This window comes from Pinus tabuliformis, chromosome X (assembly GCF_031772625.1).
Source record: "Pinus tabuliformis cultivar Carrire ecotype Pingquan chromosome X, CPIR1, whole genome shotgun sequence".
NCBI lineage: Eukaryota > Viridiplantae > Streptophyta > Pinopsida > Pinales > Pinaceae > Pinus > Pinus tabuliformis.
Genome location: NC_142308.1, coordinates 831333136 through 831405224, shown reverse-complemented (window position 1 = coordinate 831405224; position 72089 = coordinate 831333136).

Here is a 72089-nt window from a genome sequence, read left to right as displayed (position 1 = left end):
AGGAAAGTTCTTGTACCTTTGATTCAAATGAAGAATTGGAGCATTGACAAAATAGGTTGCATGAAGTATCTACATTGCACTACAACATTATGACTAAATCGTTGTGTTGTGTGTCATTAGAGGTAAGAAATTTACCTTATTATGATGGTTTAGCTAATGTATATAAGTTCTTAGATGCCTTTGGAAAACAATTCCCTGAGGATCATCGCTTCCAAGCATCGATTTGGCATTGCGCGCTATGCCCACACAATGGTGGGGTATGCACAAGGATATATTTGATGAATGGCAAGATTACAAAAGGATGATGAGGTTGCGATTTGGTCGTCATAAAATTTGACTGATTGAAAAATATGATGGGAGAAATAATTCGTGCAATCATCTAATGAAGTGGACTAAAGCTTATGGAACGAAGCCACAACTAGAGTGGGTGCACTTATTCTATCATCATTTGGATACAATTCCTATGAATTGGTATTTGGAAATGGAGCTTTGCCATGACACCATAGAGTGGGATATACTAAGGGAATGATTCTTAATGACCTTCACTTTTGAAGATGGGTTCAAGAGCATTGATGAAGCTCTGTAGGAGGTTAAGGCAACGATCTTCAGAACCTCGCAAGAACCTTTGGAGTGGGTTCAACCAGATTGGAGCACCTAGCCATGCCATGCGCTGGAAAGTTATAATGTGACTACTGAGGGGGAGGATGAAGACCCAAGAAATATTAATATTCCATAGGTAGAAGGCCATCGCGAGGTCAAGGGTCCACAAATAGAAAACCTAGACATCACCGCGCCATTGAAAACCAAGCAAGTGAACATTGGTACTGAAGCAAAGCCAAAATTTGTGTATATTGGGGATTACTAGGATGATGCCATAGTGGATAAATTTGCTGAGTTACTCCACGATTAAAAGGATCTTTTTCCTACAAATTTTTTGGACCTGAAGGGCATCATAGGTGACTTTGGTGTGATGAAAATCACTTTGAAATAGGACGCAAAGCCTATTAAGTAGATGTCATATTGCCTCAATCTCAAATAGAAGGAAAAGGTTTGCTTGGAGTTGGATAAGATGCTAGAATCAGGCATCATCAAACCTATGGAAGAATTTGATTGTGTGAGCCCGATGGTGGTTTAGGAGAAGAAATAAGGATTTGCATATATCTGAGGAAGCTTAATGATTCCTACATCCATGACCCATTCCCAATGCCATTTAGAGATGAAGTATTGGACAACGTTGGAGGGAAGGAGGATTATTCATTTACTGAAGGTTTTTTGGGGTACCATGAGATCAAGATCGTGCCAGAGGAAAGGAGAAAAACAACCTTCACGACAAAATGGGGTTGCTTCTAGTATAATGTAATGTCGTTTGGACTCAAGAATGTGCCTGCGATATTCCCTTACGTAGTTATAGTAGCATTTAAGTAGTTCATTCATAAGTTCTTGGAGGTGTATTTTGATGACAGGATGATGTTTGGTTTAGTGAACCACCATGTAGCAAGTTTATGCCTGATGTTGGATATGTGCTGCAGATACTAGATTGTCATAAATCTAAAGAAGTGTTTATTCGGTGTCCCCTTTAGGATCTTGTTGGGTCATGTGGTGTGCAAGAAAGGGCTGACAAGGGACCCTGCCAAGATTGTGGTGATAGTGAATTTGGAGGCCCCAAGAAGTGTCAAGCAACTGCGCGCAACGCTTAGACATATAGGATATTATAGGAAGTTCATCAAGACTTATGCTCATATTACCATGCCCATCGAGAAACTATAGAAGAAGGACGATACATTCTATTGGGATGAAGAATGTTAGTGTAGTTTAGATGTTTTGAAGGAAAATATGGTCACCGCGCTGATCTTGGTCTTCCCCAATTTGAAGAAGGAATTCCATGTACATGTCGATGCCTCTTGCATTGTGTTGGGAGTAGTGCTAGCACATATGAGTGAAGGAGAGTTGGACCACCCTATATCCTTTGTGAGTAGGAAATTATCAATGGCCGAGAATAATAACTCAATGACAGAGTGTAAAACATTAGCTATGGTATACACGCTTCAAAATTTTAGGCGCTATTTGTTGGGCAAACATTTCAAAATGTACACAGATCATTATGCCTTGAAATACCTGGTCAGTAAGCTTGTGTTAGGGGGGAAGATATGCTGATGATTGCTGCTATTCCAAGACTATGACTTTGAGGTGATTGTGAAGTCAGGAAGGTTAAATGCAGGACCTGACCATCTGTCACAGATCGAGACATGAGAGGAGCCTACTAATTTGGAAGAAGGGTTGCCCGATGCACAGCTCTTCACAGTGTGCATAGAAGGTAACTACTTTGCAGATATTATTCACTTTTTTACTACAGGGATGACATTAGGGAGGTATAAAACTTAGCAAAACAAGGAACTAGTAGTGTGCACGACAGATTTATCAGTGATTGTAGGACATTTGTTTAAAATGGGTGTGGATGAGATATTGTGAAGATATGTGCCAAATTTTGAGTAGAATAACATCCTTGCTGAATCTGATGGAGGGGCTTCAGGAGGAAATTATGCACGAAAGGAGACAACAAAGAAGATTTTGCATGTAGGTTTATGGTGGCCTATGCTGCATAAAGATTCTAAAGTATATTGTAGGGAATGCAATGCATGTCAACGAACGTGCATACCATTGTAGAGGGATGAGTTACCACTAAATCCTCAAGTATCGTTGCAGCCATTTGAAAAATGGGCAATTTATTTCATTGGTCTATTTCAGCCCCCAGGGAATAAGATCGGTGTGCACTACATCATCACTGCAACAGAGTATCTCACTAGATGGGTAGAGGCACAGCCGGTGAAGCATTTTACAGGGGATACAACAACAAAGTTCTTCTTTGAGTATGTGTTAAATAGGTTTGGCTTCCTGACAGTGTTGATGAGTGATTGAGGTACACACTTCCTAAATGAGATAATCAATGCGTTGACTGAGGAGTTCCAGCTCTATCATCAGAAGAGAACCCTGTATCATCCTCATGCTAATGGAACAATTGAGATATTTAATAAGATTTTAGAGATCACACTGACGAATATTTGCAATGTGCAACAGAATGGTTGGGACCTACGCGTAGCTATAGTGCTATGGGCGTACAAGACTACTTGTAAAAATCTGATTGTTCAAACAAATTTTTTATTGGTCTATGATGTAGAAGTTGTGATCCCTATGCAATATATCATTACTAGTCTACGCATAACATCTTTCAAAGGTATGGAAGATCGTGAAGCCTTGGAAGAACGGCCTGTGCAACTGATGGAGCTTGAAGAGGATATTGGCTCAGTGGGGCATGACCCAGGTTCAAAAGTGATTTAGCCAAGAAATTCCCAGTACTACTGGCCCTTTCGGCAATAGTCCACGAAGTGCGGACAGAGGTCTCACCCGAAGTATTATGGGAGGGTGTTGGAACTAAGTTTCCACACCCTGGGGATGTATGATATGCGGTGATAGGGACACGATCCAACCTTAGCACTTACTGGGCTACATGCACCTATGGGCATATTACGTCCCATGTTACTGCCTTCGCACAGCTCTAACCACAACGTGACCCATGTTGCTCATCCAAGTATTCCTTAATTAGTTTTTGTTTTCTAATTACTTAGAATATTTTCATACATAAACATTCAGAAAAGTATTTATCAAGTGCGCACATATAAATAAACAGTTAACACCTAATGCATAATATCAAAAATATAGATCCATGACCAGATGCATGATATTCCGAATCCACTTATCTTTATTAATTATCTTTTCAAGTTTAGTTCAACTACAGACCCAACTCTACCCTGTGCACTCAGCTGCAGAGATCTGTGCACTTAGCTGTGGACTCTACTAGGCCTTTGTGCACTCAGCTGTAGAGCCTCTTCCTACTACTACAACCCAATACACTTCAGATCCACTTCTATTCTCTAACCATGGCTTCGCATCTATCTACTTACTTGTTCCCCCCGGCCTCCTTTACACTTAGAGCCTCACTCTATTTATACAATCCCATAGTCCGCGGACCATGGGTATGCTGACACAACTTTACATTATTTTACATTTCTTAGGGCAGACAACCTTATGACTCATCATAGACTTTTGTGCTCTGCGCCTGTACTTCATAGATTCTTTACATGACATTGACCAGAACTCAGGCGTTAAGTCCCAAAAACATATTGTGGGGGGATCTGCTACCCAACGGCCCCCCAACACAATCATCATGACTTGTCCCGAGTCACTGTCTGGCGATCCTGGCATGGAGCCCTTCCAACTGTGTCTGGGCTATGCGAAGGTCCATAGTGCACTGCTCTGCCATCTGCTAGATCTCCTCTACCTGCTCGGCTAAATACTCGTTGTCAAGTGAAAATCCATGTCTTAAAGCATGCATTACTTTCATCTGTGTGAGATTTCTTTCAATGTCGGTGGTGATGACAAAGGCCTCATCAATCCGAGGCTGGATGTGTACTTTAAGTACTACCTATTTTCGGTGCGCTACATCCACTTTCTCCTTCAATTCGTTCTCTTGTTGTCACTTCGCGAGCCACTGGGTCAGGACTACTATCTGCACTGTCCTGTGCAAACTATCATATTGCATTTGAAGCTCCCGCACCTCTGTTTCCAAGCGCTGTATGGTGGGGTCTTCCTGTAAGGAAGTGAGGACCTCGAAGGATTCTTCCAACATAGTGGTATAGGTTTGCACTGCCTATCTTATTTCCTCCAACCCCTTTTGGATAGCACTAGTGTGCTTTTCCCAAACTTCCGAGGGCGTTGATGACTGTGTCATTAATCACAATTTAGAAATCTGAAGGTTTAGGTCCAGCTGGATCCTTGTTTCTTCCTCCTTTTCCCTGCAGAATCCACTGGCCACTTTCTGAATCCACACTCCTATTGGTAGGTCTGTCACAATTTCTAGCTTTGGGGTGTGGCAACATGCTTCCTCTACTATCTGCTCCAGCTACTGATTCTGCGCTAGTGCTTCATCGCATTGTAGGATAAATTGCTTGATGTTGATTCATTGTTCACTGAGAATTTACACTACACATCCTTCCCTCATGCAGAGTTCTACTGTCACTCCATGAATATGTCCTTCATGCTGTCTGCAGTCAATGCTCATTCCAGCCCACCACGAATCTGTCCTCCGTGCTGTCTGCAGTCAATGCTCCTTCCGGCAACACGACGGTGTTAACTATTTTGGCCCACAACAACTGCTCTATTATTGATGTACCCACGACACCATAGGCAACAACCGTCCCTTCTTATGGGGGTTGCACCTAAAGTCCCTACAATTGCACCTTGGGGGCCCCCAACATAGTTTGCTGCTTCGTCATTGCTTCATGGAGTGCTTCCCTGGTGACCTCACAAATGGTGTCATCGATGTCGTATAGGTCACCCTATGTCAGTGTAATAGGCTCACCATCCCATTTGGAAGCCTTGGTCTTCTTTCTAGGCCCTGTTTGTTCCATACCGCGTAGCCATTCTAGTTGTGTAGACGTCGTGCTTGGGTCCGAGCCTTCTGCCGTGTTGTCTGTCACCTCTCCTGTGGTTAGGTCTGGGCCTCTTTCCTCCTGCGTCGTGGTGGCCCCAGTTGTTGGTGCTATTGTTGTTTTTTCAGGGGCCTTGGTCTATTATACGGCAGCCTTTGCTGCCTTGCGGGAAGCCCTTACCTCCTCGGCAAACTGCTTGTTGTGCTTCTAATGTGCTTGCAGCTTGGTGGCATCCTTCTATTTTTGTATAGCTGTCTCATTTCACATCGCTAGATCTGGGGCATGCCAATCGGGTGGCCATGAGTTGAGCACAACGAACATAGTGTCATCGATTGCGATGAAAGGGAGTTTGGTCCAGTTCTACTCCAGATCCTTTTGCGCCTTGATATACACATTATGCATATCAGCCTTAAATTCTGCAAATCTCTGTAGACTGTCGTACAATGTGGGGGATAGGTGGGGCCTTTTGTTGATCCACATCTTGATGCTTGCCTCCATAAGTATCTAGAAGATCTTGATCTCGCGGATTCTCATGGTGTCCTTTATTGCCCAGAGCGACGCGTATTTTGTCGCTTCTAGCAAGTCCTGTTCAAGAGGAGGAAACTGACTATCCTTCGAAAATTCCCCTACAACCAACAAGATGGATAAGAGAAACCACACATAGTGGAAGGTCTTACCATGCTCTTGGGCCTCCTTGCAGTTTTTCAGAAACTCCTCGCAGAGGAACTGCACCAAGTTGAACTGTACCCCTTCTGCACATTGTTCAGCCAGCATGACGACCGTCACTGGTACCTTGTTGCCTCGACATTTTCTCATCACTTTTGCTTCCAGCAGCTAGGTGGCTACGTGCACCCCTTTGTCTTGAATGCTAGTAATTACGTAGCCCCTCTACTTTTTCTCAAACTTTTATTTCTTCTTCATGGCCTCTGCGAGTGCCAAATCTCTGTTTTTGCTAGCTATTTCCACGAGGTCCCTTCTCGTATAGGGAAGTCAATAAATCCTGTGAATAAGCTCTACCATGATGGGGATAGGCTCCTCCAGCCACAAGTACCCATCGTGCACTAAGAAAAGCAGTTTCCTGATGACAAAGATTGTGATCAGTGCTCGGTGAAAGTGTGGAATCCATAGAGGGTGGAGTAGCCCGGCCTCCTCCATACCATGCAGCCATTTCCACAGCTCCGATGCTATAACCGACCCTTCCTTGTTCTGTTTCATGAGTTGGCTAGTCTCCAAATGAGGGAACATTCGGTTGTCCGTGAGGTCCCAATCTTCAAATTTCATTGTGGGTACGCACCCAGAACTGAACCTTCAAACAAAATTCCCTCTAGGAGGAGCGGGTTTTGGAGTGCACTCTTAATGACATCCAAATCTTTGGGTACTTTTACTCTTCCTTTCCACGGAGGGACATACTTGGGAAGTTTTGCTACATCGCGCACTGGTTGAATTTTTTCCTCCATTTCTTCACCTGACTTGATCTCTTCTATGAATGCCTAGAGATCCTCCTCCTCCTCATCTGTCTCAAGATTAATAGCCTTGCCCTTGTCCTCCATAGACAATTTACAAAACTGCAGAGACATATGGACTGATCCTGCTGCCTGTGGATCCTTTTTGGGTCTCAGTGTCCAGGGTGATTTATGAATTTCCGGTGCATCCCCCACTGGCAGCATAGGGATCTGCGTGGCTCCCTTGGTTGTTGACATTATTTTGTTCAGGAAGTCCTACATCTCCTTCAGCAACGTCTCAAACACTGAACTTGCTCTCATAGCCTCTAAATTCGTAGGGTTCATACTAAATTGATAGCGCAACAACTGAATTCTCAAAATGCCAAGGGTGGTTCAGTGGATAACCACCGGTGATTTATAGGCCCTTTTGAATTCAAATTCAATCGTTCCCCCCTTATTCAGCTTATTAATGCAAGATTGGCAGTAGATCGTCCCAAATCTAGTTCTGACTTCGTGTCTTAATTTCCCACCACTCGCACCTCGTTGTCTTAAATTGGACATCTTGTCATGAACAGTGATACCAATGGTCACTTCCTAGCCTACTCGTGAGGCAGTGCAGCCCCCTATGCATGGGCACGTCCCTTCTGGCATATTGATTGACTTGTAACCTCCTTGTCATGCAACTTCTCGACAGACTCTTTTATAGTCCCGCGCTCTATTTCAACTGCTTGGAGCGTTGAGACTGTGCTTCTTGTGGATAGTCAGGTGGTCGCATCACCTATACGAAGCTTCAATTTACCTTCCAGCCTGATCTGCAAGCACTCCTCAATTACCCTCATGGCAGTCAGTGCCTTGCATTCTTTGTTGGGTGGTGCGCTCCCCTGGTTACTTTGCTTGGTAAGGTGCAATCGTAGCCATGGTAGCAGAGCCACAAATTCTCGGTGGAAATTTTCTAAGGTAGTAGTATGGCTAACCATATCTTGTCCTATCATTCTTAGTTTTGCGATGCAACCTGCTAGAGTGATTTCGGTTCCCAGTTTGTTGATTTTTGCATCTATTAACATGCTTTTCCTCCTAATCTGTACCCAATCTTCTTCGCGTTTGTGAAGTTTAAGGTCCCCTTGCCAGATGGTTTCCTGACTCTGCAGATGTTTATCCTCGTGTAGCTACATAATTACTTTGTCCTGGGCCTCGCGTACTATCTCAACAGTGGGAGATAATACAGGAGGGTTCCTTCCTTTCAAAACTATGGTCTTGACTCTGCTCTTTAGCTTCGGAATAGTCTTCGTGCTTAGGTTTTTGTACATGGCCCTATAGGCCCAACGGACTACTGGTACACGCAGGTCCCAATCATATCGTCGCACCTGGTGAGCTTTGTTCACGATCCTGCACACCTTCTGGAAGGCTTCTGTGGGGAACATTTGTGGTGTGCATCACCTTTCCTGCTGTTGTGCCCCATTCTGATTCTTGATCCCGAGTTCAGGTTGTGCGTGTGTGCATGTCTGTACCAATCACGATAGGTGGGTGTGCAAGCTGCTCCACCCTGGCTGACTGACTCTTGTTCAAGGCTGAGGGCTTGCAAACCATAGGCATATCATCCTTCTACATCTGCACCAATCCTCAAACTTGCCTTGATATGTACTCCACCATTGTGCGGGTGTTGTGCGCAGTGCCAATTTCAACACATCGAACCACTGCTGTTCCAGTACTGTGCTTTCAAATTTTCTCAATAATTCATCCACAGCTGTCAATACATCATATGTCAGCAACTCTCATGCCTCTATTGCCACACACCACAGTGATCTAATCATCATGTTGCTATTCAATGTTGTCACTTCGTGCAACTGATTCCACCAGTGCTCTACTTCTTCATTTGAATCCGAAGTGCATGAGCTTTCGTGCTCCCACGAGATTCTCCCATCTACAGTCGGATTTACCCGATCCTGGTCTCGCGCAATTATCTTGTAAATACAATCCAACTCATCGTTTCTTTCATTGTTGTGCATTGGCTCAGTGTAGCACGCTCTTTCAACTAGGTCCAGTGGGACTACTAAGGGTAGTGACTTCTTCTTGAATATCATCTTACGCTTCTTCAGGTTGATGACTCCATTCATATTAGTGGCCCAATCTATTCCTAACAACGCAGGATAGGGATTGCTGTCATCGAAAATCTCTATTACTTCAAAATCCATTCGTGTGCTAATGCCTTCAATATCAACTGTTACTCCTTGCAATCTTCCCATGGGAAAAGTCTTCTATTGGTTCACCATTCATAGTTGAATAGGGCACCATTATAACAAGGGCCTACCCATGCGTTCCCATGTTTGCTTTAGTAACACATTTGCGTCTGAACCCAAATCTAGGATTACCTGATCCATTTCATACTCACCACAATCTCATTTCCCTTCTGGTGCACAATGCATGCTTCCCTAATTTCCAAACTACACATGGTTCTCCTAACCGCTCACACCTGGTGATCAGCTCCTATAGTCCTGTTATCAGCCCAAGAAACTCTCCTAGGTTGTATATCAGAGATGCTCGGGAACATTACAAACTCAACAAAAAGTTGGATAAATGGTGGATGAATGAAAGAAATGCTACATATTCAAGCCAGATAACCACTTCTACTATTCTTAACCCCAGACATGGGTGAACACCCCCAAACTACAAGGCTTTAGACCACCAATTAATCATAGTTTTAGGGAAAATGTGAAGACGGAGAAGACTGGTTACACCAGCAGATGCACAGGACCCTGAGAGGGCCAGCTGCAACCAGTTAAAAGGTTTGTCAATCTATTTCTTAATGCACAGACATGATGACAGCTCTCTGGCATTAAAACAACAGAAACCTGCATACAAATTCACTGATACAGCTAAATTCTAAATCAGAGGTGGGATGACAGTCCTTCTAATGCTAAACATCAACAACACATGAAATAATGCATAAAAGGCACAGCCTGGAACAAAGAAAAAGAAGTGAAAAGTGAGCAAAGAACAACAAAAGAAGCTTGTCTTAGTTAGAAATGAAGACTAGAAGCTGCAGGTGTCACAATAGTTTCAGTTTCCAGAAGTTGAACTTTACAATCAGAATAACATTCATCAAACTCATTACATCTTTTTTCTTGGTATATATGGAGGTTGACTACAAAATTTCTCTGCATACCCATCCGTGGAGGGGTCATAACTGACCACCAATCGCATTTACAATAAGATATGGGTCTCTGATACAATTTGACTATTTTTAAAGAACAAAATGTCTCTTTCTGTACTTTGATGTCCTTCTTGAATAGCTGAAATATTAACTGAATAAATTTCCATAACTGTTGCAGTCATTGAGTTGCTCAAGGATCGTCCTTCTCATCCTTGACTATGCTATTCTTTAAATGTGGTAGCTAAGGAATTCATGTGCAGATTGCCGGATCATCTCTTCCTTCTTCGAGTGCACAAAACAAGCCGAAAACACTGAAAAATACATTGAAAATGGACGTTGGACTAGGCATGAATGTTGATTGTTGGATAACTAAGATGGATGGCCCAAATCCGATGGCGAGAGGTGATGGAAGAAAAAGAGGCACAGGGATCAATAGCAGTCATCGGATCGTGTCAACGAATGGTGCAGATTGGATTATGGAAGCCATCGGGAAGAAAATCAGAAAGGAGGATCGTGGACCATTAGATCATGATTGGGGATATCCGACGGCTGACGGGTGGAAAAGATGCGAGAGAGTTAATGAGTGGGGGGAGGGTACAGCGACGGTAAGCGGTTTCCCTGCACCACTTTTTGGGAGAAGGTGGTTTACGTACGAGGGCGTGCGATCCAACAGATTTATGACATGTGGCTGGAGGGAAACTACTTCCCCGTGGGTTATCAGACGATCAGGTTGGTGGAGTGGGGTCTGCGGATACCATCAGATCTGCAAGAGATGGTTGGACGGTCATGGTTAGTGCACATATTTTTTGGCTGATGTGACAGGTACGGGCCCGTCGGGTTATGTAATTTTTATTATATGTGCGGCTATAATGGATTAAAAAGTTAGAGCCAGGGTTAAAATAAAAATAGGTTAATGTGGGGTTTTATAGGGTAATCGAGATTTACAAAGGTTTTTGGGGGTTTATAGGTTTTAGACAAAAAGAAGCTCGGGAGCCTGAAAAAGGGTTTAGGCAGGGTTTACAAAAAACTATAGAGAGACATGAAAATAATGGGTTAGGGGAGAAATAGGAAAATGGAAGAGGAGGTGGAAACAGAGGTGTGGGAGTTATAAGGAGAAAAGGGAAAATGAAGGAGAAAGAATGAAAAACCACTGCCAGCCTTATACAACCAAACCAGCACTGCTCCACACCTATTTTCATCCATGAATTATCAAAGAACATAGAAGAGCTAACATTGGCTCCTTTTGGGGATGAGATCCTCCCTGTGAAGAACCTACATATCAATACCTTTCCAACTGAAAAAAAAAAATTAGCCAAAATTCCTAGTGTTCCATTGGGCATGGAGTCTACTTTTCCTGCACAAAACTAATAAAAACAAAATATTTATAGCCTTTAAGGCCAAAGACCTTAAACAACATAAACTTTCAAAAGCCGCCCATTAACTGGGCCATCAAAAACTACTTCTCCTCCCATATTTTTCAGTAAGAAGGTGTTGTTCCCTTGAACCTATGAAATGATGAAAGGCCCTGTCCATAAAGCATCAAATTTCCCATGATTTCCTTTCTTCTCCTTTAGTGCATCCCATTTCAAAACCAAGTCACCAACCTGAAAATTATTTGTTTTTTCCTTTTTATCAAAGGCTTCCTTAACCTTTCTTTGATGTGCTGCAGCCCTTTCAACCCGTTGTTCTCTAATTTGATGTAACTCTGCCAAATCAATGATCCTCTTTGCCATATCTTCTTCCTCATCATGTTCTGTTTGAAGGAATTTTGCCACAGGGAGAATTAGTTGAATTGGAAATATACCATCGGTGCCATATACTAGCTTGAAAGGAGAATTCCTTGTGGATTTTTTAATAGTGACTCTGTCAACCCACAGTGCATACTTGAGCTTTGAATCCCATTTCTTTTTATTGTCCTCTAACAGTTTTTTAATTATCCTGATCAAACTTTTATTATAGGATTCTGCTAGACCATTTCCTTGTGGATAATATGAGGTGGAATGAACAAGTTTAATACCCATAGAATCACACATTTCCAACAGTTCTTTTGCCTTGAAGACTGCTACATTATCTATTATTAATTTATGTGGACAGCCAAATCCGCTGAAGATATTTTCTATCAAAAACTTCATGACCACATTATGATCAGCCTTCCTAGAATGGACTGCCTCAATCCACTTAGTGAAATAATCAGTGGCTACTAATATTCACCTATGCTGGCCACTGGAGTGTGGATTGATTTCTCCAATAAAATCTAAGCCTCACTGCTGAAAAGGTCCTCTTGCCTGAATTGGTTTTAGGGGTAGGGATTTCAACTGTTGTTTTCCTTCAAATATTTGGCACCTGTCACAAGATTTAACAAAAGAAAACACATCAAAAAATAAAGTGGTCCAATAGTAACCAGCTCTGAGAATTTTATGGGTTGTGGTTTTCCAATAATGGTGCCCTCCACACATGCTGTTATGAAATTGTTGCATAACTTCTTTTGATTGTTCCCTGTCTAGACATATTAAAAATATTCCAGATGGATCCCTCCAGTAGAGCAGATTGTTATTGATGCAATATTTAGCTGCTCTAAGTTTTAAAGTTCTAGCTTGACTTGTGCTTAAGCCTGAAGGGATTTCTAACTTCGGCAAAAAATTAATTATTTTAGCATACCAGTTACAAGAAGCTACATTCTTGGCCACTAACTGCATTCTCTCTATTTCAATTGTTTCCTCTTCTTCTACCTGACCATTTTCTGCAATAGCGCATAGGAAATCAATATCTAAAGACCTGCAATTTTCTTCAGCTAATAGTTTGGCAAGACCTTGACCTCTGACCAGCTTGGTGGGCTTCAGCTCTATATTAAATTCTATCATTTTTGCAATCCATTTCGCCCTTCTTCCATCAGCATGAGATTGTGTCAAGACATCTTTTATTGCAGCAGAGGGTACATATGCAACTATTTTGGAATGAAGGATATAAACTCTAAAATATTTCAAGGATTTGATAAGAGCATATGCCTGTTTTTCAATAATATCATACCTCAGTTCAGCATCCCTCAAGTTCTTGCTGAAAAATGCCACTGGATGTTCTGAACCTTCTTCATTTGCCTGCAATAAAACTGCTGCAATGGTGTCTTCAGAGGCAAAAGAAAATATGTGGAACTCCTTGCTGTAATCTGGACTTATTAATGTGGGAGCCTCCATAATAACTTTTTTGATGGAATCAAATGATTTTCTTGTTGTATGATTCCATTTGATTTCTGCTCCTTTCTTCACCATGGAGGTAATATGCTTCACATTTTCAGCAAAATTTGGAATAAACCTTCTTACAAAATTTATTTTGCCCAAAAAATACTGAATATCCTTCTTTGATTTAGGGACAGACAAAGTCTGAATTACTTTGACTCTTTCTGGGTCAATTCGGACACCTACAACAGACACAACATGTCCTAACAGCTTGCCTTCATTTAAAGAAAATTGAGATTTTTTGGGATTGACTGAGATTCCAAACCTTCTGAACTTTAGAAACACTTTTTTCAAATGCTGTAAATGATTTTGATGGCTGCTGGAGTAAACTGTTAGATCATCAAGGTAGATAAGCACAATTTTTTCCTTCTCTCCCACAAATGCTATATCCATAGCTCTCTGAAAGCTGGCTCCAACATTCATCAATCCAAATGGAATTTTGGCATATATAAAAGTGCCCCAAGGAGTGGTAAATGCAGTCTTTCCTTGATCATCTGGGTGCACAACAATCTGATTAAAGCCTGAAAATCCATCCAAAAATGACATCACTTTATCTCCTAAGATTTTTTGCAGAAAATGCTCCATCTTGGGTAGAGGATAGTTGTCTTTCTCCAGAGGGATTTTATGTTGAGTTATGTTTTTATAATATGTTTTCAGGTCACTATACTCCCAGGAAAACACATCAGCAAATTGCCTCATTAAATTGCAGTATTCAGCACTTTGATCACCTGACAAATGAGTGGACAAATTTACATATTTATGCTAACCTGGACTTCCTATATCATGCTTACAGACCATACATTGGTCTTCTATTTGGGTAGCTTTGTAAGGCACATCATTCTAGTCAAACCGTCTATCAAGAGGAATTAGACCCTTAGGAATATGATTACTAGGAAGCTGGACAATGTTGTCTTTACCAATTTTATTTCTAAGCTGGGGCTAGTGGCTTTCTTCCAAGGCTTCATTTTCTTGGTCAATTTTCATCTCAAAAAACTCATCAATGACTTGCAAGAACGTATTCAACTCATTATCATCTTCAAAAACTTTCCAATGTTGGACATTGTCAAGCAAGGATGGTCTATACTTTATTTGGATTTCATAAACGAGTCTGGGAGGCATGGGAGGGATAAATAGACTAGCAGAAACAGTGAGGGAATCAGAAAGCTGATTTTGGGCTCTAAGAATGTATGAAATACAGAAGTAATCAAAAGAGTCTCTGATTCTCCATACCTCATCTTTGTATGCTTTCAGCCTTGGGTGCTTTGCATGAAATGTTTTATTTACTTGCTATATAATTAAATCAGCATCTCCAAATACCTTTATATTCTTGATTTCTCTATCTTTTGCTGCATTAAGGCCCAACAATAGTGCTTCATATTATGCTATGTTGTTTGTGACTTTAAAAACCAGCTTAAAAGACAGCTGAATACTTTCTTGTTGAGGAGATACTAGCACCACCCGTGCTCCTGCAGTCTCCCTGGAACATGCTCCATCAAAGACCATCTCGTAAACCTGACTTCCTTGCTCTTCTTCGGCTTGAACTGTTGGTTTCCTGAGCTACATTGAGGCCTTCTAAGGTTCTTCTATTTGGAGAATACATGCTCTAAAATCAGTGTCCACTGCATATATAGGATGATTTGTAGGATTCTTCTCATCACTGATAATATATGCCAATTGTGCTTCTCTGTACAACCTCCTACTTTATCCTCCAAAAATTGGGACAGTAGCATAAGATAGATCATTCTGTAAAGTCCCACCTAATCTCTTAATCCACCCTCTGGACAACAACATGCCAAACTTAGGAGGCACATCTGCTACCACAATATCCATCATCCTACTCTTCATGGGCAGCTGAGTTAAGGTAATGGCCAGGTCCTTAATTGATCCTAGACATTTCACTTTCCTTGAATCAAAAGAGAATAAATCATGATAGGGTCTGGTGATATCAAGGCCTAACTCTTCCATGACAGCTTTAGGCATTAAATTGTGGTTGGCCCTTGTGTCTAGCAGGCAATTGTGGAGGATTTTATCATGAATGGTCAAGGAGACATAAAAAGATGGAGAATTATTATCAGCAGGTTCAATCATGGGGCTGAGCACAATGGCAGGCTTGTCATCTTGCAAATTGACAGAGTCAGTGGAGGTTTGTGTGGTTTCTAGCTCAAGGGCTTCAAGGATAGGATTTCTAAATACTTCACTCTTCACCAACTCTACCAGAGGCATAGATATTTTCAATTTCTAAACTTCTGACTCAAAGTTGAAAGAAGAATATGACTTATCAGAACTTTTTACCTCTTGAACTAGAGCTTTGAGGATGACTGGATCGGCTGTTGGTCTTCTTTGCTTGATATTTTGTGGCTCTGTTTAGACAACATCTCTTTGGGCAAGATTCTCTTTGACATTTTTTGCATTTGATCTTAGGTTATACCTCTGCTACTGTTTAGCTTATAGGATAGCTTCTCTATCCCATTCTTGATTGTCTTGTTCCCGCAACAATGATTGTTCATACACGGCCAATGTCAAAAACGTGATGCTGACTTTATCCTCCATGCAGTGAATTTCATCCTCATCTTCTTCAAAATGTTCCTCCTCCATGACTACATTTTGGAAAGGAACTTTAAATTTCTGATCTTCTTTTATATCTTCACCCCTTCGCATTATTTGTAACTGGTCATTTTCTCTTCTGAAAGGATTTGGATTTCTTGGAGCAAATGTGTTTTGCTGCCTTGTTTTCCCTGAATTCTACTCAACTTTCATCTTAGAAATTTCAGCAGCCAATGACTCTATCATCTTGGTCATTTTTTCTAATTTAGGCTCTAAAGATGATGCAGAAGAAGTAGAAGCCTGACCTCTCTACCTCCTTCTATCAGCTTGACCTTTTAGTTTCTCTGCAGCCATGATATTAGATTCTACTTCTTAGGCCGCATCCTGCATGTCTGCCAGCATAGCACATCTCCTCTCTCTCAATAACAGGCAGAAATTAGAGTCAAAAGCATTGGCATAAGTGAGTTTGGTAGAGGAAGGAGTAGGCCTTACCTCATCTGGTATCTTACTGTACATTCGATTGAATCTTTTATTAAAATCAGGCAAAGATTCACCATTTTCCCTCTTCAGATTAACAAACTCAGTATGATAATATAGCAAGTCTTTTTTATCTCCCCATTGATTCAAAAACGCATCATCTAATGCTTCAATATCTGTTATAGATCTCTGGGGTAATTATCTGAACCACTTCCTAGCCTCTCCATCAAGGCTCCAGACAAAAACTCTCATCCACACATCATTCTTACTTATATCAAAATTATCAGCATAACTGTAAAAAGATTCAGGTGTTCTTTTGCTGTTACTCCCTCTGTACTAGTGAATTTAGGCATATATTTTTGATATTCTTCCATAGGCATAGGATTTAAAGGCATAGGCAATACCAATGGTCCATATCTGGCAGCTACAATTCTTTCTATTCTCGTAGGTGCTTGCTGTCCTGCCATGATTGGAATATTTGGAAGAATACTAGCAGATTGAATGGTAGGAAGTAATGTGATGTATGGCAGTGACAAAGGGATGTTTTGGACTGAAATGGAAGCTTTATTTAGACTAAGATTCAAAGGAGAACTAACTGCACAAGGGGCTGAATTAACCTTTGAAGGAATTTCCTTATTGACAGTACTGATTTCTAAATCCTCAAACTGTAAATCTTCAGCTACAACTTTATCTTTCAGAGATGCATGAGACTTCTTAGGCTTACCTAATCCTGATGCCCCTTTCTATGAATATTTCTTCAATTTAATAGTCCTCTCAGTTTTAGACACTGATTCAGTAGTGATTTCTGAGGATTTCTTTGAACATTTCTTACAAACTGAGCCAGAACTTCAATGTGGAATCACCAAAGGATGGTCTTCCTCCAATGGAGTCGCCAGATAGATGATTACAACCAGAAACTTTGTTCAAGCCTTGTCTATCACCAAAGCTTGAAGCTGTGTCATTCTCCTAGGGAAGCTTAGCTTCAATTCTCCTATCCTCAGCAACAGTGCCAATTAATGTTATCACCCCAAGAAACTCTCGTAGGTTGTATATCAGAGATGCTTGGGAAAATTACAAACTCAACAAAAAGTTGGATAAATGGTGGATGAATGAAATAAATGCTACACATTCAAGATAGATAACCACTTCTACTATGCTTAACCCTAGACATGGGTGAACACCCCCAAACTACAAGACTTTAGATCACCAATTACTCACAATTTCAGGGAAAATATGAAGATGGAGAAGACTAGTCACACCAGCAGATGCACAGGACCTTGAGATGGCCAACTGCAACCAGTTAAAAGGTTTGTCAATCTATTTCTTAATGCACAGATAGGATGACAACTCTCTAGCATTAAAACAACATAAACCTACATACAAATTCACTAATACAGCTAAATTCTAACACAGAGGTGGGATGATAGCCCCTCTAATGCTAAACATCAACAACACATGAAATAATGCATAACAAGCACAGCCTGGAACAAAGAAAAAGAAGTGGAAAGTGAGAAAAAAATAGCAAAAGAAGCTTATATTAGTTGGAAATCAAGACCAAAAGCTGTAGGTGTCACAATAGTTGCAGTTTCTAGAAGTTGAACTTTACAATCAGAATAACATTCATCAAACTCAGTACATCATTTTTCTGGGTATATATGGAGGTTGACTACAAAATTTCTCTGCATACCCATGCATGGAGGGGTCATAACTGACCACCAACCACATTTACAATCAGATATGGGTCTCTGATACAATTTGATTGTTTTTAAAGAACAAAATGGCTCTTTCTGTACTTTGATGTCCTTCCTGAACATGTGAAATATTAACTGAATAAATTTCCATAACTGTTGCAGTCATTGAGCTACTTGAGGATCATCCTTTTCATCCTTGACCATGCTATTCTTTAAATGTGGTAGCTAAGGAATTCATGTGCAGATTGCCCAATCATCTCTTCCTTCTTTGCACGCACAAAACAAGCCGAAAACACTGAAAAATACATTGAAAATGGACATTGGACCGAGCATGAATGTTGACCGTTGGATAGCTAAGATGGATGGCCCAGATCTTATGACAAGAGGCGATGGAAGACAAAGAGGTGTAGGGATCAATAGCAGCCATTGGATCGCGTAAACGAACGGTGCAGATTGGATTATGGAAGCCATCAGGAAGAAAATTAGAAAGGAGGATCATGGACTGTTGGATCATGATCGGGGATATACGACGGCTGACGGGCAGAAAAGATGCGAGAGCGTTAATGAGTGGGGGGAGGGTACGGTGGCCGTAAGCTGTTCCCCACATCACTTTTCGGGAGAAGGTGGTTTACATATGCGAGCGTGCGATCCAATAGATTTATGACACATGGCTGGCAAGAAACCACTTCCCCGCGGGTTATCAGATGAGCAGGTTGGCGAAGTGGGGGCTACAGATACCGTTGGATCTACGGGAGGTGGTCGGCTGGTCATGGTTAGCGCACATATTTGTTGGCTGATGTGACAGGTACAAGCCCGCCAGGTTATGTAATTTTTATTATATGTGCGGCTATAATGGATTAAAACGTTAGAGCCAGGGTTAAAATAAAAATAGGTTAATGCGGGGTTTTATAGGGTTATCGGGGTTTACAAAGGTTTTCGAGGGTTTATAGGTTTTAGATAAAAGGAAGCCCGGGACCTCGAAAAAGGGTTTAGGTGGGGTTTACAAAAGACTATAGAGAGACATGAAAATAATGGGTTAGGGGAGAAATAGGAGAATGGAAGAGGAGGTGGAAATAGAGGTGTGGGAGTTATAAGGAGAAAAGGGAAAATGAAGGAGAAAGCATGAAAAACTACTGCCAGCCTTATACAACCAAACCAGCACTGCTCCACACCTATTTTGATCCATCAAGTATCAAAGAACATAGCAGAGCTAACAAGTCCCTTAATTGCCTTGTTGTCATGCACCAGTTTCATTCATGTCTCCAGAAAGGTAGTAAGCATTGAAGGATCCATTCCTGGCTCTGGTTGATCCTTACTACTTGAAGTGGAGGCCTCCGTGAAGCTCTTCTTAGCTTCCATGAACATCTCTTTTGTGTGTTCTAAGTCAAACTTAGGTTCCTTTGTAGGAGCATTGTGAACCAATGTATCTTCCTCTGGATGCTTCCCTTTATCCTCTCCCATGGTCACACCGCTTTTGAGAATCATGTTTGCATTCAGGTCTTCTTTGTATGCTTCAGACCTCATGATTTATATATTCTGAGTTAGAGGAGGCTGGAATATCCCCTTTTTTCACATATGTGTGATGAATGTAGGAAAATCTATTGTTTCATGATCAAACTGAGCATAATACGAATAGGAGATCCTCGTCGAGTTGGTGTAGTCATGGGCATAGTGCCCTGGTCCTCTGCAATTGTAACAAATTAACTGTTTGCAGCCCCTTCCTAGTCCCATTCCTCCTCGTCCTCAACCTCGCCACTAAAATTTAGCATGCACCATCCCCACAACTGGGCTGAGGGCTTGCGTTTCTGTCTGCATCCTATAGGCTGGGGTCCGATCCATCATTAGCTCATAGTTGCGACAAGTAAGATCGTTGTGTCCTACTGACCTGTAGAAATTATAAAACAGTTGTTGGGGAGTTTGTGTATACTTTTGCAACAAATGACAATTATCCATCGTGTGTTTTCCTCCTATCTGACAGATCACAGACCATAATGCAGGTGTCGCACTTGGTCCTACCTGTGCCTATGGTCTCAACCGAATTAGCCCTCCTCCTATCAAATAGTTTTCAAACATTGGACAATGACCCTTGTCATGACCCTGGCCTTTGCATTTTATGCACCATACCTCCTCGCGCACCTCTGGCCACGGTGCCCTATCCTGTTTCAAACTTTGCATTTTTAGGCATAGATTCTGTAGTTGCACGTGGATTTTTTGAACTCCTAACCTAGGGTCTTGTATCGAGGTCTCATGCAACCTCATGGTAATTTCCATTGCTTCGCCTTGGGTGGAAAGTTTTTGTTGTGACAACGTTGTCCTCAAGTGTGGTGTCAGAGATGCCACAAACCATGCATGATGTTATGCATCTATTAGCGTCATATTGGCCTCGCAGATCGTACTCTTTAGTATTTGGTCCAGATCCCAGGGGTTCTCACCTAGAAGCATCATGATCTCTTCAAACCCAATGATTAATTGTGTTTTTGACTTTGGCCTACTGAATTCCCTTTTTAGCGGGATCCAGATTTCTGCTATTCCTATGTTTGGGTGGTCATTATAGTGCTTGATATACCATGTTAGCACGCAATCCTACAGTGCACTCACCAATGTAGCCTTCTCAATATTTTTGTCCTTGACACATTGTGCTTCCCATACTGCTCTTACCACGAACCATAATTGGTCCGAATCTTTATTCCTTACCCCTCTGAATACTGGTAGTTTGATTGTGTTCACCATACTGAACTGTGGAGGTGGTGGAGGTGGAGTGGGTGGAGATGGAGGTGAGGGAGGTGAAGCGAGTTGTCGCGTGGGTGGAGGTAGTAATTGTGGAATACGCTGCCTTATCGAACTGACCGCGCTTCTCAGAAAGACCTTAGCGAGATCTTCCTTGTTCTCTCGCGAAGATGAAATTAAGGGACTGTTTCCTAATTCTTCACTACTTTTGTAGATCTTTCCACTCTGTTTTGTACCAAACATTAATCTTTTCTCATGACCCTCTTTTCACACATTCGCATCTTAATCCAGGTATTTAAAGACTTAATATACTTACCTTGCGGTCCTTTGAGAAAGTGTCATTCTGCTTCGCTGTAGCTCACGGTCATGTCTACCACAAACTCAGTGATAAATCCCCCTATTATCTGGTCGAGCCAATGGTCCACAGCTCACACGAACTTATCTTTTGACGCCTCTAGTCTGCACACTAATTCTGAAGTCCACACTATTGGTTTGTCGAGATTACACCTTCCTTGGATATCGGCTAACCTCGTGATCCACTTATACATTTCAAAAGGAAATGATGCAAAGAAAATCTCATGGATTTCTATATACACGTAGTGATCCAGCCACTTTTTCTCAGATAGTCACAGAGTTCTATTTTCCTGTGTCGCAAACTCATGAATCTTCTTGTCCAACCACTCTTCAATTTCCTTCTTTGTTGGGTTCCAGTGGCATGACATCAGACATCCCTTAGGAAAATCCCGGTCCCGGCAACAGAACCATTTGTTGGCTTAGTGGGGCCTGACCCAAGTTTAGAATTGATTAAGCCAAGCAAATCCCAGTACTACTAGCCCTTTTGGCAACAGTCTGCAGATCACAGACTGAGGTCTCACCCGAAGGAGTATGGGAGGGTGCTAGAACTAGGTTTCCACACCTTGGGGATGTCTGATATGTGGTAATAGGGACATGATACAACCTTAGCACTTACTGGGATACGCGCACCTATGGGCGCATTACGTCTTATGTTACTCCCTTCGTGTAGCTCTAACCATAGCACGACCCATGTTGCTCATCCAAGTCTTCTTTAATTAGGTTTTTTCTGCTAATTACTTAGAATATTCTCATACATAAACATTTAAACAAGTATTTATCAAGTGTGCACATATAAATAAATAGATAACACTTAATGCATAATATAAAAAATATTGATCCACGACCAGATGCATGATATATCGAATACACTTGTCTTTATTAATTATCTTTTCCTTTTCAGTTCAAGTACATACCCAACTCTCCCCTGTGCACTCAGCTGCAGGGGTCTATGCACTCAGCTGCAAGGGTCCATGCACTCAGCTGCAGAGCCTCTTCCTACTACTATGACCCAATATGCTTCAGATCCACTTCTATTCTCTAACCATGCCTTCACATCTATCTACTTACTTGTTCCCTCGGGCCCCCTTTACGCTTAGAGCCTCACTCAATTTATACAATCCCATGGTCCATGGACCATGGGTAGGCCGACACAACTTTACATTATTTTACAATTCTTGGGGCAGACAACCCTATGACTCATCCTAAACTTTCACGCTCTACACCTATACTTCATGGAGTCTTTACATGACATTGACCAAAACTCAGGCTTTAAGCCCCAAAAACATGCTGTGGGGGGATCAGCTGCCCAACAAGACCGATTCTTGGCTGGATTTCATTAGCAAGTACAAAAGGAACATGAAAAAGCATGACACGACCGACATATCAAGTTGCGCACGTTCAAAGTAAATGATCTGGTTTTATTATATGATACTAAATTTACTAAGTTTCTAGGGAAATTTTAGATGCATTGGCTAGGCCCATATATTATCAAAGAAATTACAGATGGAGGCGCAGTTTAGCTTGCGAAGGTGAATGGAGAACCTTTTCTGGGAAAGGTGAATGGAAGTTGATTGAAGCCATATATAGGGGATCTTTCACAATGACTATATAGCGGCAAGACAGTCTCAGTGATCTAGGAAGTTGTAAGCAAGCGCGAGACTATGAAATACACTTTGAGGGTTGGAGGACTACGTGGTAGGTGGGCTGGGTGGAAATTGGTGAAGTTGTGCACAAGTAGTTGCGTTATGGAGGGAGGTGTCGTGCATCATAATAGGAAAGTGACTGTTGGAGTCACCATTAATGATTTGACAGCTAGAAGACGGTTAAGTGGAGCAGGCTGGCATCATTTAAGGCCAAAATATTTGAATATCTTCTGCCAAAATAGTGTTAATGGTTGAATTTTGGGGGAAATGGTCGGATTTGAATTTATAAACCCCTATAAATTATGCGTACCAGTCCAATAGTGAACACTTTGCACCCTTAGCATTTTTGAGTTGTTCTCTCTATTTCTTAAGAACTTCTTGTATTTTGAGGATTTGGTCACAAGCCATACATTTTCCAAGTTACCGGAGTTGAATCAAAAATTCATCCTTGAAACCACGTTAGGACCAAGCCCTACAGAGACTGTGAGTACTGGGGGATATGTCACATCTAAAGGAGCTACTCCAGAGGTTGTGAGTATGGAAGCTCTGGCTCCTATGCTTATGGCACTAAGGTCGCCTAGGACCAAAACTTACCCCTATTAGAGAAACCCAGAAACTGAAGAAGGATAAACAAGAGAAGCTAGTGCCAGTACATGAATCACCCAGAAAACACTCTGAAACTCAAAAATAGAAGAAATACAAGCAACCCAAGAAGGTTGTCGATTTGGAGGCCGAGCAAGGACAGGGCACCGAGGACATAGATGCTGAGGGAATGGAGCCCATTACAAAGTTCCTAACTATATTCCTCTCTGCAAGGGGAAGGTGAAGGTCACGAAGGACCTAGACTCAGACAAATTTGTCATTTCTATGGCCCTGCTATTAGAGCAAGATCCCCTTGCTGAAGATGGATGATTGGGACTTGGCAGATCATGAGTGGTTCCCTCCCCTAACAAACCCCAACTATATGAAACACATCTACTACCTAGACTCAGGTGTCATCGAGCTAGAGATGGTGGAATGGATTTGTGGAGTGGAGAATTCAAGATTGTTGAACCTGTTGTGGGTGCCCCGCTATCACCGCACTACAATCAACACAACCTGTGTGTGTTAATTACTTACTTTGGTGCACGATGGGTTCTTATGGCTAATAGGGCCTATACCCATCACTAACATGCTCATCGACAGGATCACGCACCTGCCACACGAGGGTTTGAATCAAACCAAGGAGTTTTGTGGAAAGACGGGAGAAAAGGATTTGGCGAACAAGATGAAGAAGGAATTTTCCCTCGTGAAAAAGCCACGTGGATACTCAATCAGTTCCATAAACAACCTCACTGTACAAATCGCCACACAAATCTTAGCAATGAAGCTAATTAGGAAGTGTCACATAGAAGAAATTCTGGCATCAATGGTTTCTCTAGCTACACAATGTGTGAAGGGTGTGCAATTCAACTGGTCAAGGTACCTGTGTAGTGAATTCCTCGTGAACTATTGTGAGGTCTAGGATGAGACCAAGCCATTCCATTCTACTTGGTCGTTGCTCTCTATTGTGTTGATTGCACGAGAGTTGCCGAAGGACAGCCAATTTCCTCTGTTGAAAGAAGGATTGTTGGAGGCCACACAATTTTCCTCCCTATGGGCCATAAAGGACCCCGCGCTGGTCACAAAAACAAAAGTAGTATGGGTTCTGATGGAATCAAGCCTTCGCCTGGCCATCAACTAGCACCCACGATTGTCGCTGACCTTGTACAAGGATTTGTCAGCGTATGCCACATTCAAGATTGATTTCCACCAAGTTTACATTCAAGCACGGAAGGACCCGTAGGAGAAATGGTATGATTTACTATACATACAGGAGGTAATTAAGCGATGGCTAGCAGAGTCGCATGCCCCATCATACTTCGATTCTGGAATGAATAAGGGCGTGGAAATCTCGACAGCAAAGAAAAGAAAGGATGCAGCCAAGCAGGCTGCACAAAATTTGGTCACACAATGGAAAGAGGAAGCCGAAAAAATGGCTAAGATGGAGAAGGAGTGCATTGATAAGGAGCAGGCTAAGCAAGAACAATGTGAGTCAAAGAGAAGTGGAAAATCCCCTTACCCAAAACCAAGGCTGAAGAATAGTTCAAATAGGGCAGTGGAGGAGATGAGGGGTAAAGCACCTCGTTTTGACTAAAGAAGAACAAAAAGGAACAGCAGGAAGGTCACTACAAAAAGCAAAAATCAAATAAGTCATAGGGTGATCCTATGGTATTAATAGAGGGAAATCTCGATGAGATCGATGACAAAATATAGGACACTACGACTGAAGTGCTATAGAAATTCGATCAGTAGTATATACAGACATTGGGGAGCATCCAAAGGGATCTGTGTGAGCTGTAGATCTAGGCTAACAGGATACAAGTGGGCACGATTCAAGCAAGTGCAGCACAAGTGAGCTTGGCACTGAGGACGAGTCAGGCTGCAGATTTGGTAAGGACCCTAGACCTTTGAATTGCTTCTTTACTAGAAGGTCCGTTATGTGTAGAGTCGACCAATGACCACATCATCTTGATTACCCTTAAAAATATCGAGCTGAACATCTCATCGCTCCCAAATGAGCTTCTTCATGCGCTGCAGGCAAGGGTGACAGAGGAATTGAGAGCTTAGGAGCAGCGCGTTCTCAATTTGATCAGTGAATACAGGGTGAACAACGAGCAGATGTTCACCGAGAAAACATAAGACTTAAAGGAGAAGGAAATGTTGTAGACACAGAGTTCCTGACTGGAGTCCACAGTTGCAGAGGCATGTAGAATAGTGTTATAACTTCACATTCTAGAGGATGCAGAGATGGAAGCTAAGACCCAGAAGTTAGCTGAAGGAGTGTGCAAGGCAAAGGTAGAATTTGGATGAGTTCAATTCTAACTCAACATGAAAATAATGGAGATGCAGTTGAAATTACAGCCTATGACTTTCCCTGAGGTTAGGGAGTAGCATGGAGCCACCATAAATGAAGGGATGACCACTGGGATTCCACAGTTTCTGACTGCTTGGATGTATTCGAGCAAGAAATGGAATTGGTAATGACTCTACAGGAAGACCCAAACCTGTAGATACTAAATACAGATATTCAAGAGTTGTAGAAGCCATACGATGAGGTTAGGGTAATGATGCGCTCAACTGCTCCAATGCAGCGCCTCACCAAGTTGTAGGAGGGGAAGCAACTCCTCGCATAGGTAGAAGTAGCCCAAAAGAAGGAGGTCATGCTTAAGGCCAAGTTGGGACCTTGGTTAGAAGAAGCTTACTAAGTCACAACCAAGATTCAAGAGAGGCTAATGGGCTTGCATTAGATACATAAGACGATGAATCTGGCTACATAAGGACCAGCTATGGAGCAACTAATAGAAGAGGTCAAGCAAGAAGTTACACAAAGCACTGCCAAGGTTGTAGTCGTGCAGGTGGAGCTGGGGGATCTTCACAGCAAGATCGTAGCACTAGTTGAGTGACTTGAGGGCGAGTCATGACCTTTCTGTTGGGGTCCTATTGGGATGGGGTCCCCCAGGTCAGGTTTGGGGTTTAAAACCCAAGTTTTGATGTAATTTTTGTGAAAAAAATGTAAAGTTTCTACAATTTGTAGATGCAGAGCGCATATGTAATTAGTAGAAAAAGGGCTCTTAGCCCCCTCTCTATGAAATTTGAGTCGATTTTTAGATTCGCCCATGGTCCGCAGACTATGGGATTGTATAAATAGGTTTGTCTTAGAAAGTGTAAGATATAATATGATGATGATGGATGTAATGGGTCAATAGAAGATAATACAGATAAGTGAGTCATAGAGGGGAGAAAGGCTTTATAGCTAAGTGCGTAGAGGCCTAGAGTAGCGTCCGCAGCTGAGTGCGCAGACCCCTACAACAGAGTGCACAGGGAAGTTTTGAGTATGTAAAATCATATTGAAGATCAATAAAGAAGATTGTTGAAGAATCCCTGTGTTTATCTGTTTAATTCTATTATTTATGTTTGCGATATATGTTGTGATTGAATAATGCCTTTATGAAATATTGATCTATTAATGAGTGAACCTATGATAAGAATGTCTCATATAAAAACGACAATTTCTAGAGTTTTGCCCCACATCCTTTCTTTATGCAAGTTAGGTGATGACCAATCCTACGAGTTTAAAGGGTTAGAGGTCCTAAAAATTTAAAAAAGTAAATAGTCACCCTTCGCTTGCACTCCAAAAGGTTTACATGCCCCCAGGTATAAAACAGAGTTTCAAGGTTACCTCTACTTCTATCCGCCAAAACATTTGTTTTACCGAGAGAGGCCTACCTCTTACAGGTTACCCAAAGATTGTTCTATTCACACCGCAAACAAAACACTTCTTTGGCAATGCCTACCAAGATAAACAAAGGTGAGTGACGATGCCCGCCAACTCACATAACTTTGACAAGAGAATCTTGTTCTAGAATAACCCCCTCTTCCAATCACGGATGAGGGTACAGACTAGTCATAGTTTCCCGTGGAAACCTACCCTATTCTCGAAGTTTTCCTGCCGAAGCAGACCAGGATGCATGCCCCCTGGGTTTCAGCCATATCCCTCTGAATTACTCGTGCTCATCGGGAGGACAGACTGGAGATTGAGACATTTCTTGCGTGAAAAGACCATTCAGGGATGGTATATGACTATTTGCTCTATATGATCCGGGAAATGAAAGCTGGTCCACGAGCTTGACCACTCTTCCTTCGTGCGGAAAACACATTACTCTAAAGAGTGAGGAGACAATTGCCCCCATGCAATAAATATAGTCTCGTCCAAGGAGTAGATTGTAATCCAGGGGTCCTTGAACTACCATTACGTTCATGCGAACGGTTTTCCTTCTCAATGTTATGGGCACATCGAGAAGGATCCCTAAAGGTCAACTGGTTCCTTTATCAAAGCCCGTCAGATTTCTCATCTCAGGCAAAAGCGATGACGAACCAAGCGCTTTCCAAGCAGTTGAGGAAAGGATACTCACAGAAGCCCCTTCATCTATGATGGTACCAGCCATAACCATTCTATATATTTGAACGATGATTTGGAATGGTATGCTTGCTGGTAAACGGGGTCTGCCTAGTTGATTCCAGTCGAAGGAGACAACTAGGTTGCTTGGAGGTGGTACCGAATAGACGGCCGGGTACGGCTCTGACAAACTTCCTTCCTGCGGTAAAGGAACGGGTAAATTGCCCCCATGTTCGTCGGAGTCTGTGTTTATGAAGAGAATTTGGACGGTGTCGTCCTTGTTCTCTTCAATGACTGTATCATCTGAAGATAAAACCTCTGAAGGCAAGACTGGGTCAACTGCCGCCTCGACCTTTTGACTTTTGTCTGGTATGGATCCAGATGGTTTATCTCCAATGATAGGTGCTTCAGCTGACCACCTGAGCGAGCCAGCCGGATTTTCAACTAGTGACGGACTCGGCAAGAGTTTTTTATATCCAGGAGGAAGTCGTAACGGTGAAACCGGACGATCATCCAAAACTCTTTTAGCTTCATCTAAGAAGGGACAACGGTGGACGGCATGATCACCTTCGCACAGTTTACAAGGAAATCTATATTTTCCTTTTTGTCCTGGGGCTTCACTTTCACTAGTCGACAATGTGTTTTCAACATGATCATCAGAGGTTGACGACACCAGGTTGTGCAAACGAGGAGACCAGTCCCTTAAGATCCGAGGGATGCAGGGACAATCTCTGTGAAAATAGTCTCCTTTGCAAATGACACATGGCGATTTAGGCCTGGTCGGTGCAGTGTGTGGATTTCGTTAGACGACACTCATTTGCCCCCATTCGCCTTTGGCTCCTTCTTCTTCTTCTCTTTCTTCTTCTTTTCCTTCCTCTCCTTAGGAACTTGACTTTTGGCTTTACCAGCCCCATCAAGCGAAGAGGAAGGAGGAGAGGAAGAATTAGAGGAAGTAGAAGGCTGGTGGGTAACTTTGGATTCGTCTAATTGCTGATTCGACTGTTCAGGAATAGTGGTGTTCTGAATGACAGAGGTTGAGAAGAGCCATACAGGCAAACCAATTGTCAGTCCTGGAAGCGACAATGTGGCCATATGGGGCGCACCAACATCTCCCCAAGAGGAGAAGGGACTAGGATTTCCTCCAAGGGGAATTCCTTGGTTGGTAGACTCCATTTTCTCAACCCAAGATCAACGTAGGAAAGGGTAATGAATATTCCGCTTAAAATAAATTTTTATACGCTTTGACACAACTTGTTTTTTCAGTTTTTAAGAGTCGAGAAAAAACAAAAGATGACTCTAGTCTCCTTCGATTTTTAATGAGCCTGAAGTGACAAGTGCTCAGATGGACCTTTTCCGTTAAGGAGTCTGAAAAGGAACGAAAGGGACTGCTCTGGAGGTCTAGGTAGAGGGAGTACCAAACCAATCGCAAAACTGCAGAATACTTTTTACGGTACGGCTGTCAATCTTCCTGAATGCTGTGTTCAGTGCATTGCGATCAATAGGGCGGCCGACACGACTTCCTATGGATAAAGGATTTAAGCCTATAGGGGTCTCCCAAAATATACTCGACGGAACGTGGGAGCACAAGTCCGTACTAGCACTTATCATCTCAAAGTGGAGGAATCACCCAACCATCGGTGAGGACAATAGTTACCAGGCTTTACGACGCTGGAATACGTCTCTAGCCTGGACCTCTAAATGTTGTGTATTAAGTTCCAAAGCGTTGTTAGATTCATTGAATTTATTTTAAGTTGATCTTTCTTATGAAGTTTGCCTTTTGGGTTCACCACGAGATGTAGATGTAATTCCTAAAATGCAATCTAAAGATGATAAACAAACTTTTATCTCTTTTCAGCAATGAAAATCCTAGCTACTAGGGGAAACGAAAGACACAATCTTTTCACAAAGAGCAAAGAGCACACTGTAAATGCACTTTCCTAAATCAAGCCAAACATACTGTCTATATGCAAATGCACATGCATGTATTTGTTTTTCACTTTCTTAGTATTGATGCTAAAAAGAAAGTTGATGTACAAATCTGAATTTGCTTTCAAGCGACAAACACAAACAAGCTTCTTTTCGAAATCAAAAGATAGATTACGACACTTCATGATTTTGAAATGAATACTCGTTTTGACACTAGAAATTCACAAATTCAGACCAAAGGCAATAGTAAAAGTATAGTCGACCATCAACAGCAAGCAAACTTTCTCCTATGATCGAAATCGACACTTGCGACAGATCTAAATCAAAGGATGACAGTACGACTATTCTACTTTTGCAATGGAAAATTGTAAACGACTCAACAAACACACAAAAACATCTAGAGTTCTTTTGTACAAAGGAGGCAGAATATTAGTAAGGAAAAGGGGTTTGAAACAGTCATATACTGATCACAGGCTGCAAAATTCAGAGACAAAACTGGAAAGAGTGAAGCACAAGAACCTCAGCTGCACAGGGCTAGGCTGATCAGCGCACCTGTAACACAGAGAAACTGCATTGCAGCGCAAGTTTCCCTTTCAGGAAGTGCATTGAAATGCAGGATATCTTCACAGTACCTGCGCTGGGGCAGAAACGAGAATTCTATCCGGGTTCTGGGTTACAGTTTGCAGTTTAATCTTTGGTTTTTGGCCGAGTAAAAGCAATCAGTAATGCACAATCAGAGGTAGATCTAAGGAGGGTCTAAGAGCTATCACAAGGGCAATCAGATAGTCTATGAATCAGCTGTTCCAATCATAAACAGATCCAGCGAATGGATTGAAGCAACAGATGTCTCGAATGCTACTTATAAGTTTATGAAACAAACAACAAGAGATACACAAACAAACTAATATGACATTGTCCCCAGCAGAGTCTCCATTTTGTTACCGGGAAAAGTGCCTATTTAGAACTGCTCTATCCCACTAAGGTGTGACAGCTGCCTTAGAAACAAACAGAGAAAACTACTTTTGCATTTCCTTTATAAACTATAGATAAAGAGGAATAGAAAGAACCGACCTGTGTCTTGCGCTAATCCTTTGATCCAATTCCTCTCTTCTTTGACAGCTTCCAGCTACCTGCTCCCTTACTTGCCCAGCTTCACCAAGTACCTGTAAGATCACAGAAGAAGAACACTATACAAAGACATGGATCTATATTCATAAATAACTTAGGATCAGATTTAAGTTAACCATACAAATGTAATAAGCATCAATGAAACAAAAGCATGGAGGAAAGACTCAAATAGTTTTTATTGATAAACAAGAAGATCCAGGAGGAGTTACAACCGATGATTCCTGACCCAGCATCAACCTCCCAGCAAAGAAGCCCCTCTTCACCTCCAACAAAGCATAGATCACCCAATTCTCTGATGTTTGTCTCAAAACCAACAGCAATTCCTTACAATGTGCAAAATTCCAGCCTCTGGATCTCTGGGATGAGGGATCCATATATAGATGTATGCAAGGAGGATGAGTCAGCTTGTGATTTGATTAGTGTCTTCTCTCTGTCAGTTCTTGCTTCCACTTGGAGACTGAAGGCCTCCTACTCATCCTTGGTTGAATTCAGTGAGGCAAGTGTCATAGGAGAAGATTCTGGAAGCTTCCATTGTCTCTCCACCTCGCGGAATAACACTGCCATTTGTTATTTCCCGCTCAACGCAACCTCATAGTGCATTTAGGTGCGTTGCAACGCACCTAGCTAGTGGATTTAGGTGCTATGAAATGCACTTAGCTAGTGGAGCAGCTGAAATGATCCTGTTTTGACTTATTCTGAGCAGTTTCTGGTGGAGAACTTCTGGGAGAAGCTGTAATTTGTTGACCTTGTTCCTTTAGGGGTTAGAACAACACTTTTAGGTACTTAGGAGCCCTTGGTTTATGGACATTTCATGCTTGGAGCTGCAAGGCACAAAAATGTCTATAAGAGTTGCCCCCTAAAGTATGAGGCCGTTCATCGAGTGAAATGCTTTATTATGAGGATCCGAAGTTCTTTCAATGCTGGGAGGAGACTTGTAATAAGATACAATACAATAAATTATCTTCATACTGTTTTCATGATCTAGCTGAGGCGGGCATTCCCATGCTCAGCTTTATAAATTCATTTTCATGTACATAGGATAGACAATCGTCTGGTGGTAGACTGATGATTCTGATAGAGCCATCATCCTTTTCGTAGGATGACTATCTGTGTTGTAATGTTGTACATTTGAATGTCTTTATTTCCCTGAATATATATCGCAGCCTAGATGGATGAAACTAGATCCGGGGTCTTCAATCTCGTCCGATCTTCACTCGAAGTACAAGTCGATCCATGTGAGAAATGTTTTGAAGTCGAACATGGAAAGACATCACTTGATTACTAGTCAATGATGTGAACTGTTAACAAGCACGAGAGGAATCACCGATACTGATAATGATCCTCAAGGTATTGCAGTACAATTCACGTGGTGTGAATAAAGGATTTGGTGTCGAACCCCATGCAAAATCTTTCGGTCGAAGGTCATTGATGCAAACCTGTCGCTGGAAGTGAGAAACTTGCCATTGAGGCATGCAAGCTTCAAAGTACTGAATGGGGTGTTCCTAGACCAACTTCTTGGATAATGAGCTGATGTCGACAAGAAGTGGTCCGTCATAGGAGGGCCTTAATGAATCCCACATCAATGACACGGAACGGAGTAAATGATTTTGATGGAGGTGAAAACGATCTGATGATATACGATTCAGGGTGGCGGTCATGAAAGAATGGAGTATAATGTATGGTAGTGGGTGGGACACAGGTGGCCTTTCTGGATGACTTCTCTTGAACATGTTGGCGACACTGATGTGATGGATTTGTAGCATTAACCCCAAATGTGGATGGTATGGTGTGACCATGGTGATGTGACCGGTGAATGAAACAACCCAACCCGACTCGGGCACGGAGTGGAAGTGTCATGTTCAAGAGCGACTTGCTACCAATAAAGATTCTTTGAGTTTTCTTACCCATTTTTCCCCAGTCATTGTTGACCAGTACCTCTTTATTTTTGTCAAGCTTGAGGAGGATAACATATGCGTGTTCTATAATTTTCCCTTCGAGCAAACCCATCGCTATGTTTTAACGAGCCTAGCGATAGTGAAACTCGTTCTCGTCTAAAGACAAGTTTGTCGCTATTAATCTTTTTAACGAGTTTAATGACAAAGATAACTCAGTCCTTTTCATTTTTAGAGAGTCTGAAAAGGTACGTAAAGGTAACTCCAAAATTCCTTTTTCGTCATCTAATCCCTTAAGTCCGAAAAAGTATAAAAAATTACAGAAGGGATGAATTTTCGATAGCTTTAACGAGCCGAACAAAACAAGCGCTCGATCATTTTGTGCAATAATCCCTCAGGTCCAAAAAGATTAAAATCTAGATGAGGGATAGCACTTCCTGTCCCTTTAACGAGCTGGAAGGCCAAGGACTCGGCAATCTTTTCATCTTTTACGAGTCAGTTGAAAATAGCTTAAAGAAGACGTCTTTTGAGGAACGAGTGATAAAATGGGTAGCAGCTGATTCCAGGTAAGGTTTGGAATTTTCCAATCACGGCAGTGTCACAAGGATGGCTAGTGAAATCACTCTTCGTAGTTGTTCCTCAAAATGGGTAAACAATCAAATGGAGGTGAATGATCGGCCAATGAAAAAGTGGAGGTAACAGTGCAAACACGACCAAGGCTTTAATGGCTAAAGTACTACATCCACGGTGGTTATTTACCAGGGAATAGTTCATTTTTTAACGAGCTTAAACGCAGGTGGAAACATTTTCTCGGTGCGGGTTTATTTTTTAACGAGCTTGAACCTTGCGGTAACACTGCTCGATTAATCCAGTCATATGATAAGAATGTCTCATATAAAAATGTCAATTTTTAGAGTTTTTCCCCACATCCTTTCTTTATGCAAGTTAGGTGACGACCAATCCTACGAGTTTAAAGGGTTAGAGGTCCTAAAAATTTTAAAAAATAAATAGTCACCCTTCGCTTGCACTCCAAAAGGTTTACATGCCCCCAGGTATAAAACAGAGTTTCAAGGTTACCTCTACTTCTATCCGCCAAAACATTTGTTTTACCGAGAGAGGCCTACCTCTTATAGGTTACCCAAAGATTGTTTTATTCACACCGCAAACAAAACACTTCTTTGGCAATGCCTACCGAGATAAACAAAGGTGAGCGACGATGCCCGCCAACTCACATAACTTTGACAAGAGAATCTTGTTCTAGAATAATCCTCTCTTCCAATCACAGATGGGGGTACAGACTAGTCATATTTTCCCGCGGAAACCTACCCTATACTCGAAGTTTTCCTGTTGAAGCAGACCAGGATGCATGCCCCCTGGGTTTCAGTCATATCCCTCTGAATTACTCGCGCTCATCGGGAGGACGGACTGGAGATTGAGACATTTCTTGCGTGAAAAGACCATTCAGGGATGGTATATGACTATTTGCTCTGTATGATCTGGGAAATGAAAGCTGGTCCACGAGCTTGACCATTCTTCCTTCGTGCGGAAAACACATTACTCTAAAGAGTGAGGAGACAATTGCCCCCATGCAATAAATATAGTCTCGTCCAAGGAGTAGATTGTAATCCAGGGGTCCTTGAACTACCATTACGTTCATGCGAACGGTTTTCCTTCTCAATGTTATGGGCACATCGAGAAGGATCCCTAAAGGTCGACTGGTTCCTTTATCAAAGCCTGTCAGATTTCTCATCTCAGGCAAAAGCGATGGCGAACCAAGCGCTTTCCAAGCAGTTGAGGAAAGGATACTCACAGAAGCCCCTTCATCTATGATGGTACCAACCATAACCATTCTATATATTTGAACGATGATTTGGAATGGTACGCTTGCTGGTAAACGGGGTCTGCCTAGTTGATTCCAGTCGAAGGAGACAACTAGGTTGCTTGGAGGTGGGACCGAATAGACAGCTGGGTACGGCTCTGACGAACTTCCTTCCTGCAGTAAAGGAACAGGTAAATTGCCCCCATGTTAGTCGGAGTCTGTGTTTATGAAGAGAATTTGGATGGTGTCGTCCTTGTCCTCTTCAGTGACTGTATCATTTGAAGATAAAACCTCTGAAGGCAAGATCGGGTCAACTGCCGCCTCGACCTTTTGACTTTCGTCTGGTATGGATCCAGATGGTTTATCTCCAATGATAGGTGCTTCAGCTGACCACCTGAGCGGGCCAGCCGGATTTTCAACTAGTGACGGACTCGGCAAGAGTTTTTTATATCCAGGAGTAAGTCGTAACGGTGAAACCGGACGATCATCCAAAACTCTTTTAGCTTCGTCTAAGAAGGGACAACGGTGGATGGCATGATCACCTTCGCACAGTTTACAAGGAAATCTATATTTTCCTTTTTGTCCTGGGGCTTCACTTTCACTAGTCGACGGTGTGTTTTCAACATGATCATCAGATGTTGACGACACCGGGTTGTGCAAACGAGGAGACCAGTCCCTTAAGATCCGAGGGATGCAGGGACAATCTCTGTGAAAATAGTCTCCTTTGCAAATGACACATGGCGATTTAGGCCTGGTCGGTGCAATGTGTGGATTTTCGTTAGACGACACTCATTTTACCCCATTCGCCTTTGGCTCCTTCTTCTTCTTCTCTTTCTTCTTCTTTTCCTTCCTCTCCTTAGGAACTTGACTTTTGGCTTTACCAGCCCCATCAAGCGAAGAGGAAGGAGGAGAGGAAGAATTAGAGGAAGTAGAAGACTGGTGAGTAACTCTGGATTTGTCTAATTGCTGATTCGACTATTCAGGAATAGTGGTGTTCTGAACGACAGAGGTTGAGAAGAGCCATACAGGAAAACCAATTGTCAGTCCTGGAAGCGACAATGTGGCCATATGGGGCGCACCAACATCTCCCCAAGAGGAGAAGGGACTAGGATTTCCTCCAAGGGGAATTCCTTGGTTGGTAGAATCCATTTTCTCAACCCAAGATCAACGTAGGAAAGGGTAATGAATATTCCGCTTAAAATAATTTTTTATACGCTTTGACACAACTTGTTTTTTCAGTTTTTAAGAGTCACGAAAAAACAAAAGATGACTCTAGTCTCCTTCGATTTTTAATGAGCCTGAAGTGACAAGTGCTCAGATGGACCTTTTCCGTTAAGGAGTCTGAAAAGGAACGAAAGGGACTGCTCTGGAGGTCTAGGTAGAGGGAGTACCAAACCAATCGCAAAATTGCAGAATACTTTTTATGGTACGGCAGTCAATCTTCCCGAATGTTGTGTTCAGTGCATTGCGATCAGTAGGGCGGCCGACACGACTTCCTATGGATAAAGGATTTAAGCCTATAGGGGTCTCCCAAAATATACTCGACGGTACGTGGGAGCACAAGTCCGTACTGGCACTTATCGTCTCAAAGTGGAGGAATCACCCAACCATCAGTGAGGACAACACTTACCAGGCTTTATGACGCCGGAATACGTCTCTAGCCTAGACCTCTAAATGTTGTGCGTTAAGTTCCAAAGCGTTGTTAGATTCATTGAATTTATTTTAAGTTGATCTTTCTTATGAAGTTTTCCTTTTGGGTTCACCACGAGATGTAGATGTAATTCCTAAAATGAAATCTAAAGTTGATAAAAAAACTTTTATCTCTTTTCAGCAATGAAAATCCTAGCTACTAGGGGAAAAGAAAGACACAATCTTTTCACAAAGAGCAAAGAGCACACTGTAAATGCACTTTCCTAAATCAAGCCAAACATACTGTCTATATGCAAATGCACATGCATGTATTTGTTTTTCACTTTCTTAGTATTGATGCTAAAAAGAAAGTTGATGTACAAATCTGAATTTGCTTTCAAGTGACAAACACAAACAAGCTTCTTTTCGAAATCAAAAGATAGATTACGACACTTCACGATTTTGAAATGAATACTCGTTTTGATACTAGAAATTCACAAATTCAGACCAAAGGCAATAGTAAAAGTATAGTTGACCATCAACCACAAGCAAACTTTCTCCTATGATCGAAATTGACACTTGCGACAGATCTAAATCAAAGGATGACAGTACGACTATTCTACTTTTGCAATGGAAAACTGTAAACGATTCAACAAACACACAAAAACATCTACAGTTCTTTTGTACAAAGGAGGCGGAATATCAGTAAGGAAAAGGGGTTTGAAACAGTCATATACTGATCACAGGCTGCAAAATTCAGAGAAAAAAGTGGAAAGAGTGAAGCACAAGAACCTCAGCTGCACAGGGCTAGGCTGATCAGCGCACCTGTAACACAGAGAAACTGCATTGTAGCGCAGGTTGCCCTTTCGGGAAGTGCGTTGAAATGCAGGATCTCTTCACAGTACCTGCGCTGGGGCAGAAACGAGAATTCTATCCGGGTTCTGGGTCACAGTTTGCAGTTTAGTCTTTGGTTTTTGGCCGAGTAAAAGCAATCAGTAATGCACAATCAGAGGTAGATCTAAGGAGGGTCTAAAGAGCTATCACAAGGGCAATCAGATAGTCTATGAATCAGTTGTTCCAATCATAAACAGATCCAGTGAATGGATTGAAGCAGCAGATGTCTACTTTGCATTTGTTATGGCAAATGCAGTTCGAATGCTACTTATAAGTTTATAAACAAACAACAAGAGATACACAAACAAACTAATTAGACATTGTCCCCAGCGGAGTCGCCATTTTGTTACCGGGAAAAGTGTCTATTTAGAACTGCTCTATCCCACTAAGGTGTGACAGCTGCCTTAGAAACAAACAGAGAAAACTACTTTTGCATTTCCTTTATAAACTATAGATAAAGAGGAATAGAAAGAACCGACCTGTGTCTTGCGCTAATCCTTTGATCCAATTCCTCTCTTCTTTGACAGCTTCCAGCTACCTGCTCCCTTACTTGCCCAGCTTCACCAAGTACCTGTAAGATCACAGAAGAAGAACACTATACAAAGACATGAATCTATATTCATAAATAACTTAGGATCAGATTTAAGTTAACCATACAAATGTAACAAGCGTCAATGATACAAAAGCATGGAGGAAAGACTCAAATAGTTTTTATTGATAAACAAGAAGATCCAGGAGGAGTTACAACTGATGATTCCTGACCCATCATCAACCTCCCAGCAAAGAAGCCCCTCTTCACCTCCAACAAAGCATAGATCACCCAATTCTCTGATGCTTGTCTCAAAACCAACAGCAATTCCTTACAATGTGCAAAATTCCAGCCTCTGGATCTCTGGGATGAGGGATCCATATATAGATGTATGCAAGGAGGATGAGTCAGCTTGTGATTTGATTAGTGTCTTCTCTCTGTCAGTTCTTGCTTCCACTTAGAGACTGAAGGCCTCCTACTCATCCTTGGTTGAATTCAGTGAGGCAAGTGTCATAGGAGAAGATTCTGGAAGCTTCCATTGTCTCTCCACCTCGCGGAATGACACTTCCATTTGTCATTTCCCGCTCAACGCACCCTCATAGTGCATTTAGGTGTGTTGCAACGCACCTAGCTAGTGGATTTCGGTGCTATGCAATGCACTTAGCTAGTGGAGCAGCTGAAATGATCCTGTTTTGACTTATTCTGAGCAGTTTCTGGTGGAGAACTTCTGGGAGAAGCTGTAATTTGTTGACCTTGTTCCTTTAGGGGTTAGAACAACACTTTTAGGGACTTAGGAGCCCCTTGTTTATGGACATTTCATGCTTGGAGCTGCAAGGCACAAAAATGTCTATAACAAATATCCAGTTGATTTTTTAATAATTTCCCCAAAAACTACTAAACTTGATCACCCAATAGTTCTAGGGCAGCCTTGGCTAGCCACTAATAATGCTATTATTGGGTGCAGAAATGCATAAATTACTATTTTTAATAGGTTACAAATTCAAATATTAACTATTTTTCCAACTGTCAAATTAGATGTTGAAGTACGTCTTTGGTTGGAAAATCCTTATGGGAATGAAGATTGTATGCTTCCATTTCTGACTTTGGAACAATCAAGAGGGCTTCATGAATAGTCAAAAAAACATGTTTTGAAACAATTCTTATCTAATATCAGTTGTATAGATTATCCTGTTTCTTTTAGTGGATGCCATAATATTTTTAGCAGTGAATTTTAGGAAACTTGTCACCTTACTATGTTTGCGTCATTTAATGTTGCAGCCTTGGAATAAAAGAGAGAAGTAAATGCCCAACCTATTGAAATCAACACTGGAAAAACATTGTATATTGGTACATATTTAAGTATAGAACATAGACAACAAGTAATAAACATGATTCAAAAATAGTCTGGAGCATTTGCTTGGGATTATTTAGATATGAAATGGATCCATCATGATACTTTTATGCACCAGATTTACACAAACGAAGAAATAACACTTGTAAGGAAGTCACAAAGACGAATGAACCTAGCTCTCAAGGAAATTTTGAAAGATGAATTGCAAAAACTTTTGAGTGAAAATTTCATATACCCCATCTCTAACAGTAAATGGATATCTCCCTTGGTCATGGTTCCCAATAAAAATGGGAAATGGTGAATTTTTGTTGACTATAGAGAGTTGAACATAGCCACTTTTAGTGATTACTTTCCTCTGCCTTTTATTGATCAGGTGGTTGACACTCTATCAGGGAAAAATTATTTCTCCTTCTTGGATGGGTATAGCAGCAACAACTAGATCCAAATAGCCCTAGAGGACGAAGAGAAGAATACTTTGACCTTCCCATGGGGAATCTATGCTTATAAATTCCTTCCATTTTTCTTGTGCAATGCTCCAACTATGTTCAGAGAGTTGTCCTACCTATCTTTGCTAATCTTATGCATGATTGTATGGAAGTATATATAGACGAACTCACAATGTATGGTGATGATTTTCAGGAGGCTCTTTAAAACTAGGAAAAAGTGTTGATTTGTTGTGAAAAAGCTCATCTGGCTGTAAGTAACATCAAATGCAAAATGATGCGAACTAGGGTGATTGTATTGGGTCAGCATGTGTCACAAGTAAGGATAAAAGTTGACCCTACAAAAATTGAGGTAATATCACATATTTTAGTTCCAAAGTTGCAAAAGGAGGTAAGATGTTTTTTGGGACATGTTCGGTATTATAGGATATTTATTGAAAATTTCACTAAGATTGCAATCCCTATGTTTAAACTCCCTGGTAAAAATGTTTATTTTCTATGCGATGTTGATTATCAAAATGCTTTACAAGTATTGAAGGACAAATTGTCAACTTCCCCAGTATTGAGAGGACCTAATTGGTATTTCCCTTTCCACATTTGTATTTATGCATCATATACAACCCTTGGAGCTATGCTAGGGAAAAGGGAGAATCACATACCTTATGCGATTTATTTTGTTAAAAAAAATCTCTCACCTTCAAAATTAAATTATACTACTACCAAAAAAGAATTACTAGTAGCAGTCCATGTTGTCAACAAATTTAGGCACTATATTACTGGTTATGAAATTTTGTTTCCATATTGATCACTCTTCTATTAGATTCCTTATGAATAAGCCAATTACTAATGGAATAAATACTAGATGGTTACTCTTATTTCAAGAATTTCATATCACTATGATTGAGAGGATTAGATGAGATGACTCAATTGCGTATTTCTTGTCTTGAATGAATATTGCATGATACATAGCTCTAGTACTAGTTCCAGATGACTTTCCTAATGATAATTTATTTTCTGTTTCAACACATACTCCTTGGTTTGCTGATGTGGCTAACTATTTGTTATGAGGTAGGCTACATACAATCTATCTACTAGGGAGAAACACAACATTGCACAGCAGAGTGCAAACTATTCTTGGATAGAAGGAGACTTGTACCACACTAGACCTAATTTAATCATGAGAGGATGTGTACAAGAGGATGAGATGTATGATGTCCTGAGATCTTGCCATAGTGAACCCTCTGGTGGGCACTTTCTAGACAAAATAACAACTTATACAATCCTATATGTGTTGGAAATAATATTGAGAGAAGGGGGGGTGAATCGGTATTATTAGATCAATAATTTAATTTTCAAAAACTGATTTGTATATGCTACTTCAGCTCAGTGAAGTAGCATGTATATGCAACTATACGTAATGAAACTAGCGTATATGCAGATATCTTTAGATTTACCCAAATTATCATGTAAATAACTTTAATCAGTATACTAGGAATTCATTAGAAAGTGCAGTAAAAGCATAATAAAGCATCACTCATAAGTAACACAGAAGAACACCAAGAAATTAGGTGGAAACCCAATGTGGGTAAAAGTCACATGCTGTTGTCATCTCTGTCTTCTTTTAATAATAAGAAAATTTTGTTTACAATTTTTGTGTTGGTGTAGTCTTATACTAGTACACATGCTTCTACCTGCAAAAGGCTACAACCTTCTCTCGTTCTCTAGCTTCTAATGGAAGGGAGCTACAATCCCCTAGGTCTTGTACTAGCTGATATGTTTACTAGTGCATAGGTGTCGGCCTACAGAAGGCTACAGACTTATCTTCTCTACCAGGGACCACGTTTCATAAATTTTCTAACTAGATCCATAGACAACATCATTCAATCATCAAATATATCTGCAACAACCAATATCCTTTTGAACCAACCACAACTGAATTAATCAATCACTTTGACAACCCATCAATCTGATTATTCAGAATGATGTCACCAGAATACAATAACCAGAACCCAAGCCAGAACCCAGAACACTGCAACAGCAAAGAGAAGCAACTAAAACATATTTTATAAGGTATACGCTACTTCCATGTGTCAAACTTGCATGCATACGCGCTTTCCTCAAAGCGAACCAGTGTACAGATCTGCAAATCAAATTTATGATGTATATGCCGCTTTGATATGTAGAACCAGCATGTATATGCTCCTTTTCTAAAGTGAACCTGCATACAGATCGATAAATGATGATTTAAACATTACAGCTATTCCAGACTTAGTCATATCTAGATCATCATATTTACATACTACAACATGCTCCAGTTATTCAGATACATGATCAAACCACATAAAGACAACCCTTAAGATCCTAATACATCATTGTATCTTATCCTTCATCAAATGCTAAGGTTCATCCTTGGTTCAGATCAATCACAACACCATAAGCCAATAACCTGCATATTAGATCTCACACTTCATCAGATATTCAATACTTGCACACCTTGGCCTAACGATCTTCTCCTCCTTTTATAGTTTTAGGCCTTTCTCAATACCATGGACCAAAACCACTTAGGACCAAAACCTTGGACCAAATATCTAGGGTCAATACCTCGGACCAGATACCTTGGACCAATACCATGGATCAAAATACCATGGACCAAATACTTCAACCAAAAATTTAGTTTTCCAAGGTATACGCGCTTTTCCTTCTGTGAAAGTGCGTGTGTACATATATGCGACTTGTATATAGTGAACTTGTGTGTATAGGTAGCTTGGTCAATGGTGAACCTGCGTATATCTCTCCTTCTTCATTCTATGAAGACTGATCTATCATTCTTTGTTGTTTACCTGCTATTTTGTGATCTTTCATCTAAGTGAGTTGCCTTCTGAACTGATTTCTTGAAGCTGTCCTGCATTTCATCACATATATAAACACTACTGTCATGCATTCTGTCACATTTGATATATATTCTATGGATTCATCTAGTTACCATATACAAGTGATTTGTTCTACTATAAGTGGGTTTCCATCAAGTACAACACATACATCATAATGCTAACAATATCCCCCTTTGGACTTGATGGCAACAACAACCACACCAATTCACTCTCCCCCTTTGACATCAAGGGTAAAGGGTCATGCTCCCCCTGAGTACATGCTGAATTCTTTGATATGCTGAAGTGTGTTGATTAAGCTCCCATGATCGAGTCCATGCTCCCCCTGAGCATAAGCAAATTCTACAAAATGATGTTCTAAGAGAAGAACATGACTCTATACATACATCACAATTTACCTTCCTATCACCAATGACTCATACATACATCCATATCCGAACCAAGTAGGGATATACCAAATTTGACTCATCCACCCAACCAAGTGGGGATATACCAAATTTGACTCATCCACCCAAACAAGTGGGGATATACCAAATTTGACTCATCCACCCAACCAAGTGGGGACATACCAATTGTTTATACATGTCAAGAAAAAACATTACACCATCCATCCCATGCATAGTGGGGTTACAAATTAGGTCTTTTCATGACATTCACATTAAAATATGTATATGGCATATATAACAGAGACCAAATATCTTAAACAAGACCATGATAGTCATCAAAAACTATCATATGATCTGCACCGTCAGCAGCATCTAGACCAACAACCTGTATATGTCCATCATTAGTTCCCAAACTATCATCAACCATGTTCTCCCCTTGAACTTGTTCCACCTGTTCACTGTCAGATCTGATCATTGCATATGTCAGTAAGAGATATCAAATCATCATCATCAATCAGATATACATCAATTTATCAACAACTTTATGAGAACCAATATATTTCCACATGTTATCAACAGAGTCAAAGCATCATCAAATAGAGTAGATAATTGATAGAACCATGGCAGACCCCTTTTTCCTGAGTCTGGCCCACTTCTTTTCTTCAAACCAACATATACGTGACTGTGCCCATAGAAACTCACGTATGTATGCGACTATGTTTTATGAAACTCGCGTATAACCACCTTTCTTTGAAGAAAATAGAATTTAACAGCAGGATGATGCAGCAAATACTCCCAACTTTTGTCTGAGATATTCAAATGTCTCTTTGGGTAGTGGTTTAGTAAATATATCAATACCCTATTCTTTGGAGGGAACATACTCCAATTGACCTTTTGTTCAAGCACTTGTTCACGTAGAAAATGATATTTGATGGGTATGTGATTAGTATTGTAGTGCGTGACTCGATTCTTTGAAATACTGATGGCACTTGTATTATCACATAGAATGGAGATGGGTGGAGTACATGTGATCTGAATGTCTTGCAAGGTTTGCATCATCCAAAGTAGTTGTGTGCAGCAAGATGCAACAACCACGTATTTTGCTTCAGCTGTAGATAATTCAATTGAACTTTTTTCTTGCTGAACCAAGACACTAACCTAGAACCCATATAGAATGCATCAACACTAGTGATTTTTCTGTCATCAACAGTTCCTACCCAATCTGCATCTGTATATGCATGAAGTGTAATATCTGTATCTCTAGGATACCATAAACCAAATTTCTATGTTGCTTGAAGATATTTTAAAATCCTTTTGACTACCTGAAGGTTTGTTTCCTTAGGATTTTCTTGGAATCTTCCAACTATTCCCATTGCATGCATGATGTCTGGTCAGGTACATGTTAGATAAAGTAGACTACCAATAATGGATCTGTAAGTTGGTTAATGTACTACTACTGATTCATCATTTGAGCTAAGACTGCATCCTGTTACCATTGGGGTACATACTGGTTTAGAATCTTCCATGCCATACTTTTTCAGGATCTGTTTGAGATATTTGGTTTGTGAGAGAAAAATACCATCTTTATTTTGTTGAACTTGTAGACCAAGAAAATAGGTAAGCTCACCAAGAAATGAAATTTCAAATTCTTGCTGCATTACTGAGGCAAAATTCTGACTCATGGATTCTTCATTGCTACCAAAAATGATATCATCAACATACACAACAATTATTAGCAATTTATTAGTATCCATCTTTATATATAGATTGCTATCTGCTGACCCCTTTGAAAAACCCTATTGGTGGAGATATTTGTCAAGATGGTAATACCATGCCCTTGGAGACTATTTTAGATCATAGAGGGATTTTTTGAGTTTACATACAAGTTTTCATCATTTCCAAGAATGAATCCTTCTGGTTGTTCAATATATACTTCTTCTTCTAAGTCTCCATTAAGAAAGGCAGATTTTACATCCATTTTGTATACTTTGAATTTCTGAAAACTAGAAAGAGCAAGAAACATTCTTATGGCTTCAAGCCTAGCAACCTATGCAAACGTTTCTTCAAAATCTATACCTTCTTGTTGAGCATATCCTTTGAAAACAAGTCTGGCTTTGTTTCTGATAACTTCTCCATTTTCGTTCAGCTTGTTTTTGAATATCCATTTGGTTCCTATGATATTCTTATCATGATGTCTGGGAACTAATTCCCAAGTATTATTCTTTTCAATTTTCTCAAGTTCTTCATTCATGGCTTTGACCCAACATTCATCCTTGCATGCTTCATTTACATTTTGAGGTTCGGTGGAAGTTAGTAATGCTAGATAGCTTGAGGCCTCTGTAATAGTTCTTCTTATCTTTACACCTACCCCTTTTTCCCCTAAAATTTGAGTTTCTCGATGATTTTTCTGAACATACCTAGACTAAGTCTTTTCTTCTAATGTTATCTCTTCTTCTGGTGCTTCATTGGTTTCTTCTTCAAAATTAGTGTGATTTGATGAGGGAAATTGATCCTCATCTTCTTCATTCTCACAATCTTCGGTTTTTACCTGTTTTGGATTTTTGCATGTTTCATCAACCACATCATCAATACTTTCAATAATTTTCCCAAGTCTTTTATTATAACATTTATATCCTTTACTTCGAGAAGAGTAGCCAAGAAGAAAACCTTCATCTACTCTCGGTTCAAACTTACCAAGTTTTTCATCAGTTCTTTTGATGTAACATTTGCTTCCAAAAACTTTGAAGTATTTTACAGTAGGAGTCTTACCATACCAAAGTTCATGTGGAGTTTGAGTGTTGTTTACCCAAAAATTTTCTTGGTTAAGAATAGTGATGGTGGCGAATGCAGCTTCACCCCAAAAGGTTGCAGTAGTTCTAGATTCATCTAGCATAGCATGAGCCATTTGTTGAATAGTTTTGTTCATCCTTTATACCACTCCATTTTGTTGAGGAATCCTTGTGGTGGAGAACTGCTTTTTTATTCCATGTTGTTCGCAAAAGTCAAAGAATTCATCTGAGGTAAATTCCCCTCCTCGATCAGATTTGAGGCATTTGATTTTGTGATCTTATTCATTTTCAACCAAAGCTTTGAAGGCTTTAAACTTTTCAAATGCTTCATCTTTATGCTTTAGAAGACCTATCCAACACATTTTGGAAAAATCATCAATGAACAATATAAAGTATTCTTCTCCATGAGGTGACTTTTTCCTTGATGGTCCACATAAATCAGTATGAACAAGTTCAAGAGTCTTACTGGCCGATCCTTCCTTTTCGATGAATTGAGATCTGGTTTGCTTACTGAATTGACATGATTTTCATATAGTATTTTCAGGAATGTTGATATTTGGAAGATCTCGAACAACCTAGAATCTGCATGCTTTTCTTATTTGAGAAAAGCTTAGATTTCCCAATCTTCTGTGCCATACCCATTTTTCATCATTCTTGCTTAGATAGCACTGCTTTTTTCCTCCCTTGAGTATGTATTGGTTTCTTGGAGTTCTTGTACCATTAATCACGGTTTCTCTTGTATCAAGTTCATGAAAAACACATCCATTTGATTGAAACACTACTTCATTTCCTTGATCACACATTTGACTCACACTCAATAGGTTATGCTTTAATCCATCAACATACCTAACATTTCCAGCTTTAACTTTTTCTTTCAAGAAAACATAGCCTTTACCTCTTATGACAGCAAGAGTTTCATTTCCAAATGAGACACTCTTTTCCTTTTCTAAGGCATTATATGAGTGTAGTTTTTCTCTATCACCTGTCATATGTTTTGAGCATCCACTGTCGATGTACCAATGGTTTTATTTTCTTCTAAACATATTTTAAGTTTATAGATTTATTCATAAAGGTAATTTTCATATAAAGCATCCAAAAAGTCATCATCTTCATAAGCCATCAGAAGTCTATAGTCATTACTATTTTCATCTTCATCACTATTTGATAAACCATCGCTATCTTCATAAGTAGAGTAGCTCTTTTTACTTACACTTCGTTTTCTATTCCATTTTGTAGATTCCTTCCCTTTATCATATTTATCTTTATGAGGACATTTGGTAGCATAATGACCGACTCTACCATAGGCAAAACATTTGAAAAGTAGTTTACGTCTGAATCTTCCAGAACCCCATTGAAGGTTCTTGACAAAGTTTGCCTCTTCTTCTTCTTCTGCAATATGTCCTGATTCATTGAGTTCTTCTTTTCCTTTTGCTGAAGATTTAAATGTGGCTTCTTTCATATCTAATGGACCTCCTTTTCTCATCTCAAACGAAGTTAAAATTCTGTGAAGTTGTGTCATAGTAATAGTCTGTAGATCCTGTTTTTCTTCTATGGCAGATACTTTTGATACAAATTTAGCAGACAAGGATCTTAAAACTTTTTCAACTAATGTAACTTCCTTTATCTCTTCACCTAGATTCTTCATGCAATTAACAACCTCATCTATACGTAAGAAGTAACTAGCTATACTTTCATCATTGTGCATCTTGAGAGTTTCATATTGAATTTTGAGAGTTTGCAGTTTAGCACATTTTACCTGAGAGTCTCCTTCGTAGGTTAGAACGATTTTGTCCCATATTTCTTTGGTTGATTTGAGCTGCATAACTTTGAAAAACTCTGATTGTGACAGACTTCCCAATAATGTATTGCCAACCTTGGTATTGGTTTCATATTTCTTTTTACCTGTTGTATCTGTAGGAATTGCTGATGGAAATGTATATCCTCCTTCCACGATTTCCCAGACATCTATTCCAAGTAATTGAAGATAGGTTGTGGTTCTTACCTTCCAATAAAAAAAATTTCTCCCATCAAAGATTGGCGGTCTGATGGATCCCCCGCTTTCTTGATTACTCATGATGATGAATCTTTCTTCAAGCGATCAAGCTTCTTCTGAAGGACCTGCTCTGATACCAATTGTTGGAAATAATACTGAGAGGGGGGGGGGGGTGAATCAGTATTATTAGATTAATAATTTAATTTTCAAAAATTGATTTGTATACACCACATGAGTTCAATGAACTAGTGCGTATACACAACTATACGTAATGCAACCAGCATATATGCAGAGATCTTTAGATTTACCCAAATTATCATGTAATGAAATTTAATCAGTATACCATGAATTCATTAGACAATGAAGTAAAAGTAGAATAAAGCATCACTCATAAGAAACACACAATAACACCAAGATATAAGATGGAAACCCAATGTGGGTGAAAACCACCTGCTTCTATCATCTCTGTCTTCTTTTAATAATAAGAAAATTCTGTTTACAATTTTTGTACTAGTGGAGTCTTATACTAGTACACAAGCTTCTACCTGTAGAAGGCTACAACCTTCTCTCATTCTCCAACTTCTACTAGGAAGTAGCTACATCCCCCTAGCTTTTTTACTAGCTGATATGTTTACTAGTATGTAGGTGCCGGCCTACAGAAGGCTACAACCTTCTCTTCTCTACTAGGGACCACGTTTCATAAATTTTCAGACTGGATCCATCAACAACATCATTCAATCATCAAATATATTTGCATAAACCAATCTCCTTTTGAACCAACCACAACTGAATTAATCAATAACTTTGACAACCCATTAATATGATCATTCAAAATGCTGTCACCAAAATACATTAACCAGAACCCAAGCCAAAACCGAGAACACTGGAACGAAAAACATAAGCAACTAAAACATATTTTATAAGGTATACGCCACTTCCATGTCTCGAACCTGTGTGCATACGCACTTTCCTTAAAGCGAACCAACGTGTAGATCTGCAAATCAAATTTATGATGTATACGCCACTTTGATATGCAGAACCAGCGTGTATACACTCCTTTTCTAAAGTGAACCTATGTACATATCTGTAAATGATGATTTAAACATTACAACTATTCCAGACTTCATTCATACCCATATCATCATATTTACATACTACAACATGCGCCAGTTATTCAGATACATGATCAAAACAAATAAAGATAATTCACTTCAACCCTTAAGATCCTAATACATCATTAGATCATATCCTTCATCAAACGCTAAGGTTGACCCTTGGTTCAGATCGAGCACAACACCATAAGCCAATAACTTGCATATTAGATCTCACACTTCATCAAATACTCAATACTTGCACACCTTGGCCTAATTATCTTCTCCTCCTTTTATAGTTTTAGGCCTTTCTCAATACCATGGACCAAAACCAATTAGGACCAATACCTTGGACCAATACCATCGATCAAAATACCATGGACCAAATACTTCGGACCAAGAATTTAGTTTTTCAAGGTGTACACACTTTTCCTTCTGTGAAAGTGCGTGTGTACATATATGTGACTTGTATACAGTTAACCTGCATGTATACGCAACTTGGTTAATGGTGAACCTGTGTATACCTCTCTTTCTTCATTCTTTGTTGTTTACTTGCTATACTGTGATCTTTCGTTTGAGTGAGTTGCCTTCTGAACTGATTTCTTAAAGTTGCCCTGCATTTCTTCACATCTATAAACACTACTTTCATGGATTCTATCACATCTAATATCTTTTATGTAGATTCATCTAGTTACCATATACAAGTGAGTTGTTCTGCTATAAGTGGGTTGCCATCAAGTACAACACATACATCATAATGCCAACAACATGAAGGTTATTACTAGCCCTCTCTCTTTAAGCATGTCAAAAGGTTTGTTTGTAGTTGTGATGTTTTCCAAAGAATGGGGAGGCCTATTCCAAGTGATGAGATGCCTCTTTTCACTTAGATATCGAAAAAGAATTTTGAAAAATGGGCATTGGATTTTGTAGGGACCATATCTCCCATGTCCAAGAAGAAGAGGTACATATTAATTTCTATTGATTATGTGATAAAGTGGGTGGAAGCTAAGGCTTTATATTCTACCACTGAGAAGTTTGTTGTATATTTCCTATTTGAAGACATCTTCACTCGGTTTGGGGTGCCTAGAGAATTTTTCACCGACCAGGGGACACAATTCACTTCCAAACTAGTAAAGGATATAACTAAATAGTGCCATATTAAACATCAGAAATCTACTGCATACCACCCTAAGAAAAATGGATAGGTTGAATGCACTAACAAAGTCTTGGAGTCCATTCTCATTAAAAAAATCCAACTACACCATGGGGATTGGGCTGAGAGGTTACCAGAAGAATTATGGGTTTATTGGATAACATGGATAAATGTGATGAGATATACTACCTATTAGTTAGTATATGGGAAGTAGGTGCTGCTCTCCATTGAATTTCAGGTAAAAGCATTTCAGACTACTACTCAACTAGGAATAGATCTAGACGGAGCTTAGAAACAAAGAATACTTTAGCTAAATGAACTTGATGAAATTAGACAAGATGCCTTCCAAAGAACTATGTTAGCAAAAGATTAGAGATCTCGGTGGCATGATAAGTATATCAACAAAAATGTCTTCCAACCAGTAGATTGGGGGCCACTATAAGATAGCAAATTTAAACATTTCAAAGGGAAATTTCCAACCAGATTGTTGTGACCCTATGACATGGAGGATGTTTTAAATAATGGCTCAGTCTGGATTAAAATCACTGATGATTATTAGAATTCATTTGTGGTAAATTTCCATAGACTGAAAATCTACCACTGTTTGCTCTCCTGATAAGAATTTTCGTAGAATGTGATGCAGGATCCAGAAATGGAGTTGGTTCAAAATGGGGATCTAGCTCCTGCTAGTTCTTCAAATTGATTTCTTATGTGTGTGTGTGTGTGTACATACTATAAATAACAATGGGATGACTTTTGTTTTCCTCCACAACTCACATAGAATAAATAAGAAATCTGTCAAGGATAGGTTTATTCCTTTATCCAGACTTGATAGATTATTTATAGAAAATGATGTTTTGGAGTTTATTGTGAATGTTTCAGACTCCCTAAAATTGAATGTTCCGAGCATTGATTGTCCCACGTGTGTTACTACTGATGGGATAGTAGTAGTTAGGGATATTCCAAGTACAAAATTATTCTTTTTTGGGCTTAGAAGAATAAGTATGGAAAGAAGCTCCTTGGAGTCTACTTTGGGTTTTTCAAACTCTCTAAAATTGAATACCCCAAGCATCAACTAACTCAAGCTCATTAAATGTATGAGAAAGTGGTAGATAGGGCTATGCTAAGTACAAAATTATTCTTTCCCAGGCTCAGCAGAATAAGTATGGGAAAGAAACCCCCTTGGAGTCTTCTTTTATGCATTTAAAACTCCCAAAAATTGAAATTCCCCAGGCAGTAAACATTCCAGGGCTAGTCAAAATCCATGTATTGATGGAACCAGATCATTTTACAGCAAGAAAAAGTCTGATTTTAGTCATAGTTCCTAAAATTGGCTTACATGAAGTTTCAAGCAAGATTTTTGTTCACTTTTTCCAATATTGTCATAATTTTTCACTATTTCTATGACTTGATGAGTAAGTTCAGAGGTTTTGTACTTAATTCAATACTAATCATAGATTGAGTTAGGTACTGAATAATTTTTATGAGTATGAATATCAAGTCCAGAGAAGATAGATCATATCAACTTTAGCCCAACAACATTTGAATCAATCGGCGTAACAATTGCAAGTTTTTGGATCATTCATGATTAAATAACAATTTTTGTAATGAATTCGATACATGGAGAGGACACTTAGATAATGATCAAGTTGTCCCAATCATTATTATTTTTGAGCTCCTAGATATCAATATGCAGTTTTTTATCACTCAGGTTTTTTGGAATCTGAACTCGGATAATCCACAGTTTTCATTTTTCTTTGTCGACGTTTTGAGTCTAGACTCGAAACGTCGACAAAGAAAAATGAAAATTGTGGATTATCTGAGTTCAGATTCCGAAAAACCGAACCACAGAAATCTACAACCCATTATCACTCAGGTTGTTCCCTGCCTCCAGAAGGGAATACGGCCGAGGTAACCACTAACCAGTCTTTTAGCTGCGGATTCTAGCCAATCTTTAACCAGAGAGGGCTCTCTCTTTATAATCTAGATTTGTTTGATATATGTTAGGCTAGTTATGAAGCATAAGTTTTGTTTGATGTTTGGAAGATGACATTCAATAGAGCAGGGCTGCAATGCAAGAGAAGTTCAGGCCATTGGGTTGATGGAGTCTAATGGAAAATAAACCTCTAGGTATGGTGACTTTGGCAACAGGAAAACTACAGAGCAAGATAATTAAACATAGAAACAATTTTCAAGCTGGAATAAGATGAAATGAAGTCAGGGAATGAAAGGCAATCAAGAATCTTTCATTATTCCAAAAAGGGAAATCGTGTAAACATTATTAGGGAGCATTTAAGAATTCCTTGATGATATTTAGAGTGAAAGAATCAGGGAGACAAGAGCGGTCAAGAATTCTTGCCTGTGCTAGTCCTGCAGAAAACATAAGAAATTACAAGAATTGAACACAGAGTACATCAAAGTAAATTCAATGATATCCTTCTTTCCTGTAACTTAGAGCATGATATTTATATGGTAAATCAAACACAAGTACAGTAACACAAGAGTAAAGAAGACTTATTGATCCATGTATTAACACGAGAATTCTGCAATATATCCTTCTGCCATTGATTCCATAACCAACAAATTCACCAGCAAAACATTCCAGCAATCTTTATTTCAGAAGAGTTCTCAAAACATACAACACAGGTCCAGAATGATATTCACCAGCCAACAACAATACATATCTTGGGGAAGTATTTATAGAAGAGTTTACAAAATATCCCGTAGGAAAATATCAAGTAATAAATTCATCCATCTACTTTGGCAAAGGCAATAACTGATTGTGGAAAAACCACGCAGAAATGAATGAAGGAGTAATTATGTTGTACTGGCCGCCTTAGGTGTTCCACTTTTGTTGAATTTTCGGTTCAACTAGTCGGTTGACAGCTGCTTCTCTGATTTGCATTCCTGATGTGCTGCCACTTGCCACTTGTGCCTGAGTTTGTCTTAACGCCTTTTAGTGTGAATTCCATCCTTTGTCAATTTGATTTTCTGGTACGTGGCCCATATATTTGAATTTGCTAATGTGTAGCTGACCAAAAAAGAGCAATAAAATTACCTTGGCAAAACCTCAAGCATGCCCTCCCACCATTGATCTGTAGGCAGCTGGTGTCTCTGTAGCTTAATCAATGTTTCATCAGCTTCAGTGTATGTGTAGTAATTTGGCTGGACCTCAAAAAGATGATTTATTTCATGTTCAATATAAAACAAATTTTCCAATTTGTCATATAAAACCTGTCCAAAGGGAGGTACTGTCTCTTCTGTGCTGCTTGATGATGCTATGATTTGATTGGCGATATATGTATTTAACCTTTGAGCATATTGTTCATGTGTTAACAGTCTTCCACTGTTGGTCAGTAAGCCGAGCAACCCCTTGCTCTGCAACACTGCAAACTTTTGTCTGAAGATATTTATTTCTTCTTGCATCTCTTGGCACTTTCTTTCCAAAGTCTACGCAAAATTCCTAATGGTCAGCACCTTTTTTACTAACAAAATTGTGTCTGTTCTGTTCCTGATATCCAAAGTTGCTAACTATTCTCTAGTATGAGTATTCAGAAAATGGATCATTTTGTTGGCCTCTTCGGGCTTGTTTTCCAATAATGTTCTGGCCTTTTTAGTCTCAAATTGAGCTATCTCTATCAACTCAATCTAGTCATGAATAGTCTGGATTGATGTCCATTGATCAGTAATGGACTAGCCAAGTTTACTCCACAAAATTGTTTTGATTTCTGTTAGAGTCTTGTGAAGAGTAAGGTCCTTTTCCAAGGTTGTTATCTTATTTTCAAGGGCCTTTACTTCCCTTGTCTTCTCAGCCATAGCCATTTTTGATTCTTCATAATTCACCTCAATCTTGGCCAGCTTTTCTTTGGCTTCTTTTAATTATGCCATTTGGAGTTCCAGAGATTTTATTTCTTTCATCATTTCCTCCATACTCAGGCTGGCCTCTTGTTATGCTGCTACTGTAGTTATTTCTATAACTGTTGCTGAAGTTGAGGCTGGGGCTGAGGTACCTGTTGTTGATGCCGGATCAGTAGGAGGGACTTCTGTGGTGACTGTAGGAGGAACAGTTTCAAGAGTTAGAGCTATTTGAGCCGGCTGAGAGGCCAACTCTCCCTGTTTTCCTTGCAGTGCTACCCCCAAGGCTTTCTATGTTTTTAGAAGTCTTTCATTCATCCTCATTAGCAAACTTACTACATCCTCCTCTTCTTTCTGTTGTGCTACTTGTGTGGTTTGAGGATGCATTGTAGCTGGCAGCTTGAGTTATTTTCTGAGGGCTGCTATGTCTTCTTCTTTCTTCTTAATTAAAGCCTATATGCCCTTGGGATCATTGGGATCATGTCCTAGCTCCATAATGATCTCCTCTAATGATTTAATTCTATTGTCCTTGGCTAATGAGGAAGCTTTCTCTAATTCAAATTGGGCAGAAGTATTATGAAGTGAATTTTGCAATCTGTGGGCCAATATTGCTTTATCTGCCAAGGTGGAGTACACCATTTCTCCAGTTTGTTTGTGTAACTCAATCTGGTCCATTGTGTGGATGTCCTTAGCAAGGACTTCCAGTTTGGTTCTGATATAATCAACAGCTAACTGGGGATACTGTACTGTAGGCCTGAAATGACCGGGTCATTTTCCCTTCTTGGATATCATAGGCTGCCATTAGCCTCTGTTGATTGGTGGGATCCATTCTTAGTTATTGGTTATAGAGCTGGTACCTTACCGGCTCATTTCTGGCCTTGATTTCAATGAATTCCTTCTTGATGTCGGAGCCTTGCTTGCTCTATTGCTTGGTGGATGTAACCTCCACACCTTGTTGCCTCTCTTGTTCCTGCTGAAAGGAGCTAGCTGATGCTTCCATGCTTGGAGGAATCCGATGTTCGGTTGTTTCCTCACCCCTTTGGTTGCTAGCTGTGTCCTATGTAAATTCTTCCTCAGAGTAGGGGTTCAACCTTTGCCTTTTCTCTCCTTGCTCTTCTATGGATGCCCCTATGGGTGTCTCTTCCTGCCTATCCCTTTTCTTGGTTCTTTCCTCATTGAGAGGAGTTTGTAAGACATGGATTTCAGGTGCTTTTGCTTGTGTTGGAGGGGCTTGCCCTTGGCTTTGTTCTTCTGTTGTATCTAGCTGATCTACCATTGTCTCCTACTGCTATGAATGTTGCACTTCCTTGCCCTTGGATGTCCCTACAGGAGGAGTAGTCCCTTGGGTAGGCTGTTGTGAAGTTGTGGCAGATGATGTGCCCACTCCAAGATGTCGAGGCAATGTGAAAAACACCTGTCCAACAGAGTCCAGGTCAAGTGTCTTTTCAAACTCTTTCATTTCTTTTTCTAATCTCTCTTCTTCAGTAAGTTCCTCAACTAGTGTACCTTCTATCCATTCCTATTGATTAGCATATTGTTCAATCTGAGGGATAATATGATGCACATATCCTATAAGCTTGTTTTTTACTCTTCTAAAGCTTATGAAATGTTCAGGGTCAATCGTGACCAAAGAAAACTTTGTTTCAGCTTAAGTTTTTCTCTCAGAATAGTGCCAGCTTCCTTCCATGCTTCTTCCCTTTTATTAAAGATAAAAGGGCCCAAATGGTGCCTTATCTTGAGCTGTGCTTTTTTCCTAGCACCATAGAAATGAGTCAAATCTGAACTATAGAATTGCCGGTAGTATTCCAGGGCAAAGAGTCTCATAGGGACATACTTTGGCAGCTTGTAGGGAGCTAATTGACAACCATAGATCTTGATCATTGTATGGTTTTGGTAAAAATACCAGTGACCAATACTATATTCCTTTGAGAGGTGTAAGATTTTCTGCATTTCAGCAGAGAGCGTGGCAGGAGGAGTTGTTGACAACAAACAGGTGGCTGGATATATGAAAAGGTCAATAAACTCAAAATATGTATATGGGGAGCTACGGACATGATGGAATACTAAGGACCAAAATATTACAGACCTTTTCTCCCCATTAGCATCCAATGTTTGAAGGGGAACTGGGAATCTATCAGGTTGATAGTACAACAGCAAATGGTATATATATGAAGTGTACTTGAACACTCTCTCTCTATCTAAATTCATGAATTGCTCGTGAATTTTGTTAGCTATGAAGGTGGCATAATCATACTTGATAGCAGGGGGCTGTCCTGGAGAAAACATGGACATCAAAGCAAAGACAGTCTCATCCACTATTTCACTTGTTCTGAATCCTAGGATGTAAGAAATCATGTCTATGAGCAATTTTCCAGGCTCATCAAACCAGGCATGGTGATAGGGAATTTTGTATCTGGAGTAGCAATCTGGTGGCATGAACATCTTGGCAATTCGGTCAACTTCTGCAGAGGACAGCTTGGAGGCTTGATCCAGCAAATGTTTCATGGAGAGAGGGACCAAAGGCTGAGTTGGCTTGAAGTGCAGCATCTCATTTATAGACTGAGGGGTGATATGAAAGAGGACATTGCCAGAAGGGTCCATCACTACCCTTTGAGAAGGCTCATAATTAGCACAACATTGATGGATAAGTTTAGGGAAGACATTCACTGAAGGTAGGTAGTATATAGGCATATTAGACTCCCAGATTCTAAATATGTCAATTTTATTCCTGTATCTATTCCTTATTTCACAAAAAGCTTGAAGGTGAGGTTTATCACCCTCCATGTCCTCAATCTGGAAATCTCTATCAGCAAGAGGTAGCCACTCCAAATCTCTATGTGGTGCATTCAAGGGTGCAATATTCAGGGCCACTGGAGCCTCCATGATTCACTGTGTTTATAATTGGATTTTGAGTCTGTGTCTCAACAGGAAACAGAGTACTGACAGTGGGTCTTTCACAGGAATTCTGCAATTTGAGTTTTATATGGAAATGGCTTCACTGAGTAAAACTCAAAGGAGAGATAGAGTCTGCAGACTTTAGTTAGGAAATTAAAAGAACAGTGGAAAGGGCGCTTCTTCAGCAGGCATTTTTTAATGGTTTTGCAGGCGGAAATGAGCTTGACTTTAAGTTCAATGGGCAATTTACAGAGGGCCACAGAATTAGCAGGTTTCCCTTGGAAAGACGGTCAATCAGTGACTTAGAGTGCAGAGGTTTGCAGGCAACAATGTATTTGACTCGAATTTAGCTCTCCCGGTGATTTTAACTGAGAAATCATGAAAAAATATGGTTTATGGGCAACTATCGAGTAAATACCTGTTTTACAAGAGTTTGGTGCGAAATGCAGTTGCAAACAGAACCGAGGAGGTCGGGTTTGCAGCATGAACATGCCTGGGTGGCGGACTAGAATGTTAGTGGCGGATTCAACGTAATTCACATGCACAGTCTCCACTATACGCCGCATAAAAAATAAACAAAAACATCACTTTCATGACTTTTGAACAAATTTGGGCTTTTTTGGACTTTTTGGTGCTTTTTGTGCTGATGTCATCATGACGTAACCTTGTCTTGTAGTGGGGTATGGAAGGTGACATGACAGATGACGTGGTCACTGACATGGACGGATGACATAGCGGACACGGCGGACAGAACAGTAACACAGGCGCTGGCGTGGGTGCAGATGTGGTGAATGACGTGAGCATTGGGAACAGGAGGTGGTTTGCAGTTTCCATCAGACTACTTTTAGAATGGGGGTGGTTTACGTCAGAGTGGACCCGATGCAATAGGAAAGAGACACGCATCCCGGGGTACGGCGGGAAAACCACTTTCCATCGGGTGCTAACTCTCGTACACCGGGGCGGCTCTGATATCAACGAGAGCTGTTGGATCTAGAGGGTGCGATCCAACGGTTGATGGGATGGCGAGTTGATGGTGAGGTATGGCGCAGGGGCCCGCATTAATTTTTTAATATTTTTTCGAATATACACGGGTCAAAACTTTGGTTAAAAAGGTTTGTATGGTTTATGTGGGTGGGTTAGGGGTGGTTATTTATTTAACGGGGGGTTAAATAAATTTCAAAGATGTGGAGGGCTATTATAATGTTTCTGGTAAACGTTATAATTCCCGAAACTTTTGCTATATGGCTATAGTGGCCAAGGGTAGGGATATTATACATTTTTTGGGTTTTTGATGTATTTTTATATATAATAGGGGAGGGGAAATATAAGTGGGAGTTATATAATAGGGTTAGCATGTTAATATGAATGTAAGGGGAAATGCTAGGTGCATGAAGTTGAATCACCTAGACTTAGGGGTGTGGGGAGAAATAAAAATTTACACAAGAAATGTTGCTTTGAACTTTTAAGTAAACCTGAAGTTTCACTTAAGATTTTACAGAAATGGAATGAGGTCAAGAGTTTGAGCAGATCCCAATCTCTTTGAGGGATGTTAGTGAATGATTATTGTGAGGGGAGAAAGGGGGGAGTTAGACATGCAACATCTGATCACACCTTTGCCATGGAATTTGAGATATCCATGAAATAGGTCATATTAAAAAAGGTGACATTGCTGATAGACCTATTTCTGCAACTTCAACCTGCTTACCCATTCTACAATTCCTAACATTTTTTCTTCATTTTGATTGGGTGCACTTGAACTAGCAAACCCTGATTTCCTCTTTTCTTTTGGCTGCCCTTCTATCTAAATCTATCCTTATCTCCTCCAAGGGCTCAGATTAAGCAGTTGGGCCCTTTATTTCTCTATGTTATCTAGTGATCTGCCAAGCTTGAACTGTTTGGACAGACCTTCATTCTCTATTCTACAACAGGAAATTTAAATATGGACTGGCCCAGATTGAGTTGTTGGGCCATCCATCAAGTGTGCTAAGAAACAGTATTTGCACATTGTGAACTTTCTTTGCACAAATAGGACAGTAGTGGCATTTTAACTGGCCACTTTCCTTGTCTTTCTTTGGGGTTCATTTTCTTTATCTTTTGTTGACCAATTCATTTTTCTTGCCCTTTGATTTTTCTTTTAGGGCATACCCTCTTTATATTTTTTAATTTTCTTTATTTGTATTTCATGATTGGCACTTCCATAGCCAATCATGAAATATGACACCTATTGGTATAGGAACCTAACAGTGGCTCCACTTGGGGATGGCTTTTCTAGGTGAAAAGCCAAGAACAGCAGGTCAGATGGCCTTATTTTCAACTCTTGCTGTGATCTGAAACTTCCTTCTATTGTAGACAAACAACTGAAAGATACAATATACAAATTTGTTATGTTGATCAAAGAGGATCAAAATAATGCTTGAGCATTCACCCATTGACTGGCCCTTCCTCAGCTTCTGTGCCATCCAAACTTTTCAAAAAATAGGTGTTGTTTCCTTGTACAGCCTGAATGACATAAGGTTCTTTCCAGACGAAATCAAATTTTTCGTGCTTTCTTTTGTCTTCCCTTCTACAATCTCACTTTAGCACTTTGTCTCCTAAGAAGAAATCTTCAGCTTTTGTTCTCTTGTCAAAAATATTCTTGAGTTTATCTTGCAGGATCTGAGTTCTCTGATATACTTCCTCTCTAGTTTGTTGCAAGTGAATAGTTTGATTGATTCTCCTTTGAATGTCATTGGGTTCTGCTTGTAACTCTTGCAACAATTTGATTACAGGGATTCCCAAGGATGAGGGGAACATAGCCTCCATGCCATAGACCAATTCATATGGGCTGGTTCCAATAGATCTTTTGGTGGTCAATCTATCTGCCCATAGTGCATTTACCAGCTTTTTATGCCAATTCTTTTTATTCTCCTCCAAGACTTTTTTGATGATGTTGATCAGGCTTTTGTTGGAGGATTCGGCTAGGCCATTACCTTGAGGGTAGTAAGCTGTGGAGTGGCCCAAGGTAATGTGGTACTTATGACAAAAATTGATCATTCTTTTGGATTTAAAGGCAACAACATTGTCTGTGATAATTTTCTCCGGACAACCAAATCTAGACAAAATATTGGTTTCTAAGAATTGCATGATGATTGAGTCATTTGCTTGCCTACAAGGGATGGCTTCTATCCATTTGGTAAAGTAGTATGTGGCAGTGAGAATCCACTTGTGTTGGCCAGAAGAGGAAGGATGAATTTCTCCAATGAAATCTAAACCCCATTGTTGAAATGGTCTTTCAGTTGTAATGGGTCTGAGGGGTAAAGGTAACAACTTTCTCTTGCCTTCAAAGATCTGACATTTATGGCAAGAAACTACAATTTTTTTCACATCAGCATACAGGGAGGGCTAATAAAAACCATCTCTTAGAATCTTATCAGTTATTGACTTCCAATACAAGTGTCCTCCGCAGTCCCCTGCATGAAATTCCTTGAGTATTTTGTTAGTTTCATCCTGTATTAGGCAATTTAGCAAAATACCTTCATGATTTTTCCAAAATAAAACATTGTCTATAATACAAAACTTTGATGCCTTCATTTTCAAGAATCTCTTTTTAGTCCTGGATAACCCTAGAGGAGCTTGCAGGTTTAACAATACAAAACATATGTCAGCATACCAGGGTGATTGTAAAAAGGCTTGATTGATCTGTGGAGTCGCCATCTCCTATTCGTTATCTAGTTCATTTATGTCAAGGGCTTGAAAATTGGTTTCAGTCATTAATTTAGCTAACCCTTGTCTTTTTATGAGTTTTGTAGGTTTGATTTCAATGTCATACTCTAAAATGTTGGCTATCCATTTGGCCCTTTTACCCTCAATTCCTTCTTGAGTCAAAATGTCCTTGACCATAGCATTTGCGACATAAGCAATGACATGTGAATACAAGATGTAAACTCTGAAATCCTTGATGGCTTTTACAAGGGTATAGGCCTGTTTCTCCATGATTTGATATTTGAGTGGAGCATCTCCAAGTGCTTTGCTGAAAAAAGCAATGGGTTTCTCACACCCTTGGTCATCGTTTTGCAATAGGACAAGTAGCAATCGTATGCTCAGATGCAAAGGAAAAGATCATGAAGTCTCTATCAAACTTGGGGCTTCTGAGGATTGGTGTTTTTGTTAAGGCTGTTTTGATGTCCTCAAAGGCTTGTTTAGCTTCCATTGTCCATTTGACTTTAGAATCTTTCTTCAGCATATCATTCAAAAGTCTTATCAGTTCGGTCAAGTTGGGAATGAACCTCCTTAGGAAATTAATCTTTCCTGAAAAAGCTTGTAATTCTTTGATGTTTCTTGGATGAGGTACTTGGAGAATAGCTTGTATTCTGTCCGGGTCAATTCTAATGCCATCTTTTGAAATTATGTGACCTAGGAGTTTGCCTTCTTCTATGCCAAACAGTGATTTCTTTGGGTTCAATGATATGCCATATTTTCTGCAAATTACGAACACTTGCCTCAAATGCTCTAAATGTTTTTGGTCTAATTTTGAAAAAGTAGTGAGGTCATCAAGGTATGTGACTAAGAAATCATGGATCTCCTTTGCAAAGGCTATGTCCATTGCTCTTTGAAATGTGGCCCCTGCATTTTTGAGTCCAAAAGGCATTTTGACATATTTAAAGGTTCCCCAAGGTGTTGTGAAGGCAGTTTTGTCTTGATCATCCGGGTGGACTAAAATCTGATTAAATCCTGAGAAGCCATCTAACAGTGAGATCCTAGAAGCTCCTACTACCCTTTGTAGGATATGATCCATTTTTGGTAAGGGGTAGTGGTCTTTAAGAGAGACTTTATTCAAATTTCTTAGGTCAACACAGAGTCTTATCTCTCTGGTTTTCTTCCTAGTGGGCACTAGATTTGAAATCCATTCTGAAAACCTGATAGGTGCAATTATTCCAGCTTCGTACATTCTTTTAACCTCTTTTTCAATCAGGGGAAGGAGGACTGGATTCACCCTTCTAAGCTTTTGTTTAAAAGGTTTTTGATTTTCTTTCAAGGGTATTGTGTGTTGGATGACCGAAGTATCATAGGACTTGAGGTCCTCATAGCTCCATGCAAAGATATCTTGGAACTCTTTAAACAACTCAATGTATTTTAGCTTTTGATCAGGAGGCAATGTTTTGGACAGTTTTATCATTTTGGGATTTTCTATGGTTCCAATATTGCAGTCCTCAATTTCTGCATTCAGTGGTTGCATTTTTGGTTTCCTTGGAATGTCATTTGAATCAAATATATCCTCCAAAGGAGTTAACCCTGTGGGCAGAAAATTATCCTTTAGTTCAATTACTTTGGATTCTCCCTCAGCCATCTCATCAAGGTGCATTTGCTTCAGTTCTTGTAAATTTTTACAGTCAAAGGTTGTTGGATGCAAAATCAGATTTGCTGTTTCAGCTGATATGTTTTGCTCAATTTTGTCTATTTGTTGTTGATCATCAATGATGCTTGTGTCAATGTTTATACTTGAGAATTCCTCTTTCAAAGTCAGGAAATTATTTATTTGTGTATCATTTTCAAACACCTGCCAATTTTTGACATTATCTGGGACAGCCAGTCTGTGTTTGATTTCAGCAGTAAAGTGGTGGTTGGGCTCAAATGGTAGTTTGCAAGTGCTGGCAAAAGTTGCCAAGCTATGTGCATGTAAATTGTGCTTTCTTGGAATTTTGGTGAGCTGAGATTCTGAGAAGGTGTTAAGTATTTCAATGGCTGCACCTCTATAAGCTCTTAGCCTAAGATCATTTGTAACAAAGCTTCCCTTTATCTGTTGGATAATCAAGTCTGAGTCCCCTAGAATTGAAATCTTAGTTGCCCCTATACTTTTGATAAATTTGAGTCCCAGCAAAAGGGCCTCATACTCGGCCATATTGTTTGTACATATGAAATTTAGCCTATATGCATGACCTTGAGCATGGTCATTTTGCATATTGTGTATCCAAATCCCTGCCCCTGCTCCCAATTTGTTCACTGACCCATCAAACTCTAAGTACCATAAGATTTCTTGATTGTGACTAGTCTTAGGAGTTTTGGAAACTTGCTCAGTGGGCAGATTTGGATTTTGTAGCTCATGTGCTATGTCTCGTTCATTTGTTGCATCAATCACATCAACAATTTTTTGATCTTGAGCACTAGATTGTTCATTCATGTTTTTTGTTTGTGCTGTTCCCAGGAGTTTGACATCAGTTTTGGGACACATCCCAGCATTGTATAAGATGAATGAATCCATATCGGAATGCATAGAATAGATGGGGAAGTTTTGGGGTTTCTCTTGACTACTAACCACATATTTCATCAATGTTTCCTGGTACAATCTCTTTGGCTGTCCAAAGACTGAAATGGTGGCATAGGACATGTCTAGCTGCAAAGATCCTTGGAGTTTTGCACCCCAAGATCTGGACAAAAGCATTCCATATTTAGGTGGGATATCAGCGACCACCACATCCATCAAGATTGTTTTAGCTGGATATTGGACTAAAGATACACAAAGGTCTTTAATTAGGCCTAGACACCTGACCTGGCTGGAATCAAATGAGAACAAGTCTTTGTATGGCCTTGTGATATCTAGGTCTAGCTTTTCCATCACAGACTTAGGCATTAGGTTATGGGAAGCTCCTGAATCAAACATTGCGTTGTGCAGCACTTTGTCATGAATGTTCAAGCTCACATAGAATGGAGGAACTCCTCCGTCTACAGTTTTACCATTGACTTCAGGACCAAAAATCAGTTCTGGTTGGTCATCTAAAACATTGACTGCATCCCTATTCTCTGATATTTGAAGTGACCTATTGATTTGTTCCCTATAAACTTCATGTTTAGCCAATTCAGACAGAGGAATGGCTATTTTCAGTTTGCCTATTTCTGTTTCTAAGTTAAAAGGTTTTTCCACTTGAATTCTTGTATTGTGGACAACAAGCTTTTCCTTTTCTGTTGTATTTTCAGTAACCTTCTCTTCATCATGAGTGTTGTTTTGAGCTAAATCTGTTTTAGAATTATTTTCAGGAGGGGAGTTTAGATTTTCTTTTGAGGGAAAGGATGTGGATGGTTGATTCTTTGAGGGCTGTACATCTGATATGTCTTCCACAGTGGCTTCCTTTGGGTTGGGATCTGTTCTAGCAGGGAGTTCTGTCAGGGCAGCTTTATCTTTTGTTTTCTTTGGCTGCTTGGTATCTTTCAGCTTGGCAGGTTCAGGCACATCTATGGTTCTGCTTCTTAATTTGTATTGTTTATGCACCTCATAGACCGCTGCATCATACCCTTCTCTAAAATCAAATGACTCTCCGGACTTGGTTTGAAATTGATTGAAATTATGGGCCTCTTGGTCATCTTGTGTTAGAAAGATTTGTTGCTCACTGTTTAACCCCATTAGGTTGATTTGGGTGTCCTCTGTTGGCTCACTAGAGGTTGAGGCTTCGACATAGTTCTCTTGAAATGGAGGTCTGATATTCTGATCAGGGCCAGCCTTCCCGGTGTTAGGATTTGAATTTTTTCTAAAGTTCGGATTCCTAGTGGTGTTACTTGGTTGACCCTCCCAAGAAGATTTTCTTTCAATGGTTTCCACCCTATCACCCAGCCTGTCCATGCCTTTGATGATTGCATCAAGTTTTTGTTCAAATGTTGAAGGCTCTTCTTTGAAAGTAGTCCTTCTTTCAGCTCTAGCTCGGGCTCTTTTAGAGATCAGATTTGCCTCTACACTAACAGCTATGCTCTGCATGTCTTCCAAGCTGGCAGGAGCTCTTTCTCTTAGTTGATATGCCATGTCAGAGTCAAATCCATCAGGGAATTTGATTAGGGCTAAGTCAGGTGGAGGTCTAAGGTTTTGAGGGATAGCATTGTACACATTGTTAAATCTAGCACAATAGTCTTGGACAGTTTCTTGCGGGCCTCTTTTTAAACTGTCATACTCTGATAGGATGTGCAATGGATCTTTCTTCTTTTCCCATCTGTTGAGAAAGGTTTGGTAAAGGGCATCTAAATCAGCAATTGTGTTTGCCCCAAGTGCCCTAAACCAGGTCCTTACTTCATTGGTTAAACTTTGAACAAAAATTTTCATTCTGACATCATTGTCATCAATTTCATAGTTCTCAAAGTAGTCCATCATTTTCTTAGTGTGTTGTTGGGCTGTATAGGAGCCAGTACCATCGAAATATGTGATTTTGCTCTGATAATCCTGAGGCATAGCCCTTGGATTTCCAGGTAACTGCAGAGGAGCATAATGGTGTGCCATATTTACAGGGATGAATGGGACGGCAGGAAGAAATAAGACAACTGGAATAGCAGGGGAAGTAGTGGAAATATGTGCAGTGGATGGGGGAGTGGAGAGGATGCTTTGAGGTGTCGATGAAGAACTAGGATAGGTTGTTGTATTGATAGAAAGGACTGCTGCTTTCCCAAGAGTAAGCTCAGATTTTGAAGGGTTTTGCTGAAGTATATCAAGGTCTAAATCAACAGATTTTTCTAGATCTTCTTGTTTTCTAAGGGTCTTAGAGATCAAGTTAGGATTTTGAAAAACAGTTGGAGGATCTAGATCAGGGTTTGACCTGGTGTACCAAGTTTTCTTCTTTGGAGCCAGCTTCTAAATCTATTTTTGGTATTTTCTGGAAATGTGTAGAGATCACAGCTTTTGACAATATTCTACAGGAAGTTCTTTTGGAATATAGGAGGCTTTGGGCTTCCATTTAGATATGTTAAATCAAGAACTAATCAAACCTTTGGGACAGCTAATTAAAGCCTAAAACTAGACTAGAGATTGACTGAAGTAGCTTTTATTTACTCCTGTACATGCACAACGAAAACAGTTTCAAAGGCTACCTGGCTAACTTCAGGCTCCATTTGTAGTTTTTAGAAAATAAACAACAGTAACAAATAGTCATTCAGATCCCCAGTGGAGTCACCAATGATGTTATCACTCAGGTTGTTCCCTGCCTCGAGAAGGGAATACGACCGAGGTAACCACTAACCAGTCTTTTAGCTGCAGATTCTAGCCAATCTGCAACCAGAGAGGGCTCTCTCTTTATAATTTAGATTTGTTTGATATATGTTAGGCTAGTTATGAAGCATAAGTTTTGTTTGATGTTTGGAAGATGACATTCAGTAGAGCAGGGCTGCAATGCGAGAGAATTTCAGACCATTGGGTTGATGGAGTCTAATGGAAATAAACCTCTGGGTATGGTGTCTTTGGCAATAGGAAAACTACAGAGCAAGATAATTAAACACAGAAACAATTTTCAAGCTGGAATAAGATGAAATGAAGTCAGGGAATGAAAGGCAATCAAGAATCTTTCATTATGCTAACAGAGGGAAATTGTGTAAACATTATCAGGGAGCATTTAAGAATTCCTTGATGATATTTAGAGTGAAAGAACCAGGGAGACAAGAGCAGTCAAGAATTCTTGCCTATGCTCGTCCTGCAGAAAACATAAGAAATTACATGAATTGAACACAGCGTACAGCAAAGTAAATTCAGTGTTATCCTTCTTTCCTATAACTTAGAGCATGATATTTATATGGTAAATAAAACAAAAGTACAGTAACACAAGAGTAAAGAAGACTTATTGATCCATGTATTAACACGAGAATTCTGCAATATATCCTTCTGCCATTGATTCCATAACCAACAAATTCACCAGCAAAACATTCCAACAATCCTTATTTCAGAAGAGTTCTCAAAACATACAGCACAGGTCCAGAATGATATTCACCAGCCAACAACAATACATATCTTGGGGAAGTATTTATAGAAGAGTTTACAAAATATCTCGTAGGAAAATATCAAGTAATAAATTCATCCATCTACTTTGGCAAAGGCAATAACTGATTGTGGAAAAACCACGCAGAAATGAATGGAGTAATTATGCTATAATATATCCTTCTGCCATTGATTCCATAACCAGCAAATTCACCAGAAAAACATTCCAGCAATCTTTATTTTAGAAGAGTTCTCAAAACATACAGCCCGGGTCCAGAATGATATTCACCAGCCAACAACAATACATATCTTGGGGATGTATTTATAGAAGAGTTTACAAAATATCCCGTAGGAAAATATCAAGTAATAAATTCATCCATCTACTTTAGCAAACGCAATAACTTATTGTGGAAAAACCACGCAGAAATGAATGGAGTAATTATGTTGTACTAGCCGCCTTAGGTGTTCCGCTTTTGTTGACTTTTCAGTTCAACTAGTCGGTTGACAGCTGCTTCTTTGATTTGTGTTCCTGATGTGCTACCACTTGCCACCTGTGCCTGAGTTTGTCTTGATGCTTTTTAGCGTGAATTCCATCCTTTGTCAATTTGATTTTCTGGTACGTGGCCCGTATATTTGAATTTGCTAATGTGTAGCTGACCCAAAAAGAGCAATAAAATTACCTTGGCAAAACCTCAAGCATGCCCTCCCACCATTGATTTGTAGGCAGCTAGTGTCTCTGTAGCTTAATCAATGTTTCATCAGCTTCAGTGTATGTGTAGTAATTTGGCTGGACCTCAAAAAGATGATTTATTTCATGTTCAATATAAAACAAATTTTCCAATTTGTCATATAAAACCTGTCCAGAGGGAGGTATTGTCTCTTCTGTGCTGCTTGATGATGTTGTGATTTGATTGGTGATATAGGTATTTACCCTTCGAGCATACTGTTCATGTGTTAACAGTCTTCCACTGCTGGTCAGTAAGCTGGGCAACCCCTTGCTCTGCAACACTGCAAACTTTTGTCTGAAGATATTTATTTCTACTTGCATCTCTTGGCACTTTCTTTCCAAAGTCTGCACAAAATTCCTCATGGTCAACACCTTTTTTACTAACAAAATTGTGTCGATTTTGTTCCTGATATCTAGAGCTCCTAACTGTTCTCTAGTATGAGTATTCAGAAAATGGATCATTTTGTTAGACTCTTCGGGCTTGTTTGCCAATAATGTTATGGCCTTTTGAATCTCAAATTGAGCTATCCCTATCAACTCAATCTGGTCATGAATAGTCTGGATTGATGTCCATTGATCAGTAATGGACTCGCCAATTTTACTCCACAAAATTGTTTTGATTTCTGTTAGAGTCTTGTGAAGAGTAAGGTCCTTTTCCGAGGCTTTTATCTTATTTTCCAGGGCCTTTACTTCCCTTGTCTTCTCAACCACAGCCATTTTTAATTTGTCATATTTCACCTCAATCTTGGCCAGCTTTTCTTTGGCTTCTTTTAATTCTGCCATTTGGAGTTCTAGAGATTTTATTTCTTTCATCATTTCCTCCATACTCAGGCTGGCCTCTTGTTCTGCTGCTACTGTAGTTGTTGCTGTAACTGTTGCTGAAGTTGAGGCTGGGGCTGAGGTACCTGTTGTTGATGTCGGATCAGTAGGAGGGACTACTGTGGTGACTGTAGGAGGAACAGTTTCAAGAGTTAGAGTTGTTTGAGCCGGATGAGAGGCCAACTCTCCCTGTTTTCCTTGCAGTGTTGCCCCCAATGTTTTCTCTGTTTCTAGCAGTCTTTCATTCATCCTCATTAGAAAACTTACTACATCGTCCTCCTCTTCCTACTATGCTACTTCTGTGGTTTGAGGATGTGTTGTAGCTGGCAGCCTAAGTTGTTTTCTGAGGGCTGCTATGTCTTCTTTTTTCTTCTTAATTAAAGCCTGTATGCCCTTGGGATCGTTGGGATCATGTCCCAGCTCCATAATGATCTCCTATAATGATTTAATTCTATTTTCCTTGGCTAATGAGGAATCTTTCTCTAATTCCAATTGGGCAGAAGTATTATGAAGTGAATTTTGCAATCTGTGGGCCAATATTGCTTTATCTGCCAATGTGGAGTACACCATTTCTCTAGTTTGTTTGTGTAACTCAATTTGGTCCATTGGGTGGATGTCCTTAGCAAGGACTTCCAGTTTGGTTCTGATATAATAAATAGCTGACTGGGGCTGCTGTACTATAGGCCTGAAATGAATGAGGGTCTTTTTCCCTTCTTGGATATCATAGGCTTCCATTAGCCTCTGTTGATTGGTGGGAGCCATTCTTAGTAATTGGTTATAGAGCTAGAACCTTACCGGCTCATTTTTGGCCTTGACTTCAGTGAATGCCTGCTTGATGTCAGAGCCTTGCTTGCTCTGTTGCTTGGTGGATGTAACCTCCACACCTTGTTGCCTCTCTTGCTCCTGCTGAAAGGAGCTAGCTGATGTTTCCATGATTGGAGGAATCCGTTGTTCAGTTGTTTCCTCACCCCTTTGGTTGCCAGCTGTCTCCTCTGTAAATTCTTCCTCAGAGTAGGGGTTCAACCTTTTCCTTTTATCTCCTTGTTGTTCTGTGGATGCCCCTATGGGTGTCTCTTTTTGTCTGTCCCTTTTCTTGGCTCTTTCCTCATTGAGAGGAGTTTGTAAGACAGGGATTTCAGGTGCTTTTTCTTGTGTTAAAGGGGCTTTCCCTTGACTTTGTTCTTTTCTTGTATCTGGCCGATATGCCATTGTCTCTTGGTACTCTGAATGCTGCACTTCCTTGCCCTTGGATGTCCCTGCAAGAGGAGTAGTCCCTTGGGCAGGATGTTGTGAAGTTGTGGCAGATGATGTGCCCGCTCTAAGATGTCGAGGCAATGTGAAAAACACCTGTCCAACAAAGTCCAGGTCAAGTGTCTTTTCAAACTCTTTCATTTCTTTTTATAATCTCTCTTCTTCAGTAAGTTCTTTAACTAGTGTACCTTCTATCCATTCCTGTGGATTAGCATATTGTTCGATCTGAGGGATACTATGATGCACATATCTTGTAAGCTTGTTTTTGACTCTTCTAAAGCTTATGAAATGTTCAGGGTCATATGGTGACCAAAGAAAATTTTGTTTCAGCTTAAGTTTTTCTCTCAGAATAGTGTCAGCTTCCTTCCATGTTTCTTCCCTTTTATTAAAGATAAAAGGGCCCAATTGGTGCCTTATCTTGAGCTGTGCTTTTTTCCTAGCACCATAGAAATGAGTCAAATCTGAACTATTGAATTACTGGTAGTATTCTAGGGCAAAGAGTCTCATAAAGACATACTTTGGTATCTTGTAGGGAGCTAATTGACAGTCATAGATCCTGATCACTGTATGGTTTTCGTAAAAATACCAGTCAGTAATACTGTATTCCTTTGAGAGGTGTAAGATTTTCTGCATTTCAGCAGAGAGCCTAGCAGGAGGAGTTGTTGACAACAAACAGGTGGCTGGATATATGAAAAGGTCAATAAACTCACAATATGTATATGGGGAGCTACGAACATGATGGAATACTGAGGACCAAAATATTATAGACCTTCGCTCCCCCTTAGCATCCAATTTTTTAAGGGGAACTGGGAAACTATCAGGTTGATAGTACAACAGCAAATGGTATATATATGAAGTGTACTTGAACACTCTATCTCTGTATAAATTCATGAATTGCTTGCGAATTTTTTTAGCTATGAAGGTGGCATAATCATACTTGACAGCGGGGGGCTATCCTGGAGCAAACATGGACATCAAATCAAAGACAGTCTCATCCACTATTTCACTTGTTCTGAATCCCAGGATGTAAGAAATCATGTCAATGAGAAATTTTCCAGGCTCATCAAACCAGGCATGGTTATAGGGAATTTTGTATCTGGAGTAGCAATCTGGGGGCATGAACATCTTGGCAATTCGGTAAACTTCTGCAAAGGACAGCTTGGAGGCTTGATCCAGAAAATGTTTCATGGAGAGAGGGACCAAACGCTGAGTTGGCTTGAAGTGCAGCATCACATTTATATACTAAGGGGTGATATGAAAGAGGACATTGCCGGAAGGGTCCATCACTGCCCTTTGAGAAGGCTCATAATTATCACAACATTGATGGATAAGGTCAGGGAAGACATTCACTGAAGGCAGGTAGTATATAGGCATATTAGACTCCCAGATTCTAAATATGTCAGTTTTATTCCTGTATCTATTCCTTATTTCACAAAAAGCCTGAAGGTGAGGTTTATCACCCTCCATGTCCTCAATCTGGAAATCTCTATCAGCAAGAGGTAGCCACTCCAACTCTCTATGTGGTGCATTCAAGGGTGCAATATTCAGGGCCACTGGAGCCTCCATGATTCACTGTGTTTATAATTGGATTTTGAGTCTGTGTCTCAATAGGAAATAGAGTACTGATAGTGGGTCTTTCACAGGAATTCTGCAATTTGAGTTTTATATGGAAATGGCTTCACTGAGTAAAAATCAAAGGAGAGACAAAATCTGCAGACTTTAGTTATGAAATCAAAAGAACAGTGGAAAGGGCGCTTCTTCAGCAGGCATTTTTTAATGGTTTTGCCAGTGAAAATGAGCTTCACTTTAAGTTCAATGGGAAATTTACAAAGGGCCACAGAATTAGCAGGTTTCCCTTGGAAAGATGGTCAATCAGTGACTTAGAGTGCAGAGGTTCGTAGGCAATAGTGTATTTGACTCGAATTTAGCTCTCCCGGTGATTTTAACTGAGAAATCACGAAAAAACAGGGTTTATGGGTGACTGTCGAGTAAATACCTGTTTTACAAGAGTTTGGTGTGAAATGCAGTTGCAGACGGAGCCGAGGAGGTCGGGTTTGCAGCATGAACACACCTGGGTGGCGGACTGGAACGTTAGTGGCGGATTCAACGTAATTCACATGCACAGTCTCCACTATACGACGCATAAAAAATAAACAAAAACATCACTTTCGTGACTTTTGAACAAATTTGGGCTTTTTTGGACTTTTTGGCGCTTTTTGTGCTGACGTCATCATGACGTAACCTTGTCTTGTAGCAGGGTACGGAAGGTGACGTGGCGGATGATGTGGTCGCTGACATGGATAGATGACATGGCGGACACGACGGACGGAACAGTAACGCAGGCGTTGGTGTTGGTGTAGACGTGGTGAATGACGTGAGTAGTGGGAACGGGAGGCGGTTTGCGGTTTCCATCAGACCGCTTTTAGTATGGGTGTGGTTTACGTCAGAGCAGGCCCGATGCAATAGGAAAGAGACACACATCCTGGGGTACGGCAGGAAAACCGCTTTCCATCGGGTGCTAACTCTCGTACACCGGGGCAGCTCCGATATCAATGAGAGTTGTTGGATCTGGAGGGCGCGATCCAATGGTTGACGGGATGGCGAGTTGATGGTGAGGTATGGCACGGGGGTCCGCGTTAATTTTTTAATATTTCTCCGAATATACACGGGTCACAACTTTGGTTAAAAAGGTTTGTATGGTTTATGTGGGCGGGTTAGGGGTGGTTATTTATTTAACAAGGGGTTAAATAAATTCCAATGACACGGAGGGCTATTATAATGTTTCTGGTAAACGTTATAATTCCCGAAACTTTTGCTATATGGCTATAGTTGCCAAGGGTAGGGATATTATACATTTTTTGGGTTTTTGATGTATTTTTATATATAATAGGGGAGGGTAAATATAAGTGGGAGTTATATAATAGGGTTAGCATGTTAATATGAATGTAAGGGGAAATTCTAGGTGCATGAAGTTGAATCACCTAGACTTGGGGGTGTGGGGAGAAATAAAACTTTACACAAGAAATGTGGCTTTGAACTTTTAAGTAAACCTAAAGTTTCACTTAAGCTTTTATAGAAATGGAATGAGGTTAAGAGTTTGAGCAGATCCCAATCTCTTTGAGGGATGTTAGTGAATGATTATTGTGAGGGGAGAGAGGGGGGAGTTAGACATGCAACATCTGATCACACCTTTGCCATGGCATTTGAG